The following is a 72,089-nucleotide window of genomic DNA, read 5'->3' as shown; positions in this document are numbered from 1 at the left end:
AGCATAGAGGCATCCTGTCTTGGTGCATTATGACCACAAGGAACTGCAGGAAGTTGCAGAGACAGCTCAGCTCATCCAGACAGGATAGTTGAATGCTCCTCTTGTGGGATACAAGAAGACAGGGAGCCCACCAGTCTCCCTGACCACTACAACTGTGAGAAGTGCATCCTCCTGCAGCTTCTGATAGTCCATGTTAAGGAGTTGGAGATGCGACTGAATGATCGCCAGAATATTTGGGAGGCAGAAGGGGTGATAGATAAGACATATAGAGAGTTCATTGCACCCAAGGCGCTTGACACAGGAAACTGGGTGACACACAGGAAGGGAAAGGGGGTTGAACAGCCAGTGCAGTGTACCCCTGTGGCCATCCCACTCAACAGCAGGTATATTACTTTGGATAATTTTGAGGGTGGTCTGCACAAGGACTCCCAAATCCCTTTCAACCTCAGATTTTTGGATTTTATACCTGTTTAGAAAATGGTCTGCAGATTTATTTCCCCTATCAAAGTACCTGACCATGCAATTTCCAAAATTCCTCAAAACTACTTAGCCCATTTCCAATCTTCATATCATTTACCATCTTGGCAACAAGGCCACTGACATCATTGATATGTAGTATAGAAAGGTCCCAACACCGACCCCTGCGGAACGCCACTAGTCACTGGCAGCCAACCCCCAGAAAAGGATCCTTTTCTTCACACTCATTGCATCCTACCGATCAGCCAATGCTCAACCATGCCAGTAACTTTCCTGTAACACCATGGGTCTGAACTTGGTAAGCAGTCTCGTGAGTGGCACCTTGTCAAAGGCCGTCTGAAAGTCCAAATATACAACATCCACTGCATCCCCTTCATCTATCCTAATTGTAATTTCCTCAAAGATGGTGGCACGATGCAGTTTACAGCGGCCACTCCTGAGTTGATATCTGTTATTTGTCAAGCGGGGTGCCGTGCACAATCCTAATCTGATGAAAGTCAGACATGGGAGCACGGAGAAACATCTGGAAATCTCCAGGAAGACTTTCTTCATTGCTGCTGCTGTTGTGAGGTCCGGGTCTCTGCTGAGAAGAACAGGCCCCTAGTTCTCGGAGTCGCGTTGCCAGTGGCCATTCAGGGGCACCGTAGTGAGCTTGGCAGAGGATGGTACTCAGCGAGGCTGTGCCGGAGGGGATGGTCGGAGGCTCGGAGGATAAACGGACTCAGAGTCTACTGCAGTTGGGGCGCTTTCACTGTATGCTGCATTTGACATAGCTTTCATTGTGTGCTGCGTCTGTGAGGCTGGGTTTGACGGAGCTTTCATTGTGTGCTGCGTCTGCGAGGCTGAGTCCTGCGGTGCCGTGAAAGTCCACAGCGAGGGTATTCCCTTCTGCTGCCTGCATGGGATGACGAGTCTATCGGGACCCTGAGGACTTGTGGAAACTGTGCGGTGGTTTATTTTGAACTTATAGTCTTTTGACATCTTTGGACTATTTCTACTATGCCCGTGGTCTGTTTTTTTTAATCAATTATGGTATTGTCTGCACTGTTGTAACTATATGTTAACTATAACCATATGTGACTATGTGGTTTTGCATAGGTCTTGTAGCTTTAGTTTTTGGTTTGTTGGGTGGTAGAGTTGGTCACTTGACTTGGTGTTTCTGGGTGGTCTTGTTTTGTCTGGTGGGTTTGGAGCTCCTTTCCGGGGAATACGCTCAGATATTAATACACAGCAGACTTTCCGGACTCTGGATTTGGAGATTACCAAATGTTATGTGGATTTTCTGGTGTGGTCTATTTTGTCGTGTGCTTTTGTGATATCATTCTGGAGAATGTTGTCTAATTTTTTAACTGCATTTCATTTGTGATTTCTAAATGACAATAAACTGAAAGTGAACTGAACTGAACTGAAAGAATTCCAACAGGTTCAGCAGGCAGATTTTCCCTTAAAGAAACCACACTGACTTTGCCCTAACTTGTCCTGTGTCACCAAGTACTTCATAACCTCATCCTTAACAATTGACTCCAACATCTTCCCAACCACTGAGGTCAGGCTAACTGGTTAATAATTTCCTTCCTGCTGCCTTCCTCCTTTCTTAAAGAGTGGAGTCACATTTGCAACTTTCCAGTCCTCCAGAACCATGCTCGAGACCAATAATTTTTGAAGGATCATTGCAGATGCCTCCCTAGTCTCTAACAATAACTCTTTCAGAACCCTAGGGTGCAGTGGTGCAGTTCATCTGGTCCAGATGTCTTATGTGCCCTTAGCTATTTCAGCTTTTTGAGCACCTTCTCCCTTGTGATAGTAAATGAATTCACTTCTCTTCCCTCACACCCTTCAACATCTGGAACAAAGCTAGTGTCCTCACTCATTAAAAACTGATGCAAAATACTCATATATTTCACCTGCCACCTCTTCATCCATCAAAACTATTTCTCCAGCCTCACTTTCTAGCAGTCCTATATCCACTCTCATCTTTATATTACTTTTTGCATAAATGAAAAATTGTTATTGTCCACTTTGATAGTCTTTGCTAGCTTGTTTTCAAATTTCAATTTTTCCCCTTCTAATGATTCTTTTTGTTGCTCTTTGTAGTTTTTTAAAAGCTCCCCAATCCTGTATTCCTGTTAATTTTTGCTTTGTTATATCCCTTCTTTGTTTTTACTTTGTTTTTCCACCCCCTCTGCCTACTTTCCAATCCCTCCAGCACAACGTATAACCCTGGACATTCAGCACCCAACTACAATCATCCTTTTAGTCACGATTCAGTGATGGCCACATCATCATACCCGACAATCTGTAATAGTGAAACAAGATCATCTACCTTATTTCTTAGATTCTGTGCATTGAGACATAACACTCTGAGTACTGTATTTGTATCCTTTTTGATTCTGCATCTGTAATACACAGATACTCAACCCGCTGCTGTAATTTTGTCCTGTCATCTGCCTGTCCTTCCTGACAGTCTGACTGCACGTTATCTTTGCTTTTTTCACTGTCTGTCCTATCCTGAATCCATTCACTCTGGTTCCCACCCCCAGCCAAATTAGTTTTAACTCCTCCCCAACAGCTCTAGCAAACCTACCCACAAGAATATTGGTCATAAACTACGCTTATGATGTGCAGAATAAATTGCATATTATTAAACTAGTTTCTTGAATGAAAACAAATATTCGTTGTTTTGCTACTTAAACACCAGCACTCGGAAGATGATGGTTTGTACAGAGATGGTTTCATGATTGTTTTCCTGTGTGATCACACCTAACTTATTTTTAATTTATAATAAACTTAGAGGGAAGTGATTTATTTATTTGAGTGTCCCACCCTCCAACCTCCAATGAAAGTGACCAGACACTTACACAGAATATAGAGCAGTAGAGCAAAGTCCTTCAGGCCACTAAGTCTGTGCAGATCCTGATACCATGTGAATATCTGCTTGTACAGGGTCCACATCTCTTCATTGTCTGCCTGTTCATGTGTCTGTCCAAATGGCTCTGGATCATAGCCATAGTCTGTCAAAATTTTAGATGCCATGCCGAATCAGTATTGCCAAAGCCTGAAGCCTGAACGTAATCATACAAATAATTCCATCTGTAGTTTTTTATAAAATTCAGCATGACTTCCTTACTTTTGCATTCTATTAGTCTAATATTAAACTCAAGCATACTGTACACTTTGTTATGAGAAGTCTTCCCAACTTGCCCTGACACCTATAAATTATAGTCCTGTACCTGACACTTTTATTATACTTGCAACAGGGGCAGCCAGTGCTTGGGAACATCACAGCATTTTTCAGCTTGATGTTTACCTTTAAGTCTTAGAATGCAGTTGTAAAAAATATATCACCTTTCCTTCATCACGACTGGGTTATAATTCTGTAAGCTCTTATTTATTGACTGTAGGGAATATCTTTGCCAGGTGAACACAAATCAGCTAACAATTTATATATTGGAAGAGGGGTCACATTAAAGTATAATAACCCAGAGTTAACAGCCAGAGTTAAAGTGAGGGACTTTCCTTTTAGTCTTAAAAAAGGTTCCAAACAAAGATTCTGTGATCTCTGCAGCAAGGATTTCTGCCTTGAGGCTATTGGCCTGCAGTTCAATGTTATCATGGTGATCAATAGCTACCGGTATTCATTTTAAAGAGTTCCCACAGAGAGTAAACCTAGAAGCAATCTTTATTTACCTTTCAAAACATAATTTTGCAGACTTCTGAATTAAAAGAGTTCTTACTTTAAAATTGATAAATTCCAAAGAAGTACTGAAATAAGCTACAATATGAATTTCATATAGGTTTCTGTGGTCAGACGATTTGCCAAGAATTACTAATGGGTTAGTTTGTCTTTCTCACATTTCAAGATGGTGGCCCATCCAGTCACAGAGGCCACTCCAGCTCTGGCAAATGGTGTAATTGTTCTCCCTTTACATCGTTCTTATGATAACAAGACACTGTTGGATATTACACATGCAATATTTTATACTGAGGATATTTGAAACTGGACACCAGACGGTTATCCAAAGGGAAGAGCAGCTGCAGCTTAAAACGAACCAATCAAAATGGAGCGAATTTCGACCAACAGAATAAGACACACCCCCATAGGACACATGCTGACTTTACACCGGAGGGTGGAACACATTAGACCTGGTTTAGACCAACACAGGAAGCTGCTTCCCATTGGATTCTCTGAAGACTTAGCCGTGGTGCTAATTCCTGCACACCAACCACTGATTAAATCTGTCAAACCAGTTTGAAGGAAGATAAAGGCTTGGACAGAGGACAATCTCAGTGCTTCATGTAATGTCCTGGTTAAGATTTTTACTGTTGGGAGTCTCGTCATCATCGTGAATGGCAGCTTAAATCACTAGCTCCTCCGAAAAACGTGTATTAAGCCCCGTTAACCCATCAAATATAGTATTTTTCGAAAGTATTTGAACTGATAAGAGGGGCAAAAATGGGGAAAAAGAATGGAAATAAAAAAGCGACACTGCGGAGCCTGCGGCCAAGAGGAGTGCAGCGAGCGGCTCTCCTACCTGACCACGTGCTAGCAAGGCGGACGCTGGGTCTCGTTCAGGAGAAGTGGCAAATATGATCAAAATTTTGATAGAAATAAGGGAGTTCCAGAAAGATATAAAACAGCAGCTACATCAGGGCTCACCAATGTCAATCAAAAAATAGTGGTGGCAGAGACTCGAATTGAGAAGCTGGAAGATCGCATTCAAAACATGGAACGGATACTAAGTAAAATGATAAAAATATTAAATCAACAAGAAGGTAAACTGCTTGACCTGGAGGGAAGATCACGGCAGAAAAATATCAGAATATACAATGTTCCCAAAGGAGTGGAGGGCTTGTCTATGACAGAGTTTGTCGGAAAGTTGCTGCGGGACACGCTGGAGCTTCCCTCGACTATGGAGCTGTAAATTGAGAGAGCGCATCATGCGCTCGTCCTCGATGCCTACCCGAGATACAGCAGATAAGCCACGCTCAATAATAATTAAATTCCTTTGATACAGTACCGAGGCAGAGATTCTAAGGGCCTGGGGTAAGAAGAGGGTGTTTTTAGACGATAGATTAATATATTTCGACCAAGATTACACCCCCTTGTGGTGCTACAGAAACGTAAAGAATACTCTGAAGTAAAGCAAATACTAAAACATTCAGACATTGGAAGAAGCAACTACAGACATGAAGGCCAGAGGGTTGCCCGTCAGCGTGATCAAACTGAGGGAAAGCCTGACAGAGGAATTATCCCACTCTGCTTGGGAAATAGTGCGAGAATCGAGAAGGCAGGAGACGGGAGGAGGCTGAGAGAAGTATATCAGGAAGAGACTGGGAGTTTTCCAAAGACAGCCCTCACCCCCTCCAGAAGAGCCATAAGGTTTGGCTAACTTTAAAAATGTTGAGAAGCTGAGCGGAAGCAAAAGTAGACGATGATATATCTATCTCAAGAAATACTGATTATAATGTGGATTTTATATTACTTAGCTGTTATTCTTTATTTGCTCACTTACTCCTTTTTCCCCACCAAAATGAGAATATATATGTGTGTGCATATATGAATATATAAGAGGGGTGCACAGGGAAATCTTTTCTGTGTAATGGATTTGTTCACTGACTTCTATGAATACTGCAATGGGGGCCCTCAACTCACAAGTCGGAGGGATTATCCCCACAGCTAGACATTTCCTCGAGCTCAATGCAGGGTCATCTATCAGAGACCTCAGCCTTGGAATCACACATTCATTGCCATTATTGTTATTATTTGTGTTTCTTGGTTCTTATTTGTTCAGGGAGTAGATCGATTAAGTTTTATTCTGCTAATTTCAATGATATGTTAGCAGATAAATACAGATGGCTGACAAAATAAAATTCATTTCTTTTAATGTCAATGGGCTATTAAATCCAATCAAATGTAACTGAATTTTATCCAAAATGAAAAAAGAACAAGCCCATGTAGTATATTTACAGGAAACTCATTTAAATGAGATTGAGCATAGAAAACTAAAGAGAATAGGCTTCACTAATTTGTTTTCTCCTCATATAAATCAGGACATAGGAGAGGAGTTGCTATTCTTCTCTCAAGTAAGCCAAATTTTGAAAAAGTATTCGAAATGGGAGATAAAGAGTGCAGATATATTCTGGTAAGGGGGAATATAGACGGAAATTCAGTTACTCTATCGAATATAAATTCACCCCCGGGAAGTGATATTAGTTTCTTTCAGAAAATTACTGATATTATGGTAGCGGTAACAGAAGTTCTCCTTATAAGTGAGGGATACTTAAATTTACAATTACAACCAAACTTAGACTCTTCCAATAGAAAAACCTATGAAGCAAAATCCATACATAATAAAGTTAATACACTTTTTGAGGATGTTGGTTTAATTGATATATGGAGGGACCTTCTCCCCGACAGAAAGGATTACATTCACTGCTCCCCATTCTGTATATACAAGAATAGATTATTTCATGACATTTGGAAAAGACAAAGACAAAATAAACACCTGTGGAATTGGGACAATAAATGTAAGTGACCATGCATCTATATATTTATCTGTTGATTTTGACCTACAACCAAAGAATACTATTTGGAAACTAAATTCAAGTCTACTCAATGATCCATACTTTAAGGAACAAATTTAAAAAGAAATAGGTCTATAATTAGAATTTAATGATAATGGAGAGGTTTCACCTCCCATTTTATGGGATACTCTGAAGGCTGTCTTAAGAGGGAAAATTATAGTGATCTCTTCATATAAGAAAAAAGTAAGGAATGAAACATCAGAGGAATTACAAAATAGGGTGAAGGAATTAGAGAAAAATCACAAATTGAATTCGGCACATTAAGGGAAATTTTAAAAAATAATAATTAAATTAATAGTTTGGCTACTCAAGAAATCAGGAAAAATTTGATGTTTCTGAAACAGAAATATTATGAAGGTGGATCAAAGTCTATGAAAATACTGGCGTGGAAACAGAAAAAAAACAGAAAATACAATTCATAGAATTAGGGATCCAAGAACAAAAATAATAAAAAAATAAGCTAAGTGAAATTCAAGAAGCTTTTGAAGTGTTTTACAAAACTCTATATTTCAAAGTTCCAGGGGGAAGCATTACCCAAATTGACACCTTCTTGAATTCTCCAGAGTTACCCACTTTAAGCGAAGAACAAAATAGAACGATGACTGCTGACATAACTGAAGTTGAATTAAAAGCTGCAATTAGTAGGCTTAAATTAAGCAAGTCACCAGGATCAGATGGGTAAACAGCAGAGTGGTAGAAAGATTTTTAAAAAGAGTTAATTCCAGTTTTACTCCCCACACTGAATTGGGCTCTAAAAAAGGAACAAATGCCACCCAGTTAGAAGGAAGCGATAATCCCAGCTATACTGAAAGAAGGCAAGGATAAAATGGAATGCTGGTCATTTGGACCAATATCCGTTCTTAACATAGATTATTTACCTCCATCATGGCCAAACGATTAGAGGAGTTTCTACCCATACTGATACGTAACAATCAGACGGGTTTTATACGACAACGCCAAACAGAAGACACTATACAAAGGACACTTCACATTGTAGATCATATACTAAAAAATAAAATTGAAGCAATAGTGATAAGCATGGACACTGAAAAGGCATTTGATTCCGTTAATTGGAATTTTCTTTATAGACTTTTACTTAGATTTGGTTTCCAAGACACAATTATTGAAACTATACAGACACTATATGACAACCCTACTGCTAGGATTAAAATCAATGGATATTTATCAAATAGTCTTACCCTAGAAAGGGGCACGAGACAGGGTTGTGCATAGTCACCTCTACTCTTTGCATTATATCTGGAACTATTAGCTCAATACATCAGACAAAATGAAGATATCAGGGGAATTACTATTAAAGGGACAGAGCATAAATTGGCTTGTTATGCAGATAACCTTTTGATCTATCTAGGGCGGGGGTCGGCAACCCGCGGCTCCGGAGCCACATGCAGCTCTTTTACCTCTGTGCTGCGGCTTCCTGTTGCTTTGGGAAATAATTGGTCTTTTGCAGCATCCGCGCCCATGGGGGCCAGGTTGAGGGAGGCTTAAAAGCAAGGCTGTTTAGTTCGAATAAAGTTATTTGACTGCAGTTTACTGACTGCGTGAGCACACCGCTACAACGTGTTTTTATCGCTATTAATATACGTCACCACTGCCAATGCCTGACACCCGCCAGTGCGCGATTTCTTTAATTTTTCGATCCAAGGTAGGCCAACTATGAAGAATTCTAAAAAAAGAAATGTGACTGAAGAAAACAGAACGTTTAATGATACGTGGACAGATTCATTTGCTTTCACTGCTGACGAGACTGGTTTACCGGTATGCTTAATATGCAATGAGAAACTAGCAAACAACAAAAAGTCAAATGTTGCAAAGCATTTCTAGAATAAACACGCAGCCTTTGCTCAAAAATATCCGGATGGAGATGAGAGAAAAAAAGCCGTTTCGGAACTGATGCGGAAGATTGATCTGAGCAAAAATCATTTCAAGCAATGGATGAAGTCCGGAAAACCAACGACATACGCTAGTTATATTGCCGCTCAGGAAATAGTCAGGCACGGGAAGCAGTTTACAGATGGTGAATATATAAAAGAATCTTTCATTAAGATTTCAGAACATCTATTCACGGACTTTAAAAACAAGAGTGAAATTGTGCAGAAAATCAGGGATATGCCCCTCTCTGCAAAGACTGTCAAAGACAGAACCATAAAAATGGCAGAAGACATCACAAGACAGCAAATTAAAGACATCAATTCAGCTGTGGCCTACTCGATTGCCTGTGACGAGTCTAAAGACAAAGGTGATATTGAACAAATAGCGTTGTTCTGCCGGTATGTAAACTCTGCCGGGCCACAGGAAGAACTGATTGAGTTGATACCTCTAAAAGACCAAACATGGGGGGAGGACATCTGTGAGGCTGGCTTGAATTGTTTAAGAGCCAAAGGAATAAAGACTACCCACCTGGTGTCAGTAGCTACTGATGGGGGCACTGAATATGACGGGAACGCACAAGGGAATTGTGGCTTTACTGCAGAAGTCGCTGGACAGAAAGCTGCTGATTTTTCACTGCATCTTGCACCAAGAGGCACTGTGCGCTCAAACATTTCCTCCGGAATGCACAGAAGTAATGGATGTTGTCATTCAGATTGTCAATAAAATAATGGCAAAAAGTTTAAATCACCGTCAATTCCGTTTGTTACTGGACGAGCTGGAAAGCGCATATTCTGATCTGCTGCACAACAAAGTCCGGTGGCTGTCCAGAGGGGAGGTGCTGAAACGCTTTGTCGCGTGTCTGGAAAAAGTGAAAACTTTCCTGGGCAGCAAAGGGCTGGAAAACCTACACTTCATGGTAGACGTGACAGCGCACCTGAACACGCTGAACACAGCTCTTCAGGGGAAAGGACGCACAGCCCTGCACATGTTGGAGGAGTTTTGGCATTCGAGCGCAAGTTGACAGTGCTTGCCAGAGATTGACAGAAAGGCACTTTGTCTCACTTCCCCAATTTGAGAGAGTTCAAACAAGATCACGACATGATAAGTTCGGAGTATTTACATTCTGCAATCATCGCAATGCAAACATCATTTGGGAAACGCTTCTGTGAGTTCAGAGAGGAAAAAAACACATTATCCTTCCCGGTCACTCCCCCAAGCATCGATCCATCCCGAATGAATACGACTGCATTGGCAGGTGTGAGTCAACCTGATCTTGAGATGGAACTGGCCGACCTAGCTGACAAAGACATATGGGTGTCCAAGTTTAGACGCTTGACAGCAGACCTTGAAGATGTTGCCCGTCAGAAGGCCGTTCTTGCTCAGAATCACAAATGGAGTGATATTGAAAACCTCCCTAAACTGGACAAACTTGTGTTCGAAACATGGAATGCTATCCCTGACATTTATGTAAACATTAAAAAGTATGCGCTTGGAGTCCTGTCGATCTTTGGATCCACATATGTATGTGAGCAGGTGTTCTCCAACATGAACTTTATTAAAAACAAACATCATGCACGCCTCACAGATGACAGCTTGCGATCCTGTGTAAAGATGAAGGTGACGTCATACAGCCCTGATGTGCAGATGCTGTGCGCTGAGGTCCAGGAGCAGAAATCCCATTAACCAAGTATGATACATATTTTAATTGCCTATTATTTTAGGAATATTCATATTTTTTCATTGTTCAGAGAAATAGTCCTTTTATTTTTCAGGTTGACAGCTGGCTGACGTTATTTTTGGTTTGCTGCTGGTGGAAAATTTAAGTTCAGCGTTTTTCATAAATACAAGAAGAACTCAAATAGACATTGAGTATTTTACTTAAAAGTAACCTTCAACCCAATGTCTTTTTTTCGGAGTTCAAAATGTTTTTGTTGCATGCAGAAATGTAATTTCGTTTTCTCTGCAGGAGTTCATCAATTTCATAAATGCAACACATTATAGTTTGTTTATACATAGCATAAAGGCAAAAAAAACGTTGTATGCAGTGTTATTTCATTTTAAATGTCAAACGGGTTTTGTGGCTCCCAGTGTTTTCTTTTCTGTGGGAAACGGGTCCAAGTGGCTCTTTCAGTGGTAAAGGTTGCTGACCCCTGATCCAATCGCACAGCAAGGTATTATGGCCAAGATCTTGAAGCTTATTGATTAGTTTTGAGGGGATGAGAGCATTGAATACCGAGCTGTAGTCACTAAGGAGCATCCTGATGTGTGTGCCTTTGCTGTCCAGATGTTCCAGGGTTGAGTGAAGAGCCAATGAAATGGCATCTGCTGTGGACTTGTGCTGGTCGGTAAATTGGAGTGGATCCAAGTTGCTTCTCAGGCAGGAGTTGACACATTTCATCAGCAACCTCTCAAAAAGCATCATCACTGTGGACGTAATTGCTAATGGACGATAGTCATTGAGACAGGTTACCATGGACTGGGTATGTATCATATTAAACCACATCTTTCAGGTCAGAGAATAAGAGAAGTCTGCGGTGAGCAAGAGCTGTGATTCCCCGTGCCATCAGGAAGACAAAATGGGATTATTCACAGGGAATTCACAGCCATTTCTGTGACATCAGAGACATCAGGCACATGAGTTTCTAACAAACATCTTCAATATCTCTCTGGAGCTGTTCACTGTCCCCGCAGGTTTTAAGGTGCCCAAGAATATGACAGTAACCTGCCTCAGATCTTACCATCCATATAATCATATAACAATTACAGCAGGAAACAGGCCATCTCGGCCCTTCTAGTCCATGCCGAATGCTTACTCTCCCCTAGACCCACAAACCTGCACTCAGCCCATAACCCTCCATTCCTTTCCTGTCCATATACCTAACCAATTTTACTTTAAATGACAATATTGAACCTGCCTCTACTACTTCTATTGGAAGCTCATTCCACATAGCTACCGATCTCTGAGTAAAGAAGTTCCCGCTTGTGTTACCCCTAAACATTTGCCCCCTAACTCTCAACTCAAAGGCCTTACTAAAGTCCATATAGATAACATCCACTGCTTTACCCTCGTCAACTTCCCGCGTAACCTCTTCAAAAAATTCAATAAGATTTGTCAAACATCATCTTCCACGCATAAATCCATGTTGACTGTTCCTAATCAGGCCCTGTCTATCCAGATAATTATATGTACCATCTCTAAAAATACTTTCCATTAATTTTCCCACCACTGACGTCAAACTTACAGGTCTATAATTGCTAGGTTTGCTCTTAGAAACCTTTTTAAACAATGGAGCAACATGAGCAATACGCCAATCCTCTGGCACCATTCACATTTCAAATGACATTTGACATATTTCCGTCAGAGCCCCTGCTATTTCTACACTAACATCCCTCAAGGACCTAGGGAAAATCCTGTCAGGACCTGGAGAATCATCCACTTTTATATTCCTTAACACCAGCAGTACTTTCTCCTCCTTAATCATCATAGTTTCCATATCTTCCCTACTTGTTTCCCTTACCTTACACAATTCAATATCCTTCTCGTTAGTGAATACCAAAGAAAAGAAATTGTTCAAAATCTCCCCCATCTCTGTTGGCTCCGCACAGAGCTGTCCAGTCTGATTCTCAATTTTATCCCTCACTGTCCTTTTTCTATTAATATAACTGTAGAAACCCCCTTTGGATTTATTTTCACCTTACTTGCCAAAGCTACCTTGTATCTCCTTTTAGCTTTTCTAATTTCTTTCTTATGATTGTTTTTACATTTTTTATATTCCTCGAGCACCTCATTTATACCATGCTGCTTGTATTTATTGTAGATATCTCTCTTTTACCGAACCATGTTTCCAATATCACTGTAAAACCATGGTTCCCTCAAACTTTTAAACTTTCCTTTCAACCTAACAGGAACATAAAGATTCTTTACCCTCAAAATTTCACCTTTAAATGACCTCCATTTCTCTATTACATCCTTCCCATAAAACAAATTGTCCCAATCCACTCCTTCTAAATCCTGTCGCATCTACTCAAAGTTAGACTTTGCCACTAGCACTGGCAAAGTGCCAGTGGCACTGACATTAAAAATAATGAAGTGCTTTGACTTGCTGGGTATGGATCATATTAAACCCCATCTTTCTGCTACATTGCATCCTTTCCAGTTCACTTTTCACTCCAATCAGTCCACTGATGATGTCATAGCCTCTACACTCCACTCTGTCCTGTCCCACCTGGAAAATGGTGTCTCAAATGCCAGGATGCTCTAGAGCCTGGAATTCTTGACAGTAAGGTCACAGTCAGTTCATGAGGGCAGAAACATCTGTAGCTTCATACGCTGAGCACCAGCACTCTCAGGGCTGTGTGTTCAGCCCGTTTCTGTCCACACTGTTGACACATGACTGATCAAACCAAATCATCAAGTTCACTGATGACACAACAGTGGTTGTCATCAACAATGATAATGAGACGCGTACAGAGAGGAGGTAGAGTAGTTGGTAGAACGGTACGAGCACAGCAACTTGAGTCTCAACATGGACAAGACCAAATAAATGATTGTGCAATTTCCGAAGATGCAGGCTGATCACTCCTCACTGTACATACACAGCTCCTCCGTGGAGAGAGTTTGGAGCTCCAAGATCTGGGAATGCTCATAATGGACAATCTCACATGGCCCCTCAAGGCCACCTGTTTGATCAAGAAAGCTCAACAGTATCTCCACATCATGAGGAGATTGAGGCAAGTGAGGCTCCCCACAATTTAACCAATTTTTACAGGAGCCCCATCGAGAGTGTCCTGGCCAGCTGAGCGACATCACACATGGTACAGGAATTGCAAGAGATCTGACCGCGTCCCTACAAAGGATTGTGAGGACTGCTGAGAGGATCATCGGGGTCTCTCAATCACCCATCTGAAATATTTATCAGGAGCACGGCATATGCAGGGCCCTTAGCCTTGTCAATGATCCCTCCCGTTTGTCTAACAATCTCTGACCACGACCATCAGCCAGGTGATACCGTAGCATTAGGACAGGAACTGTTAGGATGGGAAACAGCTTCTTCCCCCAGACCATGAAACTCCTGAACTCCCCGTCACCAACCAAGTCTCATCGCATATGAAGTGCCAGTTGCATTATACTGTTTTGTTAAATTCGTATCGGATATGCAACTTATTATTTGCTAATTGAATTGTCGTTATTGGCTACACAGGCACTAAAGTCATAAACTTCCTGTAGGTTTTATTGAGCAATAAGAGTGAACACTGGCAGTGGCTGCATCATCGTTACTGCAGAGTCCTGGCACATGCCAGACAGGGCACCTGCATTGAGCTCCTTGTCTAGTTCAAATGTTTTGTGCCCATGGATCTCGGTGGAGTCAGGAAGAGAAGTCAGATCCCTGCCCTTGTTGCCTGCCAAGGAAGAATCAGTCGTCAACATAATGCTCAGAGGAAACCATGAATTCTGGTAATGTTTTTTTATTTATTTCTTGTTAGTCTCCGTCTATTCATTGTAAAGGTAGTATTGGTATAATTTTAGAAGTGGAATTAAAGTTCACTGCATTTCTATTTTTGATAAACTATCCAGCGTTATATCAACATAATGACAAAGGCATCATTGGCAGGTAGATGCACAGTGTCTGATTGGAAATTAAGTTTCTTGTATACTGAGTAAATAGATAGAAACCTAACAGCGCTGATTGTGGATCTAAGTTGTTTAGAAATCATTTTCATAATGTATGAATCCACAGTGCAAACATATAGAATGTAGCCAGTGGTAATACTTATAATCCAGTCTGTTTTGTCTGTTAATGTGAACAGTTGGCCCGTGAAGCTGTTCTGAACAAGTACGTGTCAACATTGGAACTTCCTAAATCAGACGCCGATGTCAAAGTTGGAACCATGTGCAGTGTTGCATGATGGGAACAACTAATCCTAAAGCCTGAAAGCACAACAGTGGCTGTATTTCATTAGGAGTTTGAGGGGATTTGGTATGTCACCAAAGACACTCGCAAATTTCTACAGATGTACCGTGGAGAGCAGTCTAACTGGCTGCATGGGACTGCACAGGATCGCAATCACCTGCAGAGAGTTGTATAATTAGTCAGCTCCATCATGGGTACGAGCCTCCATCTCAAGGAGTGATGCCTCATCAGGTGGCATCCATCACCCAGGACATGCCCTGTTCTCATTGTGACCATCAGGAAGGAGGGACAGGAGCCTGAAGGCACACACTCAACAATTCAGGAACAACTTCATCCCCTCTGCCATCCAATTTCTGAATGGACATTGAACCCGTGAAGACCATCTCATCACTTTTTATATTTTTATTTTTGCACTACTTATATTTACTGTAATTCATGTTTTTTTCCTCCATTCTTCTGTATTCATTTGTACTGCTGCTGCAAAGACAAAAAATTTCCCAACCGATGCTGGTGATATTAAACCTGATTCTGATTCTGAGAGGGTGGCCACTTGAGGGAGCACTTTGAAAGCTTTCTTGAGTCCATCTCACAACAATATTATCTGCTGCAATTATTACTGTGTTCCAGCTGCCCAGAGAATGAAAGGGCTTTTAGCCATCGATAAAATAAGGCATTGACAGCTGATAAAATTCCAATAAAGAATTAAAACTTGACAGTGAAGAACTTCAGTAAAATTTCATAACATGTTTCATTTCTGGGAAGGGAAGAACATGCTAGAGGGTTTTGCTTTTGTAGACAACATAACCATCACCTACTTCAAGATAGGAGATGTCTATCTGTGGCAACTGCAGAGGGAGTTCCCTCCTCTTTCCTGAAACACTGTACAATAAACACAGTAAACACTGTGTACCAGATTCATTATACAGGGAGAGTGCAGCACCAACAGTGAATGTTCATCCTGATAGGAGGATTGAGAAGGGAGTGAGCTCACGGAAGTGTTCCTAAAACTGATGGATTAAACTCGGCAAAGTCAAAGAGCCAATTGCTGAATTTGAACACACAGCTGTGGTTGGCCTTATCAAGAATGATGACAGGACAGAGTATGGGGAGGAAGTGGAGCGGCTGATGGATTGGTGTGAGTAGAACAAGCTAAGCCTGAACGTGGAGAATACAAAGGAAATAATTGTGGACTTCTGGAAGGTGCAGATGAACCATTGCCCTCTGCGAATATTTTGCACCTTTTGTAGAGAGAGTTAGATGCACCAAGTTCCAGGGAGTTCACATAATGGAAGACCTCAATATCACTTAATATCACCTCCCTGAACAAGGAGATTGAGGCAAGCAAAGCTCCCAATCCACATCTGAACTACATTTTACAGGAGCACCATTGAGAGCTTCCTGACAAGATACATCTCCATCTGGAACAGGAGCTGTTGAGCATCGGACCAGAAGTCCCTACAAAGGAATGTGAGAACAGCTGAGAGGGTCATAGGGGTCTCCCTACCATCAATTGGGTCATTTATCAGGTGTGCAGCATTCGAGTTCCCTTAGCATTATGAAAGCCCCCATCCATCCATCCAGCGTCCTCTCTGACTTTCTACCATCAGGTAGGAAACTATGATGCATAAAAACAACAATGATCAAGATGGGAAACAGTTTCATTCTTCATGTCATTCGGTTCTGAACACGTGGTCACTTCATATTCAAAGTGTCACTGGTTAATCGGTTCCAAACCTTACAATATTTTATATTAATGCACTTCAGTTTGTTATTTATGTGTGTTTCATATATAGATTTTATCCTTACTTTCATAAGTTATTGTGTGTTATGTGTGTTATATGATTTACACCCTGGTTTGAAGAAAAGTTGTCTTGTTTCTCTATACATTACATGGTTTTATATGTTGTATACATGTTTGTAGTTAAATGCCAATAAACCTCACTTGAGGTAGCTAGGAAGTAACTTAGGAATAGATTTAGGCAATTTAGAAAAGGACCTGAGAAGGCCTTGGCAAATAGATAAGGGAAAACCGTAGGTGAAGAATCAGAGGAATCGGCGGGGAGGTGGTACAGAGGGCCCTTCATGAATAGTTTGTTTCAGTATTCACTGGTGAGAAGACCCTGACAAATGTGAGTCTGATATGCTGGAATATGATGAAATTAGGATGTGCTGGAAATTTTGAAAAACTTTAGGATAGATAAGTCCCTTAAGCCGAACAGGAAATGCCTCAGATTTCAGTTGCAAGTGAGGGAATAGATTGCTTCACCTCTTTGATGTTCTTTGCATTTCCTTTGGCCACAGGAGTTAAACCAAATGTTCTGAAGGTGGTAAATGTTATTCCTTTGTTCAAGAACGCTAGTAGGGATAACACTAGGAATTACAGGCCAGTGAGTCAATTGTGGTCAGACTACTGGAGAGGATTCTTAGAGACAGGGTTTACAAGTGCAACACTCTCACCAGGCCTCGTACACCAACTTGGCTCATTAGTAACTCTGCTAACAGCCACGTGACTCAGTGGAGCGAAGGCCGCCTTTCATAAGCAATACACGTCTAGCGTTGGTGATTGCTGTACTCATGGTGCTGAATTCTCATCTCCCAGCACAAGTAGAACTTTCCTTCTTGGATTTCTCCACCTCGAGAGGCATTCCTTTCAATAGGGTTCCCCCCACCCCACCTCAGATGGGATCCTCTAGGCATCTTCCCCGGTGGTCTTCTCTCTGTACCTCCCACCAGAAAGACCCCAAACCAGATTGCTGTCCTTCAGAAAACTCTCCTCGCCCAGCTCTCAGGAGTCCTCCTTGTCATCCCACTCCTGATTGGCTGATACAACACTCCCAAGTTGGACAACAGGACTACTTGTCTTTAGCTGATCCACAATTCTCTTAACTTGGGGACACACATTTTACAGAAAACTGCAGAAATAAAATACCTCACAGCATACCAGTAGAAATCTTAAACAGAGCAATCCATTCCCCCCCCCCACCAAAATAGTCATGTCCTCATGTTTTTCAAATTTAGTAAATAATTATTAATAACACAATATTCAAATAAATGTTGTGATTTCTGTAAATGGCAGTAACAGATCTCACTACTGGGATGGATGCAACACTGTTTATCCCGTGCATCAGATGCCAGCCTGTCTGGGGGCTTCTTGACTCTCTGAGAACTTACCTTTTCTTCAGCTTCCTCAGCCTCAGACACTTCCTGTGACGGTTCCTGTTCACTCATGGTTGCCTGACCCTGTCTATCACTCTGACACAGGTCCCCCGGCCCCCTGACTGAATTCAGCTTCATCCTCAATCATATTGGAGCCCATTTTGCCCTCACTGTCAATTATCATGTTGGCCTGTCCACTGGTAGAAATCACTTATCAAATCTTGGAGAGATTACATATAAATCATGCAATACTCCCATTTCCTCAACCTCTGAGACTGTATTGTATTCTGTGGTTGTTCCCTTTTCAGGTCTTTCCACTGGAATCACACTATTGTCAGCAGTTTGTCTTTCTGTTTTCCTTCTGTGCAGAGTTCTCCTACCAGGTGTAGTTCTGTGTCAGACTCCGGGTCAACACGTACTTCATGCCCTAAAGGAGGAAGGTGATTCTGATAGAGAATTTTGACAGGACCATTCCCATCTTCTGGCTTCACCTGGAAACTGGCAAATCGGCATCTGGCTCTCCACTACGTAAAGTGTGGACGTCCAGCGGTCGGCCAATGCATGCATACCTGGAAGCTCCAAATTTCTTACTAAAACTCTATCTCCAGGCATCAGTTCAGTGAAACTAATCTTTTGATCAAATCACCTCTTGTTTCCTTGGTAGCAGAAACCACTGCTAGATAATAAGCTCTTTGTAGTTCTTTCTTCATGCCAGACATATACTTTGAATTACTTTTGCTGCAGTAAGTCTTCACTGTTGGCTCCAAAACAGATATACACAAGTAATCTCATTTCTCGTCTGAATGTCAAATAGTATGGCAAGTAGTCAGTAGCTTCATTCTGTGTACATTTGTAGCGGTGTACCAAATGCTCTATATGCTGATTCCACTTGTTCTTTTTGTTGGCATCCAGAGTTTCAAGCGTGTCTAACAGTGTCCCGTTGAAACTTTTAGGCTGAGGATGACCCTGAGTGTGATACGGCGTGGTCCTTGACTTCTCAGCTCCCAGCAGGCTCAATAACCCGTGTAGGAGCTGACTCACAAAAATCCCTTCCCTGATCACAGTGTACTATTCCTGGGAGGCTGTAAACAACAAAATATTTTGCCCAGAACATTTTGGCAACTGTGGCTGCTCTCTGATCCTTTGTGGGGAAGCCTTGAGCATTTCAGGTGTGGTGATCCAAGACATTTCCAACGTTACTGGAATCAGTCTCTGTGGAGAGGAGATCCAAAGACACTAACTAAAGTGGTCCCATGCTTTGTAAATGAGGTAACGGAGCAACTCTCGTAGGCAGTGTCTTCCTCCGGTTACATCAGATGCTCGACTTACAGTATTCTTAAACCTCAGGTTTCATTTGGGGCCAATATCACCGGTCTCGTACCAATCCATGGGTCTTGTCAAACCCCAAATGACCTGAATAATCATGAAGTGACTTTAGTACAATACTCCGGTACTTCTCAGGCAAAACCAACTGGGAACACCGAGGCCTGTCTGGAGGAGACATGACCCTGTATAAAACTTTTTTCCTCAACTCCAGTTTGTCCCATTCTCATGTCAGTAAGGGTATTGCAGGGTGTTTTGTCTTCTCACCTTGGGCCATATCCCCTTTGATAACAGATGACCAAATGGCACCGATACACGGGACATCTCGGGCTCTGCCATTTCTGCAGGACTTAAGGCAGGCAACTGCTTCATATCCAGAGTGATCAAGTGGCAATATGCTTGTGGAATGACATGACTAGAAGCTCCCAAATGATCCACAGCTCTACCATGCCAAGTTCCTGCCTCTTATTTCCCCTCTGTGGAAAACTAGCACGTTGTTTTAACACCAGAGGCAGGAATGACCTCCCACTCTCCGTCCATTTCCAGCACCTCATTCGAATGTCAGGACAATGCATCTGCATCAATGTTCTAACTCCATGCCAATATTTAAGGCTGAAATCATCAACGGACAATACCACCAACCAGTGAAAACCTGTGGCATCCAACTTTGTCAAGATCAGGATATACGTCAGTGGATTATTGTTAGTCCTCACCTCAAACGTGGCACCATATCGATAGTCACTAAACTTAGTTACCATGGCCCATTTCAATGAAAGGAACTCTAATATTTGTGTTGGGTACATTCGATCGAACGGTGACAGACTCCATCTGACAAAAGACAGAGGTCTCACCCCTTTCCCTTGGTCCTGATATAGAACACTGCAGAAGCCCTCACAGCTGATGTCTGTATGCAGTACATATGGCAACTGGGGTTTGCAAAGACCAGCACAGCTGTGTCAGTCAGCAACTCTTTCAGCAGCTGAGAGACCTCTTAACATTTTGCAACCCATCCTCCTCTGACAGGCTCCGAATGGCTAAGATCAACCTTGCCTTCTTTTCTTCTCATTTTCTTTCCTTTCTTCCCCGAGGGTGGGTAACCACACATAAACTGATTTTTCTGCCTAGTCCCACTGACCTGCACCTGGCCCATATCCCTCCACACACCTCTCATCCATGTACCTGTCCAAGTTTTTCTTAAATGTTAAAAGTGAGCCCGCATTTACCACTTCATCTGGCAGCTCATTCCACATTCCCACCACTCTCTGTGTGAAGAAACCCCCCCAATGTTCCCTTTAAACTTTTCCCCCTTCACCCTTAACTCATATCCTCTGTTTTTTTTTCCCTAGCCTCAGTGGAAAAAGCCTGCTTGCATTCACTCTATCTATACCCATCATAATTTTATACACCTCTATCAAATCTCCCCTCATTCTTCTATGCTCTAGGGAATAAAGTCCTAACCCATTCAATCTTTTTCTGTAACTCAGTTTCTCAAGTCCAGGCAAATTCCATGTAAACTTTCTCTCCACTCTTTCAACCTTATTAATATCCTTCCTGTAACTAGGTGACCAAAAACGCACACAATACTCCAAATTCAGCCTCAACAATGTCTTAGACAACCTCACCATAACATTCCAACTCTTACAGTCAATACTTTGATTTATAAATGCCAAGGTGCCTAAAGCTCTCTCTACTACACTATCTACCTGTGATGCCACTTTTAGGGAATTATGTATCTATATTCCCAGATCCCACTGTTCTACTGCACTCCTCAGTGTCCTACAATTTACCTTGTAGGTTCTACCTTATTTTGTCCTTCCAGAGTGCAATACCTCACAGTTGTCTGCATTAAGCTCCATCTGCCATTTCTCAGCCCATTTCTCCAGCTGATCCAAATCCCTCTGTAAGTTTTGAAAACCTTCTTTGCTGTCCACTACACCTCCAATCATCAGCAAATTTGCTGATCCAATTTACTGCATTATCATCCAGATCATTGATCTAGATGACAAATAACAATGGACCCAGCACTGATCCCTGTGGCACAACATTATTTACAGGCCTCCACTCAGAGTAGCAATCCTCCACTACCACTCTCTGGCCTCTCCCATTAAGCCAATGTCTAATCCAATTTATTACCTCTCCATGTATACCTAACGAATGAATCTTCCTAACTAACCTCCCATGCAGACCCTTGTCAAAGGCCTTACTGAAGTCCATGTAGACAACAGCCACTGCCTTCTTTTCATCCACTTTCCTGGTAACCTCCTTAAAAAACTTCAATAGATGTGTTAAACATGACCTACCACACACAAAGCCATATTGACTCTCCCTAGTAAGTTCCTGACTATCCAAATACTTGTAGATTCTATCTCTATGTACTCCTTCCAATAACTTACCTACTACCGACTTCAAACTTACCGGCCTATAATTTCCCGGATTACTTTTTGAGCCTTTTTTAAACAACAGAACAACACAATCCTCCGGCACCTCACCTATGGATACCGACATTTTAAATGTATCTGCCAGGGCCCCTGCAATTTGAAAATGACTCCTTCAAGGTCCGAGGAAATACTCTGTCAGATCCTGGGGATTTATCTACTCTGATTTTCCTCAAGACAGCAAGCAACTTCTCCTCGTTAGTCTGTATAGGTTCCATGACCTCACTACTTGTTTGCCTTATTTCCATTGACTCCATGCCAGTTTCCTTAGTAAATACAAATGCAAAAAAACCATTTAAGATCTTCCCCATTTCTTTTGGTTCCATACATAGCCAACCACTCTGATCTTCAAGAGGACAATTTTATCTATTAGAATCCTTTTGCTCTTAACATACCTTTAGAAGCTCTTAGGATTATCCTTCACCCTGACTGCCAAAGCAACCTCATGTCTTCTTTTAACCCTCCTGATTTTTTTCTTAAGTATTTCCTTGCACTTTTTATACTCCTCAAATACCTTCTTTGCTCCTTGTTGCCTATATCTGTCATACATCTCTCTTTATCAGATTTTCAATATCCCTCAAAAACCAAGGTTCCTTATTCTTATTCACTTTACCTTTAATCCTGATTGGAACATACAAATGCTGCACTCTCAAAATTTCTCCTTTGAAGGCCTCCCACTTATCAATCACATCCTTGCCAGAGAGCAACCTGTTTCAATCCACGCTTTTTAGATCCTTTCTCATTTCTTCAGATTTGGCCTTTTTCCAGTTCAGAACCTCAACCCAAGGACGAGATCTATCATTATCCATGATCAAGTTAAAACTAATGGTGTTGTGATCACTAGAACCAAAGTGTTCCCCTACACACACTTCTGTCACTTGTCCTAACTCATTTCCTAATAGGAGATCTAATATTGCATCCTCTCTAGTGCATACCTCCATATATTGATTTAGGAAACTTTCCTGAACACATATTACAAACTCTAACCTGTCTAGACCTTTAACAGTATGGGAAGTCCTAATCAATATGTGGAAAATTAAAATCCCCTACTGTCACAAATTTATGTTTCCTGCAGTTGTCTGCTATCTCTCTGCAGATTTGCTCCTCCAATTCTCGCTGACTATTGGGTGGTCTATAGTCCGTTAATGTGGTCATACCTTTCCTGTTTCTCAGCTCCACCTGTATGGCCTTGGTAGACAAGCCCTCTATTCTGTCCTGCCTGAGCACTGCTGTAACATTTTCCCTTACTAGCAATGCCACCTCCACCACCTCCCCCAGCCTTCATCCCTCTGCCTCTATCACATCTGAAACATCGGAACCCTGGAACATTAAGCTGCCAGTCCTGCCCCTCCTGTAGCCAAGTTTCACCAATGGCTATAATGTCATAATTCCATGTGTCAGTCCACGCCCTCAGCTCATCTGCCTTCCCCACAATTCTCCTCACATTGAAACAGACACACCTCAGAAGATTTTTACCAGCACACACAACCCTTCTATTTGCGACTTTGCATGAATCTAACTTAAAACCTCCCCAATAGCACCAACAATCCTCCCTGCAAGGATATTGCTTCCTATATAGTTCAGGTGTAACCCGTCTCTCTTCTACAGGCCCCACCTGCCCCAGAAGAGGTCCCAATGATCCTGAAATCTGAAAGCTCCCTCTAAACCAGTTTCTCAGCCATGTGTTCATCCTCTAGAGCATCCTACACTTTCCCTCACTGGCAGGTGGCACAGGTAGCAATCCTGAGATTACTGCTCTCGAGGTCCTGCTTTTTAACTTCCTACCAAGATCTCTATACTCATTCTTCAGAACCTCCTCACTCTTTCTTCCTACATTGTTGGTACCGATGTGTACCATGACAACTGGCTGATCACCCTCCCAGTTCAGAATGCTGTGCACGTGATCAGAGACATCCCTGTCCCTGGCAACCGGGAGGCAACAAACCATCTGGGAGTCTTGGTCACGACCACAGAACCTCCTGTCTGTACTTCTAACTATCAAGTCCCCTATCACTACCACTCTCCTCTTCTTCCACCCTCCCTTCGAAACTGCAGAACCAGACTCAGTGCCAGAGATCCAGCTGCCAAGCTTGTCCCAGGTAAGTCAACCCCCAACAGTATCCAAATCAGTATACTTGTTGTTGAGGGGAATGGCCACAGGGGAACCCTGCTCTGCCTGCCCTTTCCCCTTCCCTTGCCTGACTGTGAGCTGCAGCTGGATGCCCTTCTGTCTGGATGAGCTGTTGCCTGATGACTCCGATATCCAGAGACATGAAGTGCTTTGAGATGCTGTTATACTAGACATTAGCTCCAACCTCCCAGACAAACTTGATGCTGTCATTCACTACTTCTGAATAGTGACTCTGGCGAATGCCATCTCCTGGAGAATCTGGACAGGAAATACAACTAGGTTTGACTATTATTTATTGTTTACAGCTCCATCTTCAATGCTATAAATCCAAGCAAACTCATCTCCAAACTCCTCGATCTGGGACTCAGCACATCCCTTTGCATCTGGATCCTTGACTTCCTGACCAACAAACTGGAACCAGTAGGGTCGGCTCAACAACTTCACCATGATTACTCTCATTTCACAAGGCTGTGTCCTCAGCCCCCTATTTGCACAGGGTCCTCAGATCCCCGTACACTCAAACTCTGTGGCCAGGTTCTGCTCTACCTCCACCATGGTGGCCCCTATCTCAAACGATGATGAACTCGGATACAGGAAGGAGACTGAGAGCTTATTAACATGCTGTCATGACAACAATCTTTTCCTCGATTCAGCAGAACAAAAGAGCTGGTCATTGACATCAGGAAGGAGGGTTTTGATCAGCTGCTATCTTCATCAACAATGCTGAGGTTGAGAAGGTTGAGACCTGCAAGTTTCTAGGAGTGAACATCACCTGTTCTGGACCAACAGCTATACACCATGACCAAAAAGCTCATGAATACCTCTACTTCCTCAGGAGGCAACAGAAATTTGGTAGGTACCCTTTGAACCTTGCCTATTTTTATTGATGCAGCGTAGAAAGCATTCCGTCTTGATGCGTTATGGCAGATGCACTGCTCATGGCCACAAGGAACTACAGAAAGTTGTGGAGACAGCTCAGCTCATCCAGACAGGATAGTTGAATGCTCCTCTTGTGGGATATCAGAAGACAGGGAGACTACCAGTGTCCACCTGCAGATTCTAACAATCCATGTGAAAGAGTTGGAGATGGAACACTGGATTATTTGGGAGGCTGAAGGGGTTATAGATAGGGTATATGGAGAGATAGTTATACTCAAGGCGCAGGATACAGGAAAACGGGTGACAGTCAGGAAGGGGACAGAGGTTAAACAGCCAGGTAAACAGTCCTGTGGACATCCCCCTTCACAACAGGTATACCACTATTTGTTTACTGTTCGGGGGATGACCCAACAGAGGAAAGTCACAGTGTCAGATCTCTGGCACTGAGTCTGCTTCTGTGACTCAGAAGGGAAGATGGGGAGAAGAGACACACTGTGGTGATAGGGGATTCGTTAGTTAGGGGAATGGACAGGAGATTGTGTAGATGAGAATACGATACCCAGATGGAGTGTGGCCTCCCAGGTGTGAGGGTTTGAAATATCTCGGATCAAGTCCTCCACATTCTTAAACAGGAGGGTGAACAGCCAGAGGTCATGGTCCATGTAGGTATCAATGACATGGGCAGGACAAATGATGAAGTTCTGCATCAAGGAGCTAGGTGCCAATTTAAAGGGCAAGATCTCCCGGGCTGTGATCTCAGGATTACTACATGTGCCACGTGCTAGTGAGGCCAGAACTAGGAAGATTATCCAGTTTAACACGTGGCTAAGGAGTTGGTGCTGGAGGGACGGCAGAAGGTTTTTGGATCATTGGGCTCTCTTCAACGTAATGTGGGACCTGTACAGAAGGGGTGGTTTACACCTCAACTGAATGGGAACTAATATCCTAGTGGGAAGGTTTGTTAATGCTGCACAGTGGGGTTTAAACTAGAATTGCAGGGGACGGGAACCAGAGTGCCAGAACAGTTAGTGGAGAGGTTGTGGATGCAGATATCGGTAAGACCTCAGACAGAGTCAGAAATCAAAGATTGAGCAGGGTGTGACTAGTGTCCTGAGCTGTGTATATTTCAATGCCAGAAGTATCATAGGAAAGGTGGATGAGCTCAGGGCCTGGATCAACACATGGAATTATGCTGTTGTAGCCATTAGTGATACTTGGTTGTAGGAGAGGCAGGACTGGCATCTCAATATTCCAGGGTTCCGTTGTTTTAGATGTGAGGATTGGGTCAGGCTGTTTTCAGGCAAAGGTGTACTTAGAAAGTGAGCGGCCTTCAAAAACAAAATTGAGAGTGAAAAAAAGCTTGTCTGTGCCTGTCAGAATAAAATGTAAGGATATTAAGTGTAGGGAACCTTGGTTTTCAAGAGATGTTGAGGCCCTGGTTTTGAGAAAAAAAGGAGGTGCAGAGCAGGTATAGGCAAGTAGGAACACATGAGGTGCTCATGGAGAACAGGAAATGCAAGGGAACACTTGTGTGGATTGAGCTGTCAGCATCAGTGGTGCATGGGAGCTCCATTTCAACGTTTCAGAGAAGATTGGATAAGTACATGGATGGTAGGGTTATGGAGGACTATGGTCACAGTTCAGCTCAATGGGACTGGGTAGCTTAAATGGTTTCTGCATGGACTAGATCAGCCGAAGGCCTTGTTTCTGTGCTGTACTTCTCTACGACTCTACCACAACAACTAGACTCTCCTCCATGGACTCTCCATAATTCTCGCTACCTCAGTAAACCAGCTGTGGTGAACTACATATACCTGTCTGGACACGCCTCCTGCTGACTGCTCCTGTGGCTCCTCCCACAGACCCCTGTATAAAGGTGATCAAGGCCTGAGCCCAGCCTCTCTGTCTCCAGGATGTAGTATAGTGGTCACTCACTGTGTGTTCCTTCTTCCAGTCAATAAAAGCCGATACCTTGCTTCTACGTCTCAGAGTGAGTTATGATAGTGCATCACCAGCCAACATAATTAAAGTTCCCATCAAGCAGAGGTTTAATAAGCTTGATAGCATGTAGCACCAGGATTAAGGACATTTTCTACCCTGACATTATAAGGTTATTAAATGTTTCTCTAGTACAAGGAGACAAACTCTTGACCTCAGAGTCTAATTTGTTATGATCTTGCACCTTCTATCTTTACCTACACTTCACCTACATGTGGTTCATAACTTACATCAGTGGACAGGAATTTCACAAGGCAAGGAATTTGATAATTATTGTTTTTTATTGCACTTTGTTGTAACATTTTATGCAAAACAGAAAAGATAAGGATAGAGGCAAGCCGGCCCTCTAGGCCAATTAACTGAGCATCAGTGTAAGTAAAGCAGAGTGAAGCAGGATTGTGATAACTCAGTACAGCTCTTCAGCATTCTTCAGCGGTCAACCAATTGTATCCTGAATCCAATCAATGTATTTCTTTGTTAGTAAAGTGTACACTGCAGGATATTGGCAGTCTATAGTGCCAAAGGACACAATCCCAGTATACATTTTGTCACATATCAAAGGGCCACCTGAATCACCCTGGAAGAGAGAGAAAAAGATGAAGGTGACAATTGAGCAGAATTAGCTAAAGTGACAGAATGCAAACTGTCAGTTTGACATCACATCACAATTCATTATCCGTGCCCAGTTGTACTGAGGTGTGAGTTTACTTTAGGAGCAAATGTAGGTAACTGGACTCACAAACAGTCTTTTCATGGAATGTTTCCCATGGCTTGGATTGAGTTTATTCGTAAATTAGCCATTGTGTAGAAAACCGTCAGCCATCTGCAATCTGTACTTCAGTTTGACTTCAAACTCTGGTGGAATGTGGAAGTTCAGAATGAAACAGATGTCAAATGCTGGTGTAGCTGTCCCTCCACTCTGCCACTCGACTCTCCACTGAACCCAGCTCGTGCATCTGGCCAGATTCACTTTGTACCCGACCCCCTGCTTTTCAGCAAGACTAGCTGACACAAGAACAGTAACCTCCTTCACTGAATGGAGTCACTGATCTGTGAAACAACTAAATAACGAGTAATGGTCCATTAAATTTACTTTATTTTAACCTTTTTTATTTATTTGCTATTATGTTCAGTTGTCTTTAAACAATTTTTATTAAATATGCTTGTGCAGTTTTTAATCATCTCTGACATTTTTCACTGTGAGCTGTTGAAGGCTGTCAGGATATTCATGGAGGCAAATCCTCAGGATCCAATTCCTGATTCTGCTCGGCGTCCTGAGCCTGGCCTGTCTCACAGGGCACCTCATGGGTACAGAGTGTCAGACAGACTGGTCCACTCTGTCCCAACTGGATGTTAGGATCAGACACAGCACTAGATCTAGCATGATCCTTATTTTCAAATTGACACGATTTAGAATAAATTCTCTTTACATTTTAGGCATGTCAATACAATTTCTCCAGATTGACTCTGTTATCTTGCATCTGCCCATTTCATCATCACACTGACAGTAGACAAAGTTTATTGGTCGAGAAATCATAGTAAGTGATGTTGGCATCTAAATTCAGGGCTTAGATATGAGATTCTTGAAAATGTGAGAAAATGGTTCCTCCATAATCAACACATACACATTTACTTATCTGATTATTATTTTTTTAATCCACCTGGGGATGTGGACATTGCCTGTAAGTGTAGCATTTATGGCCTAATCTAGTTTCCCTTAGCTTCCCTAGGGTAACGCTGGACCACATTCTGAAGACTTTTTAATGCAACTGAGTAGCCCTTCAGAAAGCAGGTAAGAGTCAGTCAGAATAACACTGAGGAAGGGTGGAAAGTTTCAATCTATAGAAAGCACTGGTGAATCACTGGGGTTTTTATACATAATCCAATACCATGCATACTTACATGACATGCATTTACACTGCCCTTGCTGTCACCAACGCAGATCATGTTCCTGGTTATTTTAGGATGCTGATTGTAATAACACATGCTGTTGCATTCTCTGCGATCAATTACCTTGACCTCCACCTCTTGAAGTGTGTCAGAGTAATTGTTTATTTTTGTTTTTCCCCATCCTGCCACAGTGCACCTTGTTCCAGATTTCATGTCGGTGATTCCTCCTTTGGGAAGGTTGAGCACATTCACATCCTGGTTGATTTTTGCATCAGTCTCGAGCTGTTGACACAAAGACATTGAATTCACGTATTTGTGATCCTAAAAGTGAAAAATATCTTGAATGATCTCTTTACTCCTGAAAAGATTTGTTAGTTTATCTATTTAAATGTTTTGTTTTCTAGAATTCTTTTTTATTTTCAGATGATCAAAGGGACAGAGACTCGATTAAAAATGACCAATAAATTTAAATATCAATTACATTTCATATGATGGAATCGATAATTCGTCATGAAAATTGTGGTGTGGATGATGGTCATAAAGCACTGATCCTACTGTGAAGGTTCTTCACTCTAACTCTTTCTTTGTTAATGATGAAACTCCAATAAGTCAGACTTAGCAGCTGTCACACTTTTAATTAAATTTTATATTTAATTTAGTTTAAAGACACAACACAGTATCAGGCCCTTCCAGCCTAATGAACCCAGACACCCAGTTATATCCATGTGCCAAATTAATACTAACCCTTTGTATGTCAAGGACAAGGTTAACTGTGATATTGCCCAGGATTAGACAGCTCAAGTTCAATTTATTGTCATTCAATCGTACATGTATTCAGCCAAACAAAACAACTTTCCTCTTGACCAAGGTCACAACACATTACATATACTGTACCTCATACACATAACACATGAAGTAATATGACCACAATTAAATTAACAAATAATAAGTTGCATAGTTAAAAAGTAGAGTACGTGCTACTGGTGCTTCATAACAGATGAGACCTGGGTGGTGGCAGGGAGTTCAGTCATGTGACAGCCTAGGGGAAGAAGCTGTTTCTCATCCTCACAGTTCTTGTCGTATTTCTATAGAACCGCCTGCCTGACGGAAGGGAATCAAGAAGACTGTTGGACGGATGGGAGGCATCATTGCCAATACTAATATTCCCCACAATCAATAATTCTCATCCAAGTCCCAAAAGCCATTCAACAGTTGTTGATCAGTGAAGTAAACATTGCTAATAAGCAAATTAACTATTTTAAACACTGCGTAAGAATGAGAAAAAAATGCATACTTGCAGCAGCATGATATCATCTTTCATGGTCCTATTGTTGAGTTTTGTAACGGGAATCTGTTTGATGATGCGCAGTCTTTGTTCACTTCTCACATGCTTTGAAAGAGAATGATCTCCAAGAACTGCTAGAAGAATCTGGTCTGATTCAATTGTTCTGTTACCAATCAAAAATCAAGATAATTAATTACACTTGGCTTAAAAAATAGTTTACAGAAACTCATCAGGAAGGCAACAATCATATAGTAAACTTTATGGAAATATACAATTCAGCAACATTATATTTGGCAGTTAATGTGCAAATTCCAAAAGCCAAGCAAGGGCCAAGTCTATACTCCTGATTGAAATTGATTCAAAGTGTTCATCAGACAAGCTCATTGTAAATTACTCCTTGCAGACATGGTCAAGAGATTCAGTTGTTTTTCAGAGTAAATATCAGAATGGGTAAGAAATGTGATCTAAGTGAATTTGGCTGTGGAATGGTTGTTGGTGCCAGACGGGATGGATTGAGTATCTGCTGGTCTCCTGGGATTTTCGGGTAAAACATTCTCTAGCTTCTACAGAGAATGGTGTGATAAAGAAGAAAAAGCATCCAGTGAGCAGAAGTTCTGCAGCAAAAACGCTTTGTTGATGAGAGAGGGAAGATGAGAATGGCCAGACTGGTTCAAGCAGACAGGAAGTCGACAGTAACTCAAATAACCATGTGTTACCACAGTGGTGTTCAGAAGAGCATCTCTGAACTCACAGTATGTCAAACCTTGAAGTAGACGGGCTACCGCAGGAGAAGACCATGAACAGACACTCAGTGGCCACTTTTTTTAGCTACAGGAGGTACCTAATAATGTGGCCACTGAGTATATATCTGACCATTCAAACTGACACTTGCTAATAAAAATAAATGCCAATAACTCTGATTGAAACATATAAGATTATTAAGGGATTGGACCAGATAGAGGCAGGAAATATGTTCCAGATGCTGGGAGAGTCCAGTACCAGAGGGCATGGTTTGAGAATAAGGGGTAGGTCATTTAGGACCGAGTTAAGGAAAAACTTCTTCTCCCAGAGAGTTGTGGGGGTCTGGAATGCACTGCCTTGGAAGGTAGTGGAGGCCAATTCTCTGGATGCTTTCAAGAAGGAGCTAGATAGGTATCTTATGGATAGGGGAATCAAGGGATATGGGGACAAGGCAGGAACCAGGTATTGATAGTAGATGATCAGCCATGATCTCAAAATGGCGGTGCAGGCTTGAAGGGCCGAATGGTCTACTTCTGCACCTATAGCCTATTGTCTATTGTCTATAACACGGTGATACACATATTAATGACGATGTGACAACAGTGTAAAAGGAATTATTTTATGAAAGCTAGGATTGGGAGCTAAGCACTTAATCACAAAAATTTTTTTTATTCATACAACACATAGCTTACTGTTCACAGTGTGCTGCAGTTAGTACCCAGTCTGGTCTGATCAAAGCTCCTCCACAATAGGGAACAAATGAACGGTTCCTGAAATGTAGTTGGAGAGATGCCATATAAGGTCTTGAATGCCGTTCAACTTCATGACCTCCAATAATTTCAGCTCCGGGATCTGCAATATATAGAAGATACTGACATTTTATTTCACATCCATGTTTATTCACACACAGGATATGAACATCACTGACAATGCCAGCAATTATTAGCCATTCCTAATTACCCTTGACAGGGATAACCCTAGAGTAGTTGTACCATGGCCTTGCACAGCAATTCGATTTTACAAGAGTGTAAGAAGGTGCAGAGAGTAATGGACTCAGCCCAATATGGCACTGGATCGATCTCTGTAGAAAGCGGGGGGTGGGGGGAGGTAAAGATATGATTAGTGGTAGGTTTCCTTTACAGATGGTGTACATTGCGGAGGATAATGTGTTGGATGCTGAGGCTGATGGGCGAGTAGGCAAGGACAAGAGGGACTCTATCACTATTACGGCAGAGGGAAGATGGGGTGAGTGTAGATGTACAGGAAATGGAGGAGATTCGGGTGAGGGGAGCATCAATAGTAGAGGGAGAGAAACCCAAAACTGCATCCGGGGAATAGATGTGTCAAAGGTGTTAGAGGGAATTTGGGGATTAGCACATTTTCATTTAACAAATGACAAGTTCATTGGCTATATTTAAGAGGAAGTTAGATATGGCCCATGTGGCTAAAGGGATCAGGGGGTATGGAGAGAAAGCAGGTACAGGGTTCTGAGTTGGATGATCAGCCATGCTCATACTTAATGGCGGTGCATGCTCGAAGGGCCGAATGGCCTACTCCTGCACCTATTTTCTGTTTCTATGTGTCCGTATCTGAATATGTATTGTGGATTTAATTTGGAGAGCAGCTCTGAACAATGGGTTCATAAAAGTCATGAACCCCAGACTAGACAATGTTGATAAAAATCAATTAAAATCAGATGTCTGTCGTGTGCATGTAAATCGGGAGGTGTGAAGTTTGTGTGTAGTTTCAAAGGAAATATTGTCCATACATTGTAAATATAAAGTTCTCCTTTGATGTTGAGCACAAAAAATATTGAGCCCCATGTTAGGCCTGGAGATCTTTTGACCAAAAGCATCTCCGAATGATGCCTGCTGCACCTTGTTTTGTCGAACAAGGAGGCTGGAATGAGGAAAGTGATTGCACTGCAGTTGGGCAGCAGGGGAAAGTCCAACAGGCATACAAATGAAGCTACTTTCTGAAGACTATTGTTCAAATTTCTGGGACAATCTCTCTGCTTAGCATTTTGTGGGTAGCAAATACTGATGATAGGGTAGACGTAGTTTTTTTTTGTAGATGTAGATCCACATAAAATAATTGGGGTGGGGGATGGGTGGAGTTCTGAGCAGGACATTTTTCTGCCCGATTTGAGTAGATCCTCCTTTAGGTTGACATAAATTTATTTTTGTCCAGGAAGATCAAGACAAGGGTATGCTCGAGCGATTTCTGGGTTTAGCAAAAATGACTTTGGCTACCAGTCTTCACATCTGAATATGTATTGTGGATTTAATTTGGAGTGCAGCTCAGAACAATGGGTTCCTAAAAAAGCTGTGAATCCCAGACCAGACAATGCTGATTAAAGTTCATTTTGATGTCTGATGTGGCTGCCGATCAGGAGGTGTGAAGTTTGTGCATAGTCTCAAAGAAAGTATTGTCTATCTGTTGTAAACATGGAGTTGTTCTTTGATGTTTAGCACATAGAATATCGAGCCCTATGTTGAGCCTGGAGACCTTTCACCCGTAAGTGTCTTGTCACGTACCCCGTGTCCGGGTTACCAAACCAGCAGAAATGGAATAGTACTTTGGAGTCTGGTGGTACTGTAATTAAAAGTGTTTATTAGTAAACTAAGTAATACAGTACAATAAAATGCAAATATACATATAAAACAGGTTAGCAATGATATATACAGAGGTGTGGAAATATAAATCAAAACCAAGCTCTTTCAAAGTCTAGGGGTAAATGAATAGTCTTAGGATGATGCAGAGTTCAGTTCAGTTCAGTTTAAGTCGAGGTAGTTGCTGTGGTACTGTTAGAGAGAGAGAGAGCGAGCGAGAGGTGAGCAGTTGCAGTGGGCAAACCTTCCGCTGTCTTCTTGTTCTGTTGTGCTGTTGCGGTCACCGACTGTGACCCCTCTGTTCCCGGCCAGACCGTTCTTCAGTGGTGAGCCTGTCACCCAGGCGAGAGGGGACACACACACAAGCCCCCACCGCTCTGCCTTCACACACTGTGAGCCTCTGATCGATTCCCCCAAATCGATCCTCCAAACCCCCACCTTCCTGTGTGTGCAGAATGCTCTTTCAGTGTCCCGTGGCGTGTCTCCTTGTGTCTCAGCACACCTGCCTTTTATCTCTCCTGCCGGGGTACCAGCCATCCATCAACTGTCCATGTCCATGTCCATCAAACTGGGCCACGTCTTGCTGTCTCAGCAGGAATGTTAACGAGCAAAGAAGAGTGTCATTGTAGCAAAGGTAAATAATCAGTGAAGAAGCCATAATTCTAAATTATCTCTCTCTCTCTCTCATCTGTGCAGGATGCCTCCCCGCCTCTTTGTCTCTCTCTCTCTCTCATTAGCAGCACAAACAGTGTCCAAAAGCCAGACTCATTCTCCCGACATCTTAAAGTGGTTGTCCACAGAAAATATGAACCCTAGGAGTACATAACAGTCTCCATATGATGCCTGCTGTAGCTTGTTTTGTCGAAAAAAGAAGCTGCTCTGTATCTACCAGTATTTTCTCCGGTGGCTTCATTCATGCTCCTACAGAAGACAAAAAATCTGAGAAAAGGGAATAGCATTTTACAGGAGATAAATTGGGAAGAGGTATAATCGAGATAACCATGGAAATCAGTAGGTTTGTAAAAGATGACAGCTGACAGTCTGGGGCCAGAGGGATCAAACAAGAAGAGGGAAGTGTCAGAGGAGGACCAAGTGAATCTAAGGGATGGCTGAAAGTTAGAGGCAAATTAATAAAATTGACAAGCATACTAATGTTGCCCGATGTAGCACCAATGCTGTTGTCAATGTAGCGGAGGAAGAGTTGGGGAATATAACCTGTGAAGGCTTCACGCATAGACTAATCTTCATAGATGACAAAGAAGCAGACATAACTTGGGCCCATGCGAGTGCCCATGGCCACCACTTGGAATTCAACCCACAAGAATTAATTTCCACAGCTTCTCATTAATCTTCAACATAAACGTACTTAGCTAAAAATTAAATATTGTGAAGTAGATTTACAGGAAAAGTTCATAGTGGTACGAGGAGACACAAGAAACAGCAGATGCCTCAGGCTGGAGAAACAATAAGCCAACACTTCTACAATTTCCTTCCCTCCATAGATGCTGCTTGACATGTTGCTCATTGAAATTTTGTGACCACATTTTATATAGTTGTCCTCTCCAAATGAGAAATAAAATAAACAGAAAATGTACAGTACTTACCATAAACCATGCTTATAATGTGCATCATAAATTAACTATAATTAAAATAAATACTTTCATGAATGGGAAGTATTTAAGTATTCCTTATTTTGCTACTTACACGCTGGAGCTAGGAAGACGACAATTAACAAAACAAGTAGATTGTACAGTGAAGGATTCATCGTTGTTTCTTCTGTGATAACACCAAAATTATTGAATTTATAATGAACTTAGAGGGAAGTGGTTTAGTTATTTCAGTGTCCTACCAACACACTAAACCACAAACGAATGTGAAGATTTGAAATCTATTGTTCTGAATCAACATCAGTTATGGAAAGTCACATGACAGGGTCAAAGTGAACCTGAAATTTTCAGCAAACATTATGGGTTTCAGGGAGGGATTGCTTTTAATTTTGATGTCTATCTCTTAACATTTATTGAAATGCTGTATCCTGATAACATGCAGAGAATATTTATTCAGATCCTGTCTGAATACATGCTCCATGATACCTTAAAAGACCAATTAAATTTGAGAAATGTTATTTGAATATGCTACTTTTTTGCATTTACTTCCAAATGTTGACAATCCAAGGCCAAATGATATTATTACACTGGATTAATATAGATGGCATCCTTTTATTCACAGATTTGTGAAGATTGTAAACAGCAGATAGAAATAAAATATCACCCAGATAGTAGTTGGGGATATGCTTGTTGGAATGAAAGGGCCAATAACACCAGACAATAAAGATTTTGCTTCCTGAATACTATCTTATGGATTTTGGGCTGCAGATCATGAAAATCACCATGAAATATGCCTAACAGGCAGTATTTCGTGTAATCACCTGTATTTGTTATTTCTGTTCAAAGGTACATTTAATGTCAGAGAAATGTATACAATATACATCCTGAAATGCTTTTTCTTCACAGCCATTCACGAAAAGAGGAATGCCTCAAAGAATGAACGACAGTCACATGTTAGAGCCCCAAAGTCCCCCCCACTCCCCTCCCTCCCGCACATAAGTGGCAGCAAGCAACAATACTACTCCCCACCGGCAAAAAAACCATCGGCACCCACCACCGAGCATTCAAGTGTGAGCAAAGCAACAGGAAAGACACAGACTTGCAGTTACCCCAAGACTTCATGTTTCACCCAGTATTCAACATACCACAGGCTCTCCCTCTCCCTAGTAAGGGAGAAAGCAGTGTCTCCATTTTCACAGTGAGTGTGGATACACATCAAACAGCTTGCTGGTGTACGATGTTAAAAATCCATTACGTTGCTTTTTTTTCGAGCTCTGTGTCCAAAGATCTGGGCACACAGCTAAAGATATCCCGACTCCCCCAAAACCACATGGGTCTCCTTCCTTGACACCGGCTTTCAATCCGCCTGTCTCCCGAGCCCTGAGATCCTAGGCCTCCAAAACTGAGCGGACGTCTCGGCCGAGCACTTGGTGTGCCAAACAACAACGACCGGTTATAAAACTCGGAATGCAGGTCCCAATCCCACAAAGAACCGTAGTCAGCGTTAACTCCAGGTCAGAGTCTTCAGAAGAACTCAGAAAGGGAAAAATAAAGATATTAAACAGCTGTTTCTGAAGATGCAAGCAAAGAAGTTGCCATTTAGCGCCATTATCACTCCGCTCCTCTCTGTCTTCATTATTCAAGACAGAATAACTGATGTCACGATTTTGGTCTTGCCCTCTTAGAAAAATAAAAAAGGAATTTTTGATACTATTTCTACAGTTTTGCATATTGATTTATCCTATCACTGCAATTTTTTGTCTACCAGTGATGGATTTACCCTCTTCAGCTTGTTGGATGATTGCATTTGCTACTTTAATGGCTAGAAGATCTATTTTATTGAATTGCAAAGAGATTAATCCTCCGACTATATCTCAGTGGTTTTCCCAATCCATATCTTGTTCAAACTTAGAAAAAATTAGAAGTGGTACTTTTGATCCCTTGGTTAAATTTGAAGAAATTGGAGGCCATTTATTCAATATTTTCATAGAATGTAATCTGACCTTTTCTTATTCCTTTGTATTAACCTTAAATATAGGTAGAGAAGCGGAATTGATGACATTAATGATTGTATCCAATGAAATAAAATCAGCCCAGCTTTGTTTGGTTTAGTTTAGTTTTGATTAGTTTAGTTTACTTCGTTTTTGATTTTTAATTTGGTTTTTTTGGGGGTTTTTAATCTATTTATTTCTGTATAGCATGTTTATACTAAGAGTTCGGGAGGTCAACTGTATTGGTGCTACTCACAGCTTTTATCAACATGTGTTAATTACCAACAATGTAATCCCACTCTCTTTGTACTATTATGACTGCTATGTATACATGTTTAAAACTTAATAAAAAGATTGAGAAAGTTCCTGCCATTTAACCTCATATTTCCACTTACTTCAATTAAACGTTTCCCTAACTTTTCTGTTCCTACCCCTCTCCAATGCTATGGTAAAGGAGATAGAACTGTGATCACTATCTCCAAAAAGCTCTCCCACTGAGAGACCTGATACCTGACCAGGTTCATTTCTCATTACCAGATCAAATACAGACTCTTGTAGGCTTATCTACATATCGTGTCAAGAGACCTTCCTGAACACACTTAACAAGCTCTACCCCATCTAAACCCCTCATTCTAGGAAGATGCCAATCAATATTTGGGAAATTAAAATCTCCCATCACAACAACCCTTTACTATCACGCCTTTCCAGAATCTGTCTCCCTATCTGCTCCTTGATGTCCTTGTTATTATTGGGTGGTCTATAAGAAGCACCCAGTAGGTTTATTGATACCTTCCTATTCCAAACTTCTACCCACAGAGACTCCGAAAACAACCCCTGATGACTTCCTCCTTTTTTGCAGCTGTGACACTATCTCTGATCAACAGTGCCAAGCCCCCACCTCTTTTACTTCCCTCCCTGTCCTTTCTGAAACATCTAAAGCCTGGCACTTGAAGTAGCCATTCCTGCTCCTGCACCATCCAAATGTCTGTAATGGCCACAACATCATAGCTCCAAGTGCTGATCCACACTCTAAGCTCATCCAACTTAACACTTTATTTAACATTCCACACATTAAAATGGGCACATCTCAAAACATCGATCTGAGCACATCTCTTCTCTATCACCTGCCTATCCTCCCTTTCGCACTGTCTCCAAGCTTTCTCTATTTGTGAGCCAATCACCTCCTCCTCTGTCACTTCATTTTGGTTCCCACCTCCCAGCCATTCTAGTTTAAACTCTCCCCAACAGCCTCAGCAAACCATCCCGCCAAGATGTTGGGCTCCCTCGGATTCAAGTGCAACCCATCCTTTTGTACAGGTCCCAGTGATCCAGAAATCTGAATCTCTGACCCCTGCTCCAGTCCCTCAGCCACATATTTATCCTCCACCTGTGTCACATGGCACAGGCAATAATCCTGAGATTACTACCTTTGAGGTCCTGCTTCTCAACTTCCTTCCTAACTCACTGCAGTCTGTTTTCAGGATCTCCTCCCTTTTCCTGCCCATGTCATTGGTACCAATATGTACCTTGACCTCTGGCTGTTCTCTATCCCACTTCAAGATATCATGGATGTGATCAGAAACATCATGGATCCTGGCACGTGAGAAGCAAACTACCAGCTGCGTTTCTTTCCTGCATCCATAGAATCACCTCTCTGACCCTGAACTATAGAGTCCCCTATCACAGCTGCCATCCTCTTCCCTTCCCTACCCTTCTGAGCCAGATTCTGTGCCAGAGGTACAACCACTGTTGCTTCCCCCAGGTAGGCCATCTGCCCCAACTGTATTCAAACAGGAGTACTTATTCTTAAGGGGAACAGCCACTGGGGGACTCTCTAGCATCTGCATCTTGCCTTTCCCTCTCCTGACTGTTAACCACTTGGAGTCTCTTGGAGTCCTGGGGTGACTACCTGCCTATAGCTCTTCACTATCACATCCTCACTCTCCCTGACCAGACGAAAGTCATCGAGCTGCATCTCCAGTTCCATATTATGGTCCCTAAGGAGCTGCAGCTCCAGTTCCCTAATGCAGTCCCTAAGGAGCTGCACTCAGTGCACCTGGTGTAGATGTGGTCATCCGGGAGGCTGGGAGTCTCCAGGATCTCCCACATCTGACACCGAGCACAGAAAACTGGCCTCACACACACATTCTGTCTGTATTCCAAACAGATAACCTACCTCGCCTCGACCCCTTATCACTGGAGCCATGTTGAGCCAAAGCCTTCCTACTCCATCTCTCTCTACTCCGACACCCGCTCCTCTGGTGCCCGCTCTGTAAAGCTGTCTTCTTATTAAACTGTTCCCGTTGTTCTCACCGGCCAACATCCACATGTTTGCGCAGTCGTGCCCCGTTCAAACCACTGAAGAAATAGCCGTCACCTTTTAAACTCTGCTCGCTTTTTAACTCTTCCCGCTGTTCTCACTAGTCAACCACCACAATGCTTGCACAGTCGTGCGCCATTCAAACCACTGAACCCATGGATAATGCAGAACATAAATACTGAGTGTATGAGGAATATTCAGGATTGGATAATCCAGGGAGAGACGACCCAAAAATGCTGATGGAAGACCTGAGCTCAGCCCACCAGGAAGGTTTAGATTTCAACAGACAATAGACAATAGACAATAGACAGTAGGTGCAGAAGTAGACCATTCTGCCCCTCGAGTCTGCACCGCCATTCTGAGATCATGGCTGATCATTCACTATCAATACCCAGTCCCTGCCTTGTCCCCATATCGCTTGATTCCCCTATCCATCAGATATCTATCTAGCTCCTTCTTGAAAGCAGGATAACAGCGATAACAGTGATTTTGGGATAACAGTGAGGTTGACCTACTCTGTGATAGTTTTGTGGGCCTGTGAGATAGACCGAAGAAAGTGCAAGAGAAATTGTAAAGCAGCTATAGTAGATGCAGCTACTGTGATGTGTTCTGTTTACCGGTGGCCAGCTCACGGAGCATGGAACTGTTCGAGTAGATGTGGGAGGGTAAAGGAGTTCATATGCTACAGATGTGACTGATACGGACATACACGGTTGAAGGCAGTGTCCAAAAAAAGAGGAAAGAGGAACAAGTGAATGTCACAGCAGACACACAATCTCTCACCCCATCAGCACCCAGTCTGACCAAACTGACCGTCGATCAGATCCTAGAACGGTGAAGACGCCGCCTGGGTCAGTAAAAGATGTGGAGATGGCCCCCACTGCCTGCGCTGGTGACCTGCGGATGTTCGGGTGTAGTGAAGGAACTAAAACACCTGGGGAACTCAGAGAGACTGCGGCAACTACTACAAGACTGCAGGTTGCATCCCGTTGTGGCAAGACCTGCAACAATCCTCAAACGCTTGTCCCCACAACATACAGATTTTTTCAGTCCTGGAATTGGTAATGGATTTTGCAGGCTCCCTCGGCACCTGAGTCTCAAGAATGATTTGCCTCCACCCTGGAGCAGTATACGTGGACCAGACCACCAGGGTTTCCACAATAGCCCAGCCATTTTTCATAAGGTATTCTAATGCCATACGGTCGACCAACAGATGATCTACTAATGGCTTTGGAAGATTAAGCAGGTCATTTAGAGGCAATAGCCAGTGTTTTACAGATACTGCAAGATGAGGGGGGTTTAAAATCAGTTCACACAAGGCTCAGATAGGAAACTGTACAGTATCTAGGCTACACCATTTCCCAGGGTCAGGTGACAGAGACTCAGCAAACAGACTCCTGCCCCGCCCAGTAAACATGAAGGGAGTGAGGAAAGTAACGGGTCTATTTAATTACTGTCGTAATTTCATTCTAGGGATCTCAGCACTACAGCACCTGATCTAGGCCTTGATTAAAGGAGGGAAGCCCCCTCTGGAGGAAGTGAGTTGGGAGCCAGATGAGAAAAGGGCTTTTACAGATATCAGGAAAGCCCTGGTCTCTACACCTGAGCGAGTATTTCCCGATGTGGCTCGCCCCTTTCCCCTGTACTGCAGCAACGAGGGAGGGCACTTCGACACAGTTGTGCTGCAGGTCCATGGGGATACAAGAAGGCCAGAGGCCTATTATTCAAACAGACACCCGTTGCAGAAAGACTTCCCTGCTGCCTAGGAACTTCAGACTGCTCCGCGTGGTCAGAGCAAGTAAATGAACCAGTTGTAGTGTGGGACAACTCAGACTACACACACCCCATACCCCATAGAGCTCCTGAAGACGGGGGGAGGCAGAGAGCAGTCACAGATAGCAGAAGGCCGGGTATTCGGCACGGACACTGTGGTGAACTATGTGCCTGTCGGGACACGCCCCTGCTGACTGCTCCTGTGGCTCCTCCCACAGGCCCCTGTATAAAGGAGATCTGCTGCCTGACGCTCGGCCTCAGTCTCCAAGACATTGTATGATAGACACTCACTCCTGGTTCCTTCTTCCAGTCAATAAAAGCCGATATCTCGCCTTACGTCTCAGTGTGAGTTATTGATGGTGCATCAATTTTATTGACTGGAAGTTTTAAAACATGGAACCCGTTTTGCATCCGGACCGGTTGGATTTGGACCCTCAAGACCCTGACGCAGCTCTCACTTTTGAACACTGGCTTGCATGCTTCCAATCGTACTTGGCGGAGCTTCATGCGACTGAACCCGCCGTTATGCACAGAATCCTACTCTCGAGGGTCTCCTCCAAAGTTTACTCCATTATCCAGGACCTGCCGACCTACGATGGGGCACTGGACGCCCTCAAAAGACAGTACCTGCGGCCGGTGAACACCGTCTACGCAAGACATCGTTTAGCTACCCGGCAACAGCGGCCTGGCGAATCGTGCGCTGTGTTTCTCCGAGCACTACAGACACTCGTCCGACCTTGCGACTGCAAGACGCTCACGGCAGAACAGCATGCAGAGCTGCTAGTGCGAGACGCCTTTGTGACGGGACTGAGGTCAGTGTACATGCGCCAGCAGCTGCTGGAAAACTCAGACCTTACCTTAAGCTCGGCGATCGAGACGGCCAATGCTCTAGAGGCTGCGCTGCATAACGCTGACGCTGTCCAGTCGCGCGATTCCCCGCCGGTTCCGTGGACACCTCAGACCCCGCCACCGCCGGCTCCCGGGAGCGAGTTCGCCAACGCCGCTGCCAGTCGCGATTCCACGAGCTCCCAGACCCTGACCACGGTGGTGGCCCGTCAGAAGCCCGTGTGTTATTTCTGTGGCCAAAAGAAACATCCTCGACAACGCTGTCCAGCGCGAGAAGCGACCTGCTCCAGCTGCGGAAAGCGAGGCCACTTCGCCAAGGTCTGTAAGTCTCAACCTCGAGCGGGGTGCAGCGCTGCGGGTGAAACGTGGGGGCCGCCATCTTGCATGCCCGGATGTGGGCGGCCATCTTTGTCGACGTCAGCACGCCCCGCCCCCAACCCTCCGATGCTTACCAGGTACCCCGATGGTGATTCAACTCTGGCCACTGTAACCCTCAACCAAAGCGCCCGACACCAGCTTGCAAGGTCCATGATGGACATCCGGGTGGAGGGGCACTGGACTAGATGCCTGTTTGACACGGGCAACACTGGGAGTTTTATTCACCCGGACACAGTGCAACGCTGCGGACTCGCAACGCGGCCGGTCAGTCGGAGGTTCCATTTGGCCTCTGGGTCGCAGTCCACAGACATCCGGGCGGGTTGTGTAGCGACATTGGTGGTGCAAGGCACAGAATATCAGGACTTTGAGCTGCTGGTCATGCCTAATCTGTGCGCACCTGTGCTATTGGGGCTGGACTTCCAGAGCCATCTCGAAAGTGTGACTATGGTATATGATGGGCCCCTCCCACCACTCACTGTCCGGAATCCTCAGTTTTGTGGGACTTCGTCACATACCCTGCTTCTGACCACACACACACACGCACACACACATCCCATCCAGCACCAGGCCGACAGCTGCGCTACCGACACTTGCAGCCTCTCCACTCTCAAGGTCCCTCCCCCACTGCTGTTCGCCAACCTGACCCCCGACTGTAAACCTGTGGCAACTAAAAGCAGGAGGTACAGCGCAGGGGACAGGGCCTTCATTCAGTCGGAGGTGCAGCGGCTGCTCAGGGAGGGGATCATTGAGCCAAGCTCAAGCCCTTGGAGGGCCCAGGTAGTTGTTGTTCGGACTGGGCAGAAAGATAGGATGGTGGTGGACTATAGTCAAACCATCAATAGGTTTACGCAGCTTGACGCATACCCCCTACCCCGCATCGCGGATATGGTCAACCAGATTGCTCAGTATAAGGTGTACTCGACAATAGATCTGAAATCCGCTTATCACCAGCTCCCCATCTGCCCAGAGGACCGCCCCTACACCGCCTTCGAGGCGGGCGGCAGGCTCTATCACTTCCTGCGCGTCCCTTTTGGTGTCACGAATGGTGTCTCTGTCTTCCAGAGGGAAATGGACCGGATGGTGGACCAGTACCAACTGCAGGCCACATTTCCCTATCTGGATAACATCACCATCTGTGGTCACGACAGGCCAGATCACGACGCCAACCTCCAACGATTTCTCCAAGTGGCCGCAGCTCTGAACCTTACTTATAACAGGGACAAGTGTGTGTTTGGTACCACCCGCCTTGCTATACTTGGGTATGTCGTGGAAAACGGGGTTATTGGCCCTGATCCCGAACGTATGCGCCCCATGTTAGAACTCCCTCTTCCCACCACTCTCAAGGCCCTCAGACGGTGCCTGGGTTTTTTTTCCTATTACACCCAATGGGTCCCCCATTACGCAGACAAGGCTCGCCCCCTGGTCAAGTCTACCTCGTTTCCCCTCTCTGCTGAGGCCTGCGCAGCCTTCAACTGCATTAAAGCGGACATTGCCAAAGCTACGATGCATGCAGTGGACGAGACCGCTCCCTTCCAAGTGGAGTGTGATGCCTCCGATTTCGCTCTGGCTGCTACCCTCAATCAGGAAGGCAGACCAGTAGCATTCTTTTCTCGCACACTCCAAGGCTCCGAAATTCGGCACTCCGCGGTGGAGAAAGAAGCCCAGGCCATAGTGGAGGCTGTTAGGCACTGGAGGCACTATCTTGCTGGCAAAAGGTTCACCCTGCTGACCGACCAGCGCTCGGTTGCGTTCCTGTTCAGCAACCAACAGCGGGGCAAGATCAAAAATGATAAGATTTTGCGGTGGAGGATAGAACTCTCCACCTACACCTATGATATCCTGTACCGGCCTGGCAGACTCAATGAGCCCCCTGATGCCCTATCCCGGGGAACGTGTGCTAGCGCACAGCTCGACCAGCTGTACGCCCTTCATGCACAACTTTGCCATCCAGGGGTCGCCCGATTTTACCATTTTGTGAAAGCTCGGAACCTGCCATACTCCCTGGAGGACATCAGGACGATGACCAGGGACTGCCAAATTTGCGCCGAGTGCAAACCGCACTTCTACCGTCCTGACACGGCACAACTTGTCAAGGCCATCCGCCCTTTTGAACGCCTGAGTGTTGACTTTAAGGGCCCCCTTCCCTCCACTGACCACAATGTCTATTTTCTCAGTGTTATCGACGAATTCTCACGGTTCCCCTTTGCCATCCCCTGCCCCGATACCACTGCCACGTCTGTCATAAAAGCCCTGCGCCAGCTCTTCACTCTGTTCGGGTATCCCTGCTATACCCACAGTGCTAGAGGGTCCTCCTTTATGAGTGAGGAGCTGCGCCAGTACTTGCTAGCTAGGGGCATTGCTACCAGTCGGACCACGAGTTATAATCCCCGGGGTAATGGCCAGGTGGAGCGGGAGAATGCCACTGTGTGGAAGGCCACACTTTTAGCCCTTAAGTCAAAAGGGTTGCCAGTCTCTCGATGGCAGGAGGTCCTCCCTGAGGCACTGCACTCGATCCGCTCTCTGTTATGTACGTCCACCAATGCCACCCCTCACGAACGCCTATTCTCTTTTCCCAGGAAGTCTGTCACTGGGACCACCCTACCAGTTTGGCTGACGTCCCCGGGGCCTGTGCTGCTCCGGAAACATGTGAGGAGCAATAAATACTCCCCGCTGGTGGAGAGGGTTCACCTTCTACATGCGAACCCCCAGTATGCTTACGTGGTCTTACCTGATGGGCGGGAGGACACGGTCTCCATCCGCGACCTGGCACCCGCAGGTGCAGCAGACCACTACCCTGAAGGCTCTCCGGTAACTATGAACCCTGCACCAGAGTTGACACCGTGCTCACCAGGCCCTGCACAGACTCCTCACGACACTTGTATACCGGGCGTTTCGTACGCATTTATACCAGGCGCCTCGCACATGCATGAGAGATCACCGGCGCCTAGTGGGCAAGAACACGCGCAACCCCCGTCCCCTGTGCAATCACCGATGTTGCTGGCATCTATGCGGTCACAGCCGGTGCTACGTAGATCACAGCGACAGATTCGACCACCTGATAGACTTGACTTGTAAGAAACTTCGCCACATGAGGACTTTTTCAAATGAAGGAGGGGTGAATGTGGTGAACTATGTGCCTGTCGGGACACGCCCCTGCTGACTGCTGAAGATGGGGGGAGGCAGAGAGCAGTCACAGATAGCAGAAGGCCAGGTATTCGGCACGGACACCTAATACAAAAACCGCTGGAAGCAGTGAGTCTGCCAGCAGAGGTGGCAGTCGTCAAAGTGAAAGCTGACCAGAAAGGGGAGAGTCAGGAGCAGAGAGCAATCGAGTGGGCAGACATCACTGAGAAGAAGGAACAACAGCCAATTGAAACTGCAAACCTGCAGGAAGAAATGACAGAAGCTGGTTTAGTCAAATTCTATAAAGAGGTGGAGGCAGAAGAGAAGGAGACATGGAGGAGAAAGGGTGCAAAAGGAGGGACCAGAGAGGAGCTGGGCGCACGGGGAGGAAGGATTCGCAGTACTACCATGTGTCAGGGAGATACGACTGGAATTATATCATAGGGTGATGCATCAGGGAAGGCAGAACATGATTCCGACCCTGTGGCAGGACTGGTGGTGGCCCGGGATGGGCGGGCTGTTGAGAAATTCTGCCACCATTGTTTCAAATGTGCCCTCCATAACTCTGGTAAGGGCATAAATCTACAGCTGGCAAATCAGTCACAGCCAAAGGGACCCTGGGGAAACATCCAGATTGACTTCTTGGGACCCCGACCCAAAAGCAGGGGGAATAGCTACAGTCTAGTAATTCCCGATCACTTCACCCGGTGGGTAGTGGCTTTCCCAACAAGGATGGATTCTACCGCATGGATTCCAGTTCAGGAAATCTTCCCAAGGTGGGGAACCCCAGTCCAGCTGGACTCAGATCAGGGAGCACATTTCACAGGGAAAGTGATGAAGGAAATATGCCAACTGTTAGGGGTGGATGAGACCACAGATGGTACTTTTAACGTGTAACACTTGTGTCTGTGTGCAGACTCGGCGAGGCAGCCACTGGAAACACAGGACTGTGGTTAAACCACCTTCCTGTTGCTCAAATGTACAGAGATCCTCAGAGATGAACATTAGCCGACCACACCAGACCTGACCACAGTTGATGGAAACATTCTCACAGGAAACGCAAAGGTAGAAGACACGGAGAGTGTGACAGAAACCTGTGAATAGCATGCTAAAGTGAAATTATGACGGTTCTACATAGAACATAGAACATAGAAATTTACAGCATATTACAGGCCCTCAGCCCACAATGTTGTACCGACCATGTAACCTACTCGAGAGACTGCCTAGAATTTCAGTAGCACATAGCCCTCTATTTCTCTAAGCTCCATCTACTTATCTGAGAGGCTTTTAAAAGACGTTATTGTGTCTGATTCCACCACCACCACCACCAGCTGTGCATTCCACACACCCACCACTCTCTGAGTGGAAAAACGTACCCCTGACACCCCCTTCATACCTATTTCCAAGCACCTTAAAACGATGCCCCACCATGTTAACTATTTCAGCCCTGGGAAAAAGCCTCTGGCTATCCACATGATCAATGACCCTCATCATCTTATACACCTCTATCAGGTCACCTCTCATCCTCCATCACTCTAAGGAGAAAAGGCCAATACACTCAACCTATTCTCATAACCTATTCCCTCCATCCTTGTAAATCTCCTTTGCACTCTCTCTATAGTATCCACATCCTTTCTGTAGTGAGGTGACCAGAACTGAACACACTACTCCAAGTGGGGTCTGACCAAGGTCTTATATAACTGTAACATTACCTCACGGCTCTTGAGCTCAATCCCATGGCTGATAACGGCCAACATACCATACACCTACTTAACAACACTGTCAACCTGTTCAGCAGCTATGAGTGTCCTATCGATATGGACAAGATCTCTCAGATCCTCCACACTGCCAAGAGTCTTGCCATTAATGCTATCTTCTGCCATCATATTTGACCTACCAAAATGAACCACCTCATACTTATTTGGGCTGAATTCCACCTGCCACTTCTCAGCCCAGCTTTGCATCCTATCAATATCCCGCTGTAACCTCTGACACCCCTCCACACTATCTACAAAAGCCCCAACCCTATGTCATCAGCAAATTTACTAACCTATCCCTCTGCTTCCTCATCCAGGTCATTTATAAAAATCACGAAGAGAAGGGGTCCCAGAACAGATCCCTGAGGCACATCACTGGTCACCGGCCTCCATGCAGAATATGACCCGTCTACAACCACTCTTTGCCTTCTGTGGACAAGCCAGTTCTGAATCCACAAAGCAATGTCCCCTTGGATCCCATACCTCCTTACTTTCTCAAATACCCTTGCATGGGATACCTTATCAAATGCCTTGCTAAAATCCATCTACACTACATCTACAGCTCTACCTTCATCAATGTCTTTAGTCACATCCTCCAAAAATTCAATCAGGCTTGTAAGGCACGTCCTGCCTTTGACGAAGCCATGCTGACTATTCCTAAATATATTAAGCCTCTCCAAATGTTCATCAACTTACCAACCACTGAAGTAAGACTCATTTGTCTATAATTTCCTGGGCTATCCCTACTCCCTTTCTTGAATAAGGGAATAACATCCCCAACCCTCCAATCCTCCAGAACCTCTCCCGTCCTCACTGATGATGCAAAGATCATCGCCAGAGGCTCAGCAATCTCCTCCCTCACTTCCCACAATAGCGTGGCATACATCCCATCAGGTCCCAGTGCCTTATCCAACTTGATGCTTTCCAAAAGCTCCAGCACATCCTCTTCCTTAATATCTATATTCTCAAGCATTCCCGTCTGCTGCCAGTCATTCCTACAATCGCCAAGATCCTTTTCTGTAGTGAATACTGAAGAAAAGTATTCATTAAGCACCTCTGCTATCTCCTCGAATTCCATACACACTTTTCCACTGTCACACTTGTTTGGTCCTATTCTCTCATGTCTTATCCTCTTGCTCTTCACATGCTTGTAGAATGCATTGGGGTTTTCCTTAATGTCCACCAAGGCCTTTTCATGTCCCCTACTGGCTCTCCTAATTTCAAACTTAAACTCCTTCCTGCTAGCCCTATAATCTATATTCCTATCATTACCTAGTTCTTTTAGTGTTTCATAAGCTCTTCTTTACTTCTTGACTAGATTTACAACAGTGTTTGTGCACCACGGTTCCTGTACCCTACCATCCTTTCCATGTCTCATTGGAATGTATCGACGCAGAACCCCACACAAATATCCCCGGTACATTTGCTACATTTCTTCCGTACATTTCCCTGAGAACATCTGTTCCTAATTTATGCTTCCAAGTTCCTGCCATATAGCCTCATATTTCCCCTTACTCCAATTAAATATTTCCCTAACTTGTCTGTTCCTATCCCTCTCCAATGCTGTGGTAAAGGAAATAGAACTCTGATCACTACCTCCAAAATACTCTCCCACTCAAAGACCTGATACCTGACCAGGTTCATTTCCCAATATACTCTATCTTCATTATATGCATCTTTAGACAATGCGGATTCACAGTTAAGCATCGAACCTATTTCTACCAACTTCTCCTTATATGAGCCCAAAACTCAGTTGTGTGAGGCTGTTGGGACGAGAAGCACAGCTTTCCCGCCAACACAAGTCTCGTGTGCACACCTCACATCTCACTCCTGCCAGTCTCACATTGGTTTTGACAGCGTGTGGATGGGCGATCTTGCGCTCTTAAACTTTTGTTGTTATTCGCTACAGTGCACTGATTTTGTGCTTGAAATATTTAACTATGCCTCCTAAGTGTCCTATGTCAAGTCCTGGGCCACCAGCCAGGCAGCACAGAACCGCTCTAACACTTGAAAAAAAGTTGGAAACTATAAACAGGGCCATGTCAGGTGAAGGTAACACAACTCTGGGATGCTACCTCGACCTGGGTGAGTCATGATCAGAAAGGTAAAGAAAAATGCTGAGAAAATATAAACTGCAGTGATTGATTCATCACAAGTGTCTTCAAAGATTGTTATGAAAGTGCGTAACCTGATTATGACAAAAATGGAGAAAATGTTGAGTTTGTACATTGAGCATGAAATAAAGAAAAAAACAACACTCAGTTCCAATCACCTTCATGTGAAAGCTTTGGCAATTTCATTTTTAAATCTTTTTTATTAATTATTATTGAAGATTAACAAAAAATAACAAGTCAATATGTCATTATGTACAATAACGAATTAAAATAGCAAATAATTGATTAACAAAGCTAAGCAATATATCATTAATAAGAAGAAAAAATAAAGTGTGGTCACCTTTGTTCAGAGGCTAGTGAGGAAGTGTCAAGTGATATTGTTAGCTTTAATGCAAGTAGGGGATGGTTTTCTAAGTTTGTTAATCGTCACAGACTTCACAACTTAGCTGGGTGCGGTGAGCAAGCTGGTGTTGACCACGAAGCTGCTGAACGCTGCCCTTTGCAGTTGCGGACTATGATAGCTGAGTTAGGCATCACAACAAAGCAGGTGTTTAATGCAGACGAGACCGGGCTTGGACTCGGACTGGGAACAACAGAACACAGAGCCAGGACCCCTCCTTGGGGACAGGATGTAGGGCCGGGGCTTTACAGAGTCAGGACCCCTCCTTGGGGACAGGATGTAGGGCCAGGGCTTTACACAGAGCCAGTACCCCTCCTTGGGCACAGGACATAGGGCCAGGACTCATACACGGAACACAGAACCAGGACCCCTCCTTAGGAACAGGACGTAGGGCCGGGGCTTTACAGAGTCAGGACCCCTCCTTGGGGACAGGATGTAGGGCCAGGGCTTTATAGAGTCAGGACCCCTCCTTGGGGACAGGATGTAGGGCCAGGGCTTTATAGAGTCAGGACCCCTCCTTGGGGACAGGATGTAGGGCCAGGGCTTTATAGAGTCAGGACCCCTCCTTGGGGACAGGATGTAGGGCCGGGGCTTTACACAGAGTCAGGACCCCTCTTTAGGAACAGGACGTAGGGCCGGGGCTTTACAGAGTCAGGACCCCTCCTTGGGGACAGGATGTAGGGCTGGGACTTTACAGTCAGGACCCCTCCTTGGGAACAGAGGGACAGAAAGAGACAGAGATAGATAGTTCCATCTGTTGGCATGGCAATGCTCCGGTCTCACTCCGGTGGCTGAACTTAATAACGATACAGGTGAGGACACAGGTGAGGTTGCCGGCAAGGCTTCAGGTGGGGGTTGCAGAAAGAAGGGGAAGGGAAGGGACCAGTCCAGCCTCAGGGTAACAGCAAAGACGGCCTGGCTTACCCAACAGAGGCGAGGACAGGATACTGACAAGACAAACCAGCAATCACACTCGAACCTAGGGACACCTATATTCCAGTCCCAACATGAGAGTCAGATGCCTATGATTAAGCCCAAATGAAACAAGGGACAGCCAGAAGACCCGGAGTCTGGTGTCCACAGACTGGACCATGAACCGGAACGTGGACACTACGGACCAGACCATGACAGAAACCTTCTTGAACACACCTAACAAGCTCCATCCCATCCAAACCACTCACTCTGGGGAAATGCCAATCAACATTTGGGAAATTAAAATCTCCCGTCACAACAACCCTGTCATTATTACTCCTTTACAGAATTTGCCTCCCTTTCTGCTCCTCGATGATTCTGTTACTATTGGGTGGTCTATAAAAAACACCCAGTAGAGTTATTGACCCTTTCCTAATCCTAACTTCCACCCAGAGAGACTCCGTAGTCAGCCCATCCATGTCTTCCTCCTTTTCTGTAACTGTGACACTATCTCTAATCAACTGCCACGCCTCCATCTCTTTTGCCTCCCTCCCTATCCTTTCTGAAACATCTAAACACTGGCACTTGAGGCAGCCATTCCTGCCCCTGCACCATCCAAGTGTCTGTAATGGCCACAACTTCATAGCTTTAAGTTCTGATTTACTCTCTAAGCTCATCCGCTTTAATCATGATACTCCTCACATTAAAATAGACACATCTCAAACCATCGTTCTGTGTGCGTCTCTTCTCTATCACCTGCCCATCCTCCCTTTCACACTGTCTGCAAGCTTTCTCTATATGTGAGCCAACCTCAACATTATGCTGAAGGCAACTATCATTTTATGATAACTTTAGCAGCATAAACTCTCCAGCTGCCAGGATGGGATTCAGACTCATGCCTCCAATCAATAACAAACTCTAAGAATTGTAGTCCACCAACTGAAATGCTGGCTACTATATCTTTTTTTTATTGATTTTTTATGCATTTCTACAAGCAAAAACCCCAACAGCAAAATGAAGATTAATACAGTGCAAAATAGACATATCATTTAAATATTTCAAAATTGTAAGGAAATAGCACCCAGAATAAAATCATTTAAAGATAGTATCCTCCCCTCCCTCCCACGGGAAAAAAAACTCCAGGCCAACCATTACAAGACGGAAAAAACATTGATCGGAGCATTCAAACCCCCAAAACTGTAAATATAAATAATAATAAAGAATAATAATGCCTACTGCCAAAACTAAAATGAAACTTCAAACAAAAAAACACAGAACTTACAGAAAGAAAAAACAAGCTGGAAGTAAGGGATTAAAGAAAATAAACTTAATCTCAAGAGGAGTTGTGAAAGTATTCAAGAAGAGATCCCCACACCTTTTCAAACTTTATGTCCGAGTTGAGAAGTGAGTAGTGAATTTTTTCAAGGTCTAAACAGGAAATAATATCATTAAGTCATTGGGCATGGGTGGGTGGGGCAACATCTCTCCACCTAAGAAGAATTAAGTGTCTAACCAAAGGAGAGGCAAAAGATAATATTTGACATTTAGTCAGACTCAAATGTATATCTGCCTTACCCAAGGTACCAAAAAGAGCAATCAGAGGATTAGGTTTTATGTGGAAATTAAGAATTAAGGTTTTATGGGCCTATCCTAGTACGTATGGATAAGAGGAGCCTCACCACCTTTACACTTGTCACAAACAGGACTAATGTCAGGATAAAATTGGGTCAATTTAGTTTTGGACATGTGGGCCCTATGTACAACCTTAAACTGTAAAAGACAGTGGCGAGCACATAGAGAGGTTGAATTAACTGACTTGAGAATTGAGTCCCAAACCGCATCAGATAAAAAAATATTTAAATCATGCTCCCAAGCAATTCTAATTTGATCAAAGGGGGCACACCTTAGGGTCACTAAATTATCACAAATAAAAGATATTAAGCCTTTGCCCAATGGATTAATAGAAAGAAACAGGTCCATAAAGTTTTTCTTGGGCATCGCAGGAAAATTGGATAATAAAGGATTAATGAAATGTCTAATTTGAAGGTATCTAAAGAAGTAGATTGAACTTTGCAGAAATTTGTTGGAAAGTTGCAAAACGATTATCAATGAAAAGATCTTCAAAATACCTAATGCCCTTTCTATACCAATCATGAAATGTTGAATCTTGCATAGAAGGTAAGAAAAGATGATTATGCATGATAGGACTAGAAAGAGAGAAACCATGAAGACCATTAAATTTTCTAAACTGGGCACATATTCTCAGAGTATTTCTAATAAGAGGATTAACAATTAATCTAGGCAAGCGACAAGGGAGTGCAGATCCAAGCAATGCAGGAATAGCGAGATCCTTAGTGGAGTTCAAATCCATTGCCACCCATTTAGGACAATCAGACTGGTTATTAAAAAAAAGCACCAGAATGTAAGACAACGAATTTTAGCTGCCCAATAGTATAAACAGAAGTTGGGTAAAGCCATAGCACGTTCTTTATAGCTACTATATATCTTTACTGCTGTGGTAGATCAGGTCAGGGTATTGAAGTATTAAAACTTTATATTATTAAAGGATGAAAAGTATCTTTAAAGTGCTTAAATACAGTGGAGCCATTTCACTCATCCAGACTATCATTTTGTTGACAGCTGCCTTCACCTTAGCACAGTCAAACATAGCATGTTTAACGTTTCTATTTCAAAAAGCATCACAAGATATTGCTAATAAGCAAATCACAATTATTATTATACATTATATTTTGTATATATATTATATTTTGTATACTCAGGGATGAGGTGGAAGTGTTAACATGCTATGTTTGAATTTGAAGACTTAACGTGATATGGGATGAAAATCTATGGGTCATAATTCTACAGTTTTGCTTGTGAGGATGTGGACTGTGCATCCTGGAGTGGAACCTTCATTCTGTTGGAAATATTGGTGACTCTGCCACAATACCAAACGTCTCCCAGCCGTGTAACAGATGAAACCCTATGTGACAGGAAGTGTGGTAAGCCAACCCTCCTCATCTTTCCTGATCTATGTGGAGCTGTTAAAATTCTTGCTGCAGCTTGGTTGTCCAGTTACTTTCTTCCATTTTCGAGCTGGATAGGCTCCGACTTGTTTCCATTCATTCACTGAGGTCAGAGCATCGGGGAGGATTTAGATAGGAAGTAGATACATTTTTTGAAAGATCAAGGAATTGAGAGCTATAACCGTTTGACCAAAGAGAGGAGGTGAAACCTGTGGAAGATCACTCATAATGACATTAACTGGTAGGGCAGGCAGGTTTGATGGGCCGAATGTCCAGCTCCCACTTCCGTTTGCTTAAATTCTTATGACCTGTTGTACTGTACAACGTTTGAAGTGCCTGAAGAATATATTTTCGGGGCTGTCTTTAATTTTGATCCACACACCACCCTTTGCTTGCAACAATTAAAGCAAACGGTTCAGATATATGTATTACCTCACTACCACCCCAGCCGAACCCTCCGGTATCCCTAAATTTGTCAAACTGGCCACACATTAGTCAGTAAAGGGTAAATGGAAATTTCCTCCAATTCAATATGGATAATTGATGCCATTGTCTTTAGTCCCTGTTGTGATCTCTATCCCTGATCTTGAATTCCATCCTTCACACTAGCAATTGTTTGAACTGTTTGCTTCCTTGGTGCTGGGTTCAATAGTGATACATTTTTCTGATCAGATATTTCTTTACTAATCTGCTGATTTCCATTCTGAAACATTATCACTTCCATTTTGGAGTTGCTCTGCGGCAGAAAAATGCCAAAATGCTCAGCAAATCAGTCAACATTTGGGGAAATGAAAATTCTACTTAATTCTCTGAGTGTTTCGTTGTACACTGCGTGTTTACTCACTCCCCCAATATTGTCAATGTGTTCCACAGCCAAGCTCTAAAACTTTTGACTTCACTCATTAATTTTTGAAAATCTACCCTTCTTTCTTGTTTTAAGACCATGTCGGTGTGTGTGTATGAGAGAGAGAGAGTGAGGATGAGTCAGACAGATGGAGTGGATCCAGAGATGAAGAGAGAGAGAAAGATAGGGAGAGAATGAATGTGTGAGAGAGGGAGGCAGAGAGAGAGAGAAAGGGAGAAAACAAGAGGGGGGAGATTAAAAGCAGAGTGATATAAAGAGTGAGAGAGAGAAAGGGAGGTGAAGAAAGAAGAGGGAAATGGAGAGAAAGAGAAAGAGCGAAAGTTGCAGTTTGTTACCACTGCAACCATTTGTTACCAGTTACCACTGATGCTTGCATTCAGAGTATAAAAGACACCACTGTTCAAGTAAAAGAGAATTTCATTTTCCTTAGTCTCCATAGATAAAACTGTCCATTTTCATAAAGGTTTATACATGCTAAGCTAAACCAGGAAAACCTGCAGGTTGGGATAATGACTTGCATTGCCAGTGGAGTATGTTTTATTCCATCATGCTGACCATCTCCTTTGCTTTCTTCAGAAAGAATATGTATACTCCTTTCAGATCAGATTATTGGGAAATCCAAGGCCTGGATGTTTTGTGAACACAATCCAATTGGAGGTAATGCCAACTGGAGAGTATTAAAGAGTCTAAAGTTTAAAGGAAGGAGTTTAAAGGAGATATATGAGGCAAGTCTTTTTCAACATCACAGTATGTTCCTGGAACACTCTCCCAGGGAGGTGATGGGAGTAGATATTATAGCAATGTTTCAGAGCCATTTGGACAGACACATGAACAGGCAGACAATGAAGAGAAGTGGACAGCTTAAAGCAGATGTACAGTGTAAATTGGCACCATGAACAGCACAGACTTAGTGGACTGAAGGACTTTGCTATTCTGCTCTATATTCTGTGCAAGGGTCATGGTCACGAGAAAATTGTAGGAAGCCATTGACTTTTAAAGAGGATCTGAAAATATCATATTAGATAGTAAGAAGAGCAGAAAACTGAAAAGATAACAGAAGGCAGATGGTGATGTGGAAACAATCTGGTATCATTCAGAACTGGTGTCAAGATCATTTCTGCACATTTTGTGAGATCATTCAAATAGTACTGGGACTGTGCTGAGGAGAAGGCAGCTGTCAACAAAATGATAGTCTGGATGTGTGAAATGGCTTCACTGTATTTCAGCAATTTATAATCAGATTGAAAAGATATTTTTCATCCTTTAATAATATAAAGTTTCAAAGCTTCTATTCCCAGACCTTGCCTACCACAGTCGTAAGGATATAATAGCTTACATTTCAGTTGGTGGACTACAATTCATAGAGTTTATTATTGATTGGAGGCATGAGTCTGAATCCCATCCTGGCAGCTAGAGAGTTTACGCTGCTAAAGTTATTGTAAAATGACAGTTGCCTTCAGCTCTGGTGACCATGAAGTTGTTAAATCTCGATCAGAAACCATTCTGGTTCACTAATGTCCTTCAAGCAAAAGTGATCTGCCATCATTACCTGTTTGGGCCTGCTTGGGAGTCCAGGCCACTGACAGGGTAGATTTGTAATTTGCAATTAGGAATTAACAATAAATCGCAGTTTTTCTAACGATAGTCACATTCTGTCCTTCTCACTTAATCCATTTATCAGTTTATCCAGCTTTATTAGATTATCTCTAATCCTTCTAAACTCACCTGGGCTACAGACGTTTTTGGAATGATAGCAAAAAAGAATTTGCATGTGTCTTTCATATTTCAAATTAAAGATGTTCCAAAGTGTTTCATAGTATTGCTCAGACACCAAATAAATTCTGCTATTCTTCTCTGAATAAGGACTTTGTCATTTTTATATCTACTTGGGAAGCTTATAAGAGTTTTAGTTTAACATCTCTTCCAAAAGTTGACACCGCCAACAGGAGAACCCTTCATTTCATTGCTCTGGTTTACTGACCCCAGGTTGATTTACCAGTGAATGATTATATGAACTGGATTTTATCAGTTTAGATCCTGATTCTCTCCACAAGGGTACAAATTCCAGGATCTGATGCTGGATGTTAGTCAGAAACAAGAAATCTGAAGAAATTCCATGTTATAACTATTCATTGACATCGGTCCAATTACACTGGATCACAAATTGTTTCAAAAGTTTTGTCTCCTCAGAATTTATTTTTGCTTATGATAGGCTGCTTGAAGCCTGACATGATATAATTTTAGACTACTTGTATAACGTAGGAATTTGGAGAAACAAGAAATTAACTTTTATTGAATATAATGCATTTAATTGCATAATGGTGCTGATGCTTTGTAATAGTTAACTAAGCTGAAAGTGTTTTGTTGATGTTTTTCATTTGCATTTAGTGTCTGAGGCTTCTCGCTGAAGTGTCCAACAATAATCAGCCAGTTGCCCTGATACCATTTCTCAATGACCTGGTGAAAACTCACTGCATTCGTCACTGACAGCACCAGGATTTGCAGAGAAGAAGTATAAATGGGAATGCTGAAAATGAATCATTAGTGACATGTTGCACTTCATGGTTCTGTATGCTTGAAGCACGTTGTCAACCAGCTATTTGTAGTTTGGTGCTCTGTAGTTGCCAACATTCTTGAGTGATTTCCATGGATGTTCTCTAGTCCCACTAGAAGTTCTTCGAATTGTCTGTCATTGATGACCTGTTTGATTAGTAGACCAACAAAAATGTCATCCTTAATCTTGGCATCAGTTATTCTGTCTTGAATAATGAATTCAAATAGCAAATATAGGTGATTTTAAAAAAAAATGGTGCATGATAGGGAAATTTCATTATGATTTTCATGATCAGCAGCCCAAAATCCATAAGATGCATTTGATCCATAAGAACCAAAATCTTTTATGTCTGGTGTTATTGTCCCTTTCATTCCAAAAGTTCTATCTTCAACTATCTCAACTATTCTCAACAAATGGATGCCATCTAAATGGCATAATATAGTGTAATAATATCATTTGGCCTTGGCTTGTCAATATTTGACTGTAAATGCAATAAAGTGGCATATTCAAATGATGTTTCTCAAATTTAATGGTCTTTTAAGACACCATTTAGTATGCATTTGCATAGAATCTAAACAAATATGTCCTGCATGTTATCAGGTTAGTCAATGAAATGTCAGGAGATAGACATCAAAATGAAAAGCAAACCCTCAGTGAAACCCTCAATATTTGCTGAAAATTTCTGGTTCGCTTTGACCCTGTCATGTGACTTTCCATAACTGATATGGATTCAGAATAGAAAAACCAGCAAATTTTCATGTTTATTGGTGGTTGGGGGGGGGTCACTAAAATAAATAAACCACTTCCCTCTAAGTTTATTATAAATTAAGCAAAAATTTGGTGTGATCACAGAAGAAACAATGATGTACAATCTGCTTGTTTTGTCCATTGTCATCTTCCTAGCTCCGGCGTGTAAGTAGCAAAATAAGGAATATTTAAACACCTTATGTTCATGGAAGATTTTCTTTTAATTATGATTAATTTATGATGCATATCATAAACATAATTTGTGATATTCAATGTAAATTTTCAGCGATAGCTCTATTAGTATTTATCTTCTATACATATGGAAATAGATTCTATTGCATTGTTTTTCCTTGTAATTTTATTTCTCATTTGGAGAGGACAACTATATAAAATGTGGTTACAAAATTTCAATGAGCAACATGTCAAGCAGCATCTGTGGAGGGAAGGAAATTGTAGAAGTGTCAGCTTGTTGTTTCTCCAGCCCGTGGCATCTGCTGTTTCTTGTTTCCCCTTACTCTACTATCACTTTTCTTGCAAATCAATGTTAAATTTTTATCTAACTATTATTATACTGAGGATTAATGAGAAGTTGTTGGATTTAATTCTGTTGAGTAGAATTCCAAGTGGTAGCCATGGGCCCAAGTTATGCCTGCTTCTTCATAGGCTTTGTCGAACAGTTTATGTTTGAATCCTTCCCCGGTTGTAGTCCTCACCTCTTCCTTCACTACATTGATGACTGTATTTGTGCTGCCTCATCACCATTGCACTTATCAACATTATCAACTTTGCCTCTAACTTCCACCCCCCCCCCTTAAATTCACTTGGTTCATTTGACACCTTCCTCCTTTTTCTTGATTCATCTGTCTCCATCTCTGGAGGCAGACTGTCAACCAAAATCTTCTCCAAACCTACTGATTTCCATGGTTATCTAGATTATACATCTTCCCACCTTATCTCCTGTAAAAAATGCAGTTTCTCTTTCTCAGTTTCTTTGCCTTGGATGTATCTATACCCACAAAATGGCTTTCCATTCCAAGAAAGCAGATGTATCCTCCTTCTTTAAAGACGAGTTTTTCCTCCCTCTACTATTGATGCTTTCCTCCATTTCCCATACATTTATGCTCAGCCCATCTTCCCTCAGTCCCTCTGGTTTGCGGAGGATAATGTGTTGGATGCAGAGGCTGATGGGCGAGTAGACAAAGACAAGAGGGACTCTATTATTTTCCGCAATGTACCCCATCTGTAAAGGAAACCTACCACTAATTAATTATATCTTTACCTAACCCCCATGCCCTGCTTCCTTATTCGACAAAACAAGGTGCAGCAGGCATCATTCGGAGATGCTTTTGGTCGAAAGATCTCCAGGCCCAACATGGGGCTCAATATTTTATGTGTTTAACATCAAAGGACAACTCTATATTTCCAATGTATGAACAATACTTTCTTTGAAACTACGTACAAACTTCACACCTCCTGATTTACATGCACACCACAGATATCTGATTTTAATGAATTTTTATCACCATTGTCTAGTCCGGGATTCATGACTTTTATGAACCCATTGTTCAGAGATGCTCTCCAAATTAAATCCACAATGCATATTCAGATACGGACACTTGTAACCAAAGTCATTTGTTAAATATAGATGTTCTAATCCCCAGATTGCTTCTAACACCTTTGACACATCTATTTCCGGGATGCGGTTTTGGGTTTCTCTCCCTCTACTAGTGATGCTCCCCTCACCCGAATCTCCTCCATTTCCTGTACATCTACACTCACCCCATCTTCCCTCTGCCGTAATAGTGATAGAGTCCCTCTTGTCCTTGCCTACTCGCCCATCAGCCTCTGCATCCAACACATTATCCTCCGCAATGTACACCATCTGTAAAGGAAACCTACCACTAATCATATCTTTACCTCCCCTCACCCCCCGCTTTCTACAGCAATCGATCCAGTGCCATATTGGGCTGAGTCCATTACTCTCTGCACCTTCTTACACTCTTGTACAATCGAATTGCTTTGCAAGGCCATGGTACAACTACTCTAGGGTTATCCCTGTCAGGGGCAATTAGAGATGGCTAATAATTGCTGGCATTGTCAGTGATGTTCACAACCTGTGTGTGAATAAACATGAATGTGAAATAAAATGTCAGTATCTTCTAAATATTGCAGATCCCGGAGCTGAAATTATTGGAGATCATGAAGTCAAACCGCATTCAAGACCTTATATGGCATCTCTCCAGCTACGTTTCAGGAACCGTTCGGTTGTCCACTATTGCGGAGGAGCTTTGATCAGACCAAACTGGGTACTAACTGCAGCACACTGTAAAATGTAAGCTATGTGGTGTATGAGTGAAAAAAATATTTAGTGATTAGCATACAAGTGCTTAGCTCCCAATCCAAGCTTTCATAAAATAATTCCTTTTACACTGTTGTCACATCGTCATTAATATGTGTATCACCATATTTTTGGCATTTATCTTTATTAGCAAGTTTCAGTTTGAATGGTCAGATATATACTCAGTGGCCACATTATTAGGTACCTCCTGTAGCTATTAAATGTGGCCACTGAGTGTCTGTTCATGGTCTTCTCCTGCTGTAGCCCGTCTACTTCAAGGTTTGACATACTGTGAGTTCAGAGATGCTCTTCTGAACACCACTGTTGTAACACATGGTTATTTGAGTTACTGTCGACTTCCTGTCTGCTTGAACCAGTCTGGCCATTCTCATCTTCCCTCTCTCACCAACAAAGCGTTTTTGCCGACAGAACTTCTACTCACTGGATGCTTTTTCTTCTTTATCACACCATTCTCTGTAAAAGCTCGAGGATGTTTTACCCGAAAATCCCAGGAGACGAGCAGATACTCAAACAATCCCATCTGGCACCAACAACCTTTCCACGGTCAAATTCACTTAGATCACATTTCTTACCCATTCTGATATTTAGTCTGAACAACAATTGAATCTCTTTACCATGTCTGCCTGGCTTTTATGGACTGAGTTGCTGTCACATGATTGGCTGATTAGATATTTGCATGAAAGATGATATCATGCTGCTGCAAGTATGAATTTTTTTCTCATTCTTACGCAGTGTTTAAAATCTTTAATTTGGTTATTAGCAATGTTTACTTTACTGAACAACAACTGTTGAATGGCTTTTGTGACTTGGATGAGAATTATTGATTGTGGAGAATATTAGTATTGGCAATGATCCCTCCCATCCGTCCAACAGTCTCCTTGATTCCCTTCTGTCAGGCAGGCGGTTCTATAGAAATACGACAAGAACTGTGAGGATGAGAAACAGCTTCTTCCCCTAGGCTGTAACATGACTGAACTCCCTGCCACCACCCAGGTCTCATCAGTTATGAAGTGTCAGTAGCGCGTACTCTTTACTTTTTAACTATGCAACTTATTATTTGTAAATTTAATTGTGGTCCTATTACTTCATGTATTATGTGTATGAGGTACAGTATATGTACTGTGTTGTGACCTTGGTCTGGAGGGAGGTTGTTTTGTTTGGCTGAATACATGTGTACGATTGAATGGCAATAAATTGATCTTGAACTTGAGCTGTCAAAACCTGGGCATTATCACAGTTAACCTTGTCCTTGAAGTATAAAGGTTTAGGAAGTTAATTGATCACATGGGTATAATTGGGTGGCTGGGTTCATTGGGCTGGAAGGGCCTGTTGTGTCTTTAAACTAAATTAAATATAAACTTTAATTAAAAGTGTGACAGCTGCTAAGTCTGACTTATTGGAGTTTCATCATTAACAAAGAAAGAGTTAGAGTGAAGAACCTTCACAGTAGGATCAGTGCTTTATGACCATCATCCACACCACAATTTTCATGACAAACTATCGATTCCATCATAAGAAATGTAACTGATATTTAATTTTATTGGTCACTTTTAATTGAGTCTCTGTCACTTTGATCATTTGAAAATAAAGAATTAATTCTGGAAAACAAAACATTTAAATAGATTGTTATGTATCCCATAACTGGATAACTTACCAGCAAAGATAGAGAGGTCCGTTGAAGTCTGATGTCACTACTTTCAAACGTTTTTATTGATAAAGGGACACAAAAGTAGGGTTAATACAAACATTCAGATAGTGCACATCTCAACACTCAATCTAAAGCGCGGGTATAGTAATAATCATCATGAAGAAGTGAGCTCTGCTGGTGTTTAGGGGTTAATAGATTGTCTGTTGGAAATATAAAAGTCACTCAAAGTCTGCAGGCCTCAGCCCTTTGAAAATCGTTGGGTTTTACGTGGGGCGACAGAGAGAGAGAGATTGCGGGAGAAGAGAAAGAACTTGCCGAGTCTCGATGAATCTTACGTGAAATCGAGGGATCGTTGGTTTCCACTCCCCGATGTTAGTTGAAAGCGGTTTTCTGTGATTCCAGCCACAGATTCCAATCCGGAATCTAACGCACGTGGCTTCCTTCAGAATGGCTTCCCGCTACTGCGGGACCACTCTCGTGTCTTCTTGGTGCGTCTGAGGGGCTGTCCCCCTGAGACTCTCCTTTATACTTCCTCATGGGGTCGCAGGTGTCAATCAGGTTGGGATGATGCAATCTCTCTCTCAACCAGCCCACCTTGCCCAAGGGCTTTTCACGTGGTCTCCATGAGACAATAGTCGTTGTTGTCTTTATTCTGTATCACTGGTGGGACCTGCAATTTGGCACGTCTCTCTCTCTCTCTCTCCTACTGGGTCTACTGACCCCCCCCCCCCTTTTCGACAGGTGCTCTTGCGATTCTCAAAAAGGAGGGAGCTGGGATCATAACAAGATAAACTAACAAATCTCTTCAGGATTAAACAGATCATTCAAGATAGTCTTCACTTTTAGGATCACAAATATGTGAATTCAATGTTTTTGTGTCAACAGCTCGAGACTGATGCAAAAATCAACCAGGATGTGAATGTGCTCAACCTTCCCAAAGGAGGAATCACCGACATGAAATCTGGAACAAGGTGCACCGTGGCAGGATGGGGAAAAACAAAAATAAACAATTACCCTGACACACTTCAAGAGGTGGAGGTCGAGGTAATTGATCACCGAACATGCAACAGCATGGATTATTACAATCATACACCTGAAATAACCCAGGACATGATCTGTGTTGGTGACAGCAAGGGCAGAGGAGATTCGTGTCAGGTGAGTGTGATGTCTAACCGTGGGATCAGTAACATTGCGATAAAGGTATTGGATTACGTATAAAACCCCAGTGATTCACTTGTGCCTGCTATAGATTGAAACTTTCCACCCGTCCTCAGTGTTATTGCGACTGACTCTTACCTGCTTTCTGAAGGGCTACTCAGTTGCATTAAAATGTCTTCAGAATGTGGTCCAGCGTTACCCTAGGGATGTGTTGATCATGGAGGAACCATGATTCTTGCATTTTCTAGAATCTCAGATCTAGGCCCTGAATTTAGATGTCAACATAACTGACTATGATTTCTCTACCAATAAACTTTGTCTACCATCAGTGTGATGATGAAATGGGCAGATGCAAGATAACAGAGTCAATCCAGAGAAATGCAACGTATTGACATGTCTAAAATGTAAAGAGAATTTATTCTAAATCGTGTCAATTTGAAAATAAGGATCATGCTAGATCTAGTGCTCTGTCTGATCCTAACATCCAGTTGGGACAGAGTGGACCAGTCTGTCTGACACTCTGTACCCATGAGGTGCCCTGTGAGACAGGCCAGGCTCGGGACGCCGAGCAGAATCAGGAATTGGATCCTAAGGATTTGCCTCCATGAATATCCCGACAGCCTTCAACAGCTCACACTGAAAAATGTCAGAGATGATTAAAAACTACACAAGCATATTTGATAAAATTGTTTCAAGACAACTGAACATAATAGCAAATAATTAAAAAGGTTAAAATAAAGTAAATTTAATAGATCATTTCCCGTTATTTAGTTGTTTCACAGACCAGTGACTCCATTCAGTGAAGGAGGTTACTGTTCTTGTGTTAGCAAGTCTTGCTTAAAAGCAGGGGGTCGGGTACAAAGTCAATCTGGCCAGATGCACGAGCTGGGTTCAGTGGAGAGTTGAGTGGCAGAGTGGAGGGACAGCTACACCAGCATTTGACATCTGCTTCATTCTGAACTTCCACATTCCACCAGAATTTGAAGTCAAACTGAAGTACAGATTGCAGATGGCTGACGGTTTTCTACACAATGGCTAATTTAGGAATAAACTCAATCCAGGCCATGGGAAACATTCCATGAAAAGACTCTTTGTGAGTCCAGTTACCTACATTTGCTCCTAAAGTAAACTCACACCTCCTCGTACAGCTGGGCACGGATAATGAATTGTGATGTGATGTCAAACTGACAGTTTGCAGTCTGTCACTTTAGCTAGTTCTGCTCAATTGTCACCTTCATCTTTTTCTCTCTCTTCCAGGGTGATTCAGGTGGCCCTTTGATATGTGACAAAATTTATACTGGGATTGTGTCCTTTGGTAAAGAAGGATGTCCATATCCCCAAATCCCTGCGGTGTACACTTTACTAACAAAGAAATACATTGATTGGATTCGGGATACAATTGGTTGACCGCTGAAGAATGCTGAAGAGCTGTACTGAGTTATCACAATCCTGCTTCACTCTGCTTTACGTACACTGATGCTCAGTTAATTGGCCTAGAGGGCCGGCTTGCCTCTATCCTTACCTTTTCTGTTTTGTATAAAATGCTACAGCAAAGTGCTATAAAAAACAATAATTATCAAATTCCTTGCCTTGTGAAATTCCTGTCCACTGATGTAAGTTATGAAAGTGAACTGAACCACATGTAGGTGACATTTTAGACTAGCCGCAGTGACTTGCTTTGCACCAGAGAGATGTCGATAGTGGAGGCAATTAGATTGTGAGATAATCAGAATTTGCATTAAAATATCACAGATTGATTGTGGAGTAGCTTTATAGAGGTTGTCGCAACTTCATGGACAGAAGGGGCTGCCTGGTGCTGTGAAGTTCCTTGTTCTATCAAGTAAATATTTAACTTTGGAACTGAATGCTCCTCTTGCACTACCAATGATCGAATGAGATTTACAGGAAGATGTTGTTTCCTGCTTCTCATTGCTAACTGTCACAACTCCAACAGTGACCTCAGGTCAGCTGCAGGGTCATCAGCCGGGACCACCACTCATTGATATTTCTCTCCCTTAGCCCTGGTCCATCTCCTGGTGGCACAGCAGTGACACGGGCCTCCCTGTCACCGCCTGCAGCTTCCAGTGGGGTTAGTTGGTCCCTCAGTTATGTCCTTCCTCCTCAGACACAGCCAAAAGCTGCCCTTTTCTGCCTCTTCAGCCAGCTCTCTGGTGGCCCTACTGAGCCTCATTCCTGTCACTGCCCTATCACGGGGTAACCTTGTCAGGGTAGATGATTGCCTCATGTCTTGCACTCAGCTGCTGGGACTGAGTACTTCAGCCTCTTCCGCTCATGGGCAGCCTCTTCCGCTCATGGGCAGCCTCCACTCCTTCCTCCCATGGGACGGTTAACTCAATGAGAACCTCTGCACTGTGAGATGGAGCAGCTGCTCTCAATTTATCAATTGTCTCAGCTTAATTTGCCTTTATAACAGAAGCCTAATATCTTCATGATATCCAGATGCCTCCTTAGTTGAACGATTATCTCAACTCTCCAAATGTTTCACCGAATGGTATAAAAAGTCTAAGGAACTTTGCAATTCCCATTTCCAACCCCAGTTGTAGGTTGCACACTTTGAAGGCAGCCACTGCAGGGAAGCTGCATGATGAATGAAATCAAATTGGGACAATTAACATGATTGAGAGTTGAAGAACTGTGGGAGGGAGGGAATCAGGAAGAGAGTGGGCCACTCTGAACCAGAGGTCAGAAGGATAACTGAGGAACAGAGATGCAGAATTGATCAACAGATGAGCTTCAGGGTGAGATGTGATTGGGAAATCAGAATGAAAGACACAGGACATGGTGATTTGGGCACTGTAGGGAAAATCGTATGAAAGAACCAAAGTCTGAAAATGAATAATGATCTTTATTCATCACTATACATTTAGAATTAGCACAACACAAGTGTAGCCTCCGTGCCCCCAGTTTACCCCCGTTCGCCTAGGGTGAACCGCCGTCGCCCCGGCAATAGTGCAATACTTTGGTGTAAATATGGAGTAATGCCCCCCCCCCAATACATGCTCTCAACACAAATACCAGACAATGCACCCAAAAGCGAGTAAATAATTGCAACTTTATAGTTATCTCTTAGTGATGGATTAGAAGAAACAGATGATCTGAAGTCACCAAATAAATAAGTCGATCAGTTTGTGCACATAATATTTTAATACGTTGGAGCTCATGCCTCCAGATCCATCCGCAAGGACTTTCTGAGCCTCCGGCCACTATCCAAACCGCCGACGTCCATTTCCCATCACTCTGGAACCGCGGTCCGCTCCTCACACGTCCATCATCAAGATAGCATAACAATCCTCCATTGGCTAGATCCCCCCGTCTCGGTAGTCAAAACCCAAACATACCAGACACAGAAACCCATTACAACATTACAGAGAAGCCATTTCATTATAATACAGGGAAGCCATTTTGTTAGCCTGAACAGTTTACACCACTGTTACTGGTACTGAGAGGCCGACTCAAGAATAAATGGATGAATTTCAACCTTGTGGTGCTTCTTAACATTGAATAAGCTGCAAACACCTTATTTGTGGAACCTAATTACTGGATTTCATGATTCTATAATGACAAAACAATCCGTGCTGAATTGTACAATGATAATTCAAATTCATTTATTTGGCTCTATTTTTGTCAGGAGGAAATTGTCACCCATTTCTTGCTACCTCACCTATAATATTCATAATCGTGTTAACATCTGACAGTCAGACTGTTCATTTAATTGGATTTGGATTGGGTTATTGTTGTCAAATGTACTGAGGTGCAGTGAAAAGCTTGTACTGCATACTGTTCATACAGATCAAATCATTGCACATGGCATTGCGATAGAACATGGTAAAGCAAGAACAGAATGAAGAATAAAGTGAAACAATTACAGGGAAATTGAAGTATAGGTAAAGATAGAAGGTGCAAGATCGTAACAAAGTAGACTATGAGGTCAAGAGTCTGTCTTCTTGTAGTGGAGAAACATTTAATAGCATTATAACCTCAGGGTAGAAAATGTCCTTGAGCCTGGTGCTACATGCTATCAGCCTTATTAAACCTCTGCCTGATGGGAAATTTAATTATGCTGGCTGGTTTACTGAGGTATCGAGAAGTATGGAGAGTCCATGGAGGAGAGTCTAGTTGCTGTGGTAGAGTCATAGAGAAGTACAGCACAGAAACAAGGCCTTCGGCCGATCTAGTCCATGCAGAAACCATTTAAGCTACCTCGTCCCACTGAGCTGAACTGTGACCATAGTCCTCCATACCCCTACCATCCATGTACTTATCCAATCTTCTCTGAAACGTTGAAATGGAGCTCCCATGCACCACTGATGCTGACAGCTCAATCCACACAAGTGTTCCCGTGCATTTCTTGTTCTCCATGAGCACCTCATGTGTTCCTACTTGCCTATACCTGCTATGCACATCCTTTTTTTCTCAAAACCAGGGTCTCATCATCTCTTGTAAACCAAGGTTCCCTGCACTTATTATCTTTAAATTTTATTCTGAAAGGCACAGACAAGCTTTTTTTACTCTCAATTTTGTTTTTGAAAGCCTCTCACTTTCCAAGTACACCTTTGCCTGAAAACAGCCGACCCAATCCACACTCACCACATCATTTCTGATTCCATCAAAATTGGTCTTTTTCTCATTTAGAATCTCAACCTGTGCACTGGACCTATCTTTTAGCATATTTACTTTGAAATGTGGTCACTGGATTCAAAGTGTTCCCCTACAGAACCTTTTGTCACCTGCCCTGTCTCATCCCTGATAGCAGATTCAGCATTGTACACTCTCTCATTGGCACTTCTATGTACTGATGGAGGAAACTTTTCAGAGCACGTTTGACAAACTCTATCCAATCTCGTCATTTTACAGTATGTGATTCCCAGTCACTATCTGGAAAGCTAAAATCACCAACTGTAACAACCTTATGTTTCTTGCAACAGTCTGTGATCTCTTTACAAATTTGTTCCTCTAAATCCCTCGGACTGTTGGGTGATCAGTAATATAGCCATGAACATGGTCATACCTTTCTTAATTCTCAGTTCCACCCATAAGGGATCACTAGTCGAGTTCTGCAGTCTGACCTGATGGGCCACTGTCGTGACGTTTTCCCTGACTAGTAACGCCATCCCTCCTCCTTTCATCCCTCCTGCTCCCTCACATCTAAAACAACAGAACCCCATAATATTGAGATGCCAGTCCTGCCCCTCCTACAACCAAGTATCACCAATGTCTACAACAGCATAATTCCATGTGTTGATCCAGGCCCTGAGCTCATCCACCTTTCCTATGATACTTCTGGCATTGAAATATACACAGCTCAGGACACTAGTCACACCCTGCTCAATCTTTGATTTCTGACTTTGTCTCAGGTGTGCACTAGACTAGAGCCCTACCCAGGACTGCATAAAGTGCACAAAACAGTGCAGGCATTACAATAAGTAACAAACAGGACAATTGGGCAAGGTGTCATTCCAGGCTCTGGGTATTGAGAAGTCTGATAGCTTGGGGGAAGAAACTGTTACATAGTCTGGTCGTGAGAGCCTGAATGCTTCGGTGCCTTTTCTCAAATGGCAGGAAGGAGAAGAGATTGTATGAGGGGTGCATGGGGTCCTTCAGAATGCTGTTTGCTTTGCGGATGCATCGTGTAGTGTAAATGTCCATAATGGCAGAAAGAGAGATCCCAATGATCTTATCAGCTGACCTCACTATCCACTGCAGGGTCTTGCAATCCGAGATGGTGCAATTTCCAAACCAGGCAGTGATACAGCTGCTCAGGATGCTCTCAATACAACCCCTGCAGAATGTGATCAGGATGCAGTGGGGGGGGGGGGGTGAGAGATGGACTTTCCTCAGCCTTTGCAGAAAGTAGAGACACTGCTGGGCTTTCTTTGCTAAGGAGCTGGTGTTGAGGGACCAGGTGAGATTCTTCGTCAGGTGAACACCGAGAAATTTGGTGTTGTTAATGATCACTACTGAGGAGCCGTCGATGTTCAGTGGGGTGTGGTCGCTCTATGCATTCCTGAAGTCAACAACCATCTCATTCGTAGTCTTCAATAAAGAAGGTGCTTCTATTTCAGTGATGTGTGTGGTGAAAACCTATTTACAGGGAGTTTCTCAGAGCTGAAGGAACTTTCAATAGTTCTCCGTTCACATGCTCACCATACATGGATGCAGCGTGGAGTTCTGTTACCAAAGCAGCAATCCAGAGTGCTGGACCTGAGTTCAGCACAGCAGCTGTGGAATTTAATTTCACTTAATATTCAGGAATATTAGGGGTTGAACAGAAACTAGTCTTCACAATGATGGCTCTGATCTCTAATGTCTTCTGGAGAAAAAAATGTCTGTCATACTTACCTGCCCTACTTGCGAATTCAGACTCAGATCCATTCCACACTGTTTAGCTGACTCATAAATGTCCTCTGTTGTGGCCTAACAAGTGATGTGATCACTATTACTCTTGTCAAAACTCTCTCAAGGCCAGTTAGGGATGGGCAATAGGACAGTTTTGTCCTCGCCAGAAACACCTTTATCCTAAAAACAACCCATTCAGTAAGTAAAAATAATCTAACACATTTTAGAATGTTACTGCCTAGAGCCCATTTTGTAACTGCCCAGTTAGGTGTCATGATGTTGGCAGTGTGTTCCTTTCAGTAGTCGTGCTTAAATCAACCGAGTAGGGTGACGGACTTGTAGTTGCACTGTGACTGTTCAACAACGATCATCGTTTCACCTGAAAGCTCCAACATGCATTGCCATCGGGTTTGTGTAAATAGTGAAATCTGTTGTTGCTCTTCCTCTGATTTGGTACGTGCCTCAAGATGGGGAAAAGCAGGTTCATCAATATGAACAGCACGTGGAAGTAACTGGTTTAATGGAAAAGTATTCCACTGGGGAGTGATTATTTCCTTTACCTTCTCCATCAGATAATTTCTGCCCTGAAAAACACAAGCTATTTGAAGCCACTTTTTGGCTAGGAACAATGTTTCAATAAACTATCCATGAATTATAATTTGTTGATCGAGTGCACTATTCTGCACATTTCATTTAGATCTCCTATTTATTATTCCACATAGCTGAGCATTGTCAAGTGAGGTTTATTGGCATTTAACTACATATATGTATACAACATATAAAACCATGTAATGTATAGAGAAACGAGACAACTTTTCATCAAACCAGCGTGTAAATCTCATAGTGCACGATAACTTATGAAGGTAAGGCTAAAATCTACACATGAATCACACATAAATAACAAACTGCAGTGCATTAATATAAAATATTGTAAGGTATGGAACCGATTAATCAGTGACACTTTGAATATGAAGTGACCAGGTGTTCAGAACCTTATGGCATGAAGAATGAAACTTTTTCCCATCTTGACCGTTCTTGTTTTTATGCATCGTAGTTTCCTACCTGATGGTAGAAAGTCAGAGAGGATGCTGGATGGATGGGTGGGGGCTTTCATAATACTAAGGGACCACGAATGCTGTCCTCATGATAAATGATCCAATGGATAGTAGAGAGACCCCTATGACCCTCTCAGCTGTTCTCACATTCCTTTGTAGGGACTTCTGGTCTGATGCTCAACAGCTCCTATTCCAGATGGAAATGTATCTTGTCAGGAAGCTCCCAATGGTCCTCCTGTAAAATGTAGTTCAGATGTGAATTGGGAGCCATGCTTGCCTCAATCTTCTTAGGAATGGCAGGCGTTGCTCTGGCTTCTTGTTCAGGGAGGTGATATTAAGGGACCAGGTGAGGTCTTCCATAATGTGAACTCCCTGGAACTTGGTGAAATTTGTTGTCTTTGTGGCAGCAGTACACCTGAATACAGAAGAATGGAGGAAAAAAACATGAATTACAGTAAGTATAAGTAGTGCAAAAATAAAAATATAAAAAATGATGAGATGGTCTTCACGGGTTCAATGTCCATTCAGAAACCAGATGGTAGACTGGATGAAGCTGTTCTTGAATTGTTGAGTGTGTGCCTTCAGGCTCCTGTACCTCCTTCCTGATGGTCACAATGAGAACAGGGCATGTCCTGGGCGATGGATGCCACCTGATGTGGCATCGTTCCTTGAGATGGAGGCTCGTACCCATGATGGAGATGACTAATTATACAACTCTCTGCAGGTGATTGCGATCCTGTGCAGTCCCATGCAGCCAGTTAGACTGCTCTCCACGGTACATCTGTAGAAATTTACGGATGTCTTTGGTGACATACCAAATCTCATCAAACTCCTAATGAAATATAGCCACTGTTGTGCTTTCAGGCTTTAGGATTAGTCGTTCCCCATCATGCAACACTGCACTCGGTTCCAGCTTTGACATCGGCGCCCGATTTAGGAAGTTCCAATGTTGACACGTACTTGTTCAGAACAGCTTCACGGGCCAACTGTTCACATTAACAGACAAAAGACTGGGTTATAAGTATTACCACTGGCTACATTCTATATGTTTACACTGTGGATTCATATATTATGATGATGTTTTCTACACAACTTAGATCCACAATCAACTCTGTTAGGTTTCTATCTATTTACTCAGTGTACACGAAATTTAATTTCCGATCAGTCACTGTGCATCTACCTGCCAATGATGTCTTTGTCATTATGATGATATAAAGCTGGATAGTTTATCAAAAATAGAAATGCAGTGAATTTTAATTCCACTTCTAAAATTACACCAAGACTACCTTTACAATGAATAGACGGAGATATTAACAATAAATAAATAAATATAAAACATTACCAGAATTCATGGTTTCCTCTGAGCATTGTGTTGACGACTGATTCTTCCTTGGCAGGCAACAAGGGCAGGGATCTGACTTCTCTTCCTGACTCCACCGAGATCCACGGGCACAAAACGTTTGGACTAGACAAGGAGCTCAATGCAGGCGTGTGCCAGGACTCTGCAGTAATGATGATGCAGCCACTGCCAGTGTTCAATCTTATTGCTCAATAAAACCTACAGGAAGTTTATAACTTTAGTGCCTGTGTAGCCAATAACAAACGTTGAGAAACAGACGTCAATACCCAGTTTAACTTCATCAGCTGCCATCTTGCCCAATGCAATCAAACTGAAGGCACATGAACCATTGTAAACCTTAAATATTTGTGAAGTCGTCACCATAAAATATCCTGAAATTTTACTTACTTTGGTCTGGTACTTGAGGATTCAAAGTTCAAGTTCAG

The 72,089-nt window shown here is 43.0% G+C and overlaps 2 protein-coding genes across 2 annotated transcripts; one reads left to right on the top strand and one right to left on the bottom strand.

Moving 5' to 3' along the window:
* Window positions 1-27,122: 27,122 nt before the first annotated feature.
* Window positions 27,123-35,079, bottom strand: LOC132404500 (granzyme K-like). The gene is made up of 5 exons (XM_059988654.1): window positions 35,019-35,079; window positions 31,395-31,554; window positions 29,971-30,124; window positions 28,689-28,958; window positions 27,123-27,363 (listed from the first exon to the last, which is right to left on the bottom strand). Exons 1-5 carry the CDS (start codon window positions 35,077-35,079, stop codon window positions 27,223-27,225), a joined length of 786 nt encoding a protein of 261 aa, XP_059844637.1. The 3' UTR covers window positions 27,123-27,222.
* A 22,761-nt stretch (window positions 35,080-57,840) lies between these two features.
* Window positions 57,841-64,350, top strand: LOC132404499 (granzyme K-like). The gene is made up of 5 exons (XM_059988653.1): window positions 57,841-57,892; window positions 59,900-60,052; window positions 60,755-60,789; window positions 62,620-62,889; window positions 64,150-64,350. The coding sequence occupies exons 1-5, from the start codon at window positions 57,841-57,843 to the stop codon at window positions 64,297-64,299; spliced, it is 660 nt and encodes a 219-aa protein (XP_059844636.1). The 3' UTR covers window positions 64,300-64,350.
* The last annotated feature ends 7,739 nt before the right edge of the window (window positions 64,351-72,089 follow it).

The sequence above is a fragment of the Hypanus sabinus genome, chromosome 14 (genome assembly GCF_030144855.1).
Source record: "Hypanus sabinus isolate sHypSab1 chromosome 14, sHypSab1.hap1, whole genome shotgun sequence".
Taxonomy (NCBI): domain Eukaryota; kingdom Metazoa; phylum Chordata; class Chondrichthyes; order Myliobatiformes; family Dasyatidae; genus Hypanus; species Hypanus sabinus.
Note: the sequence above shows the minus strand (reverse complement) of the source record. Positions and strands in the feature narration are given on the sequence as shown.

Coding starts and splice junctions, on each gene's coding strand:
- LOC132404499 (XM_059988653.1), top strand. CDS start 57,841: ATGATGTACAATCTGCTTGTTTTGTCCATTGTCATCTTCCTAGCTCCG. Junction 60,053..60,754: donor GGTACTAACTGCAGCACACT/GTAAAATGTAAG, acceptor TTGGCTGATTAG/ATATTTGCATGAAAGATGAT. Junction 62,890..64,149: donor GCAGAGGAGATTCGTGTCAG/GTGAGTGTGATG, acceptor TCTCTCTTCCAG/GGTGATTCAGGTGGCCCTTT.
- LOC132404500 (XM_059988654.1), bottom strand. CDS start 35,079: ATGAATCCTTCACTGTACAATCTACTTGTTTTGTTAATTGTCGTCTTC. Junction 30,125..31,394: donor ACTGCAGCACACTGTGAACA/GTAAGCTATGTG, acceptor GATTGGTAACAG/AACAATTGAATCAGACCAGA. Junction 28,959..29,970: donor ATGATATCATGCTGCTGCAA/GTATGCATTTTT, acceptor TTGTGTCAACAG/CTCGAGACTGATGCAAAAAT.